This window comes from Fundulus heteroclitus, chromosome 3 (assembly GCF_011125445.2).
Source record: "Fundulus heteroclitus isolate FHET01 chromosome 3, MU-UCD_Fhet_4.1, whole genome shotgun sequence".
Taxonomy (NCBI): domain Eukaryota; kingdom Metazoa; phylum Chordata; class Actinopteri; order Cyprinodontiformes; family Fundulidae; genus Fundulus; species Fundulus heteroclitus.
In genome coordinates, this window is record NC_046363.1 from 9,215,149 (window position 1) to 9,287,237 (window position 72,089).

The window sequence follows — 72,089 nt, forward strand, 5'->3', positions numbered from 1 at the left end:
GCGCGCGTACTGCAAGGATGTCAGAGCTGTTTTTAAACCCCACTTCAGATGATGGAAGCCGTGAGGCTTTATTGTGAAGGAAACTATAGGATCTGCAAACCATAACAAGGGGGAGGAGAGGAAAACAGAGGAGCCCTGAGAGGCAAATGAAGTCGCAGTGAAAACACATTGAAACAGTGAGTTTCTTGCTTCATTTTCTTAGCTTGACAGTAAAGTTACATCAAACCAGAATAGGCGTTTGATTCCCATCTGACAGATTTTCACTGTGCAGAAAAGAGTAAAGCCTCCTTTAACTGGGGAAACCATCACTGCTACCCATCAGCATCTGCAGTGCTGTGAAAAAAGCATTTGCCCTGTTACAATTTTCTTTTCTTTTTTTGCCACACAGACTTGTTTTGGGTTGTCAAGCACATTTTAATATCACATAAAAAAGTGTCAGGTAAATACAAAATGTAGTTATCAGGTGCAATTCCAACCGGATATGAAAAAACAACTGACATCAGACATTTGTGATAAGTGGTTATGAGTCTTTAACTTTGTTTTGGGGGAATTTTGGCTTACTCTAGTTTGCAGAATGTATTTTAAATCCTGATAAATGAAAGTAAAAAAAAACAAAAACCTGAGCTCCCTGTTTAAAGTCATTCCAGAGCTACGCAGTCTAACACAATATTTTCCCATTATTATTCCCATTATTGAGGATCATCAAAAGCTCTTCTGGCTAATGTAAAACGTGTCTTCGTGTTCTTCTTGGTCAGCAGAGGCTTTGGCCTTGGAATTCTCCCATTGATGCCATTTTGCCCCCTCTCGCTCTCTTATTCTTGAGTCATGAACACTGACCTTCACCGAGACTGCTTTAAATGTTGTAGTAGGTTATTTTGTGAGCTCCTGGATGAGTCAAGGTGTGCGCTTTTGAATTGGCTGCGGTAGGAAGGCCAGTCCTGGGAAGCCATGTTTCCTCCATTTGTGGATGATGGCTGTCAGTGTGGTTCACTGGAGTCCCAAAGCGTTAACAATGGCTTTGTAACCCTTGCCAGAGTGATCAACACCGATTTATTTCTTAGTTGTTGTTGAAATTCTTTAGTTTATAGCACACATCATTTATTCAGAATGGTTCTGTTTTAGCAGTTTCTTGCTTTGGGCGTGGCTAGTGAAATTAAACACAGCTGTGCAAAAAGTATGATAAATCATAGTTGATTTGTTACTTTTTAATATAAGATCGGGCTGCTTTGGACGGGTTGTTCTCCCTACTAAATAAGATAATCTTTTCAAAACAGCTTTTTGTATTTGCTCAGGTCAGGGTTAGGGTTACTTAATGTTTAGGCCTGACAAAATAACAAGAAAAAAAAGAAATCTGTAAGGAGCAAATACTTTTTCACTGTGCTGTAGATCCACGCGTATAAGCAGTTTCTACAGTTCTCCAAACAGCAGCCTCCACGCACAGATGTGGGGTGTCAAGACTATTTGTGTTATACATTCCCCACATTTCTGCCTGTTCCTGATGAAAAGGACCCCTCTCGTTGCCAGTTTTGGTTAACTTTGCACTAATATATATTAGGGCCGCGTTTCAAATAAACACGACACTCTTTTTTTCCCCCTCTCCCTCTTTCCTGAGTGTGCGTGGAGGGACAATAAGGGAGCTGTGATGAAGAACTTTATAGGAACGTTCGACTTAAGAGTGAGGGATTGAAGCCGGTAAACAAAGCATTCCTTTCCCTTTCATCACCATTTAACTGTTCCCTTAACACTCAGCCTCACCTCCAGGCCAGTGCCCAGCAGAGCGGGGAGCTTGTCAAATAAAAATAAATCTTAAAGTAAAGGTTTATTCCACACGTTTACCGCTTGCTTGGAAATCTGCTCAAGTGCCGTTGTAGCATTACTAATAATAAAGATTCGGTTGAGAAACCATCATTCTTCTGACTCTAAAAAGGAATCTGTTGGAAGGTGGGGGGGCTCCTTGGATGGATGGACCGTGCTCAGGTTAATGGTTGTTGTGTCAGTCATTTGAAATAACCACTAAAGAGTGCACTTAGCATCCTCCGTTCCACCCCCCCCCCCCCCCCCCCCCCTAACAAACACGTGAGTAGTGACATGATACTGTACAAGAGTCTGGACAGCATATAACATATCAAAGCAATTTCCTAATTGCTTCCAGGCCAAGGTCGCTGCTTTTATGGGAGCTTTTTCCCCTCCAGTTTTGTGTTGTTTTCATCTGCAGATTGGGAAGCATTAAAGTGTTAAGTAAACTTGACCCAGCCGGGGTGCATTCATCGGGAGATAGTCAGGGTTCCTACATTCGGTGCTGTATCAGTGACAGTCAGGCGGTGAATTTCCTCCTTGTGCGATGGACACCATATGTTGATGCGGTTTCTGTGGCCGCAGTCCCTGAAACTTTCAGGCACTGCGTAATTACATTTGTTGGCTCTGATGAGAGCATGTTTGCTAAAGGGTGACAACAGAATGAGTCTGAGCTGGGGGCAAAGGTGGATGTCAAGATGGATCTCACATCTTGCTGATTGATCTCTAGTGTATAAGAAATGATTGGATAATGGAAGGTTAGGAATCACTCTCAAAAGTATTCCTAACCCTTTTAACTTTGTCACATTTTGTCACATTGCATGATAACAAACTTTAATGTATTTGATTAGAATTTGAAGGAAAATGGCCCTTTATCTTCAATCCTTCTGACAAATCTAAATCTGAAAAGTGCAACATGCACATTTATGCAGCTCTCTTTACTCTGATACCTCTAGTGCAACCAAATGTGTTCAGAAATTGAGAATATGAAGAATATGTTGGAGGACATTAGCAAACAAAAGGCATCCTGAAGACTAGGTAATGTAGCTAACAGGTCAGGGAGAAAGTTGTGGAGAGGGTTAAAGCAGGGTTAGTGTATAGAAAATATTTCCAACATTAAAACTTTCTCAGAGTAGCATTCAAACTATCATCTAAAAAATAGAAATAGTATGGGACACCTGCATACCTACCACAATTAAGGGCATCCACCTAAACTGACAGGGGATGGGAAAGGAACTAATTTAACAAAGAAACTTGAGGTCTTGTGGCTGATGATAACTCTGAAAGAGCTGAAGAGAAGTATCAGACTTGAACTTTACAAATCTCGCCTTTGAGAAAAAGAAAGCCATTGTTGAAAAAAATCAATAATTAAAGCTAAAACACACCAAAGCATCTGACCTGCCTGTCCTGACATTCGGATCCGTACAGATTTTTCTCCTCACCTACTGGCTGCGCGGAAGCTCCGTCTACAGACCCCTAGACTCTCGAGATTGAGTATTCACGCGAGATTATGTTCCGCAAATTCTGGAGGTTCCACCAGCATAAACAAGCCGGGCAGTAAACGTAAAGCTGCCCGGCTTGTTGCTCAGAGAAGATCGCTGTTTCCCTTTCTTATCTGTTCGCTGTACTTGTGAGCTCCTATCATGGGTAAGTACACAGTTTAATGAAATGTTTTATTGGTTATTTATTGAGCTGTGTGCTTTCCGGGACAAACCTATGTGGGGACAAACTTGGCTGGAAAATGTGTACCGTTGACTTTGCGGTTTGTTGATTTATTTTGTATTTTCCCCAAAGTGGAGGTGCTTTAGTCTGCCAATGTTTCTCTCTTCCTGTCTGAATTATGAATTTCTCGTCAAATTGCTGCGTAGCTCTGACCTTGATAGAGCAGGGGTCTACCTTGTACAGAGCTACACAGTACAGCTGCAAAAAAAAATTGCAAGCCGGTCTGTTCGGCCCCATTCGCTTCAACCAGATCTAAGTGCTACGATGCGAATTTCCGTCGCATCGGTTCTGAGGGTTTGGTTTTCAGTTTGCTACCAGTCATGTAGTGGACACAAAAAAAACGTGTGTATGAAGGTGCTCATGTGGAACAAGAAGGTACAACCTCAAATAAACATTTTTAGCCTGTGTGGTGGAAAAATAACTCCACACACCGCCTGAAAACACCATCCCTACGATGATGCACGATGATGGCCACATCATGCTGTGGGGAGAGTTGTTCTTCAGCAGAGATTGGGAAGCTGGTCAATGTCGATCAAAAGATGGAGGGAGGTAAATACAGACGAATCCTGGAAGAAATCCTGTGAGAGCCTGCAGAAAACTTGAGACTGGAGCAGATGGTCACCTTACATAAGGACAAGGACCCTAAACACACCCAGAGCTGCACTGGATAGGGTTTAGATCTGAGCGTATTCTTCTGTTGGAATCATTGCTGGTTCTTGCATAAATGTAGTTCTGGGAAAACCCTTACTTCAGTGAGGCCTTAATAAATCAAAATGCAGTAAAGCATCTAAATTCTGAAACGTATTCCCATGTCATATACATAAAAGCAATGAAGTAAACGTGTTCAAGAGACTTGTACCCCTCAACATCGCCCAGGGAAGCTGCCCACACGGTCCACATAAGTCCCCAACAATACTTTGAATTGCCCTATGTCAGTACAATTCCAATTAAAAATCTGTGGCAAGACTTTTCAATTGTTGTTCATGGACATTCTCCGTCCAATTTAACAATATGGGCACAGTTTTAGTTTTTAAAGGTTGCAAAGCTGGTAGAGACGTATTCCAAACAACTTGCAGCTGCGATTGAGCTGAAAGGTCATTCTTCAGGGTACTGACTAAGGGGGTCTAAATACAGACGCTTGCCAAACTTTACAGCTTTATCGTTGGTAAAATATGTTGAAAAGCATATATAATTTTTCTTCCACGGTACAATTATTGCCGACTTTGTGTAGGTATTTCTCATAAAACCCCAATAAAACACGATGCAGTTTGTGGTCGCAACGTGACAAAATATGAACAAGTTCAAAGGGTATTTTTGAAAGAAACAGTAAAAAAATCCATTGGCAAAAATACATCCTCCATTCATCAGATGCACACAGAATTACGGAGGACATTTGGCAAATTTCCAAACTTTGTTCCAGCATCGAATGAATGAAATAAACACAAAAAGGCATAACTCACCAGAAATTCCAGACTTTGTTTGGAATTTTTATTTGTACAGTAATGGCGTGGAGTAGTATCCAGTAATATATGTATATAAATGATCTTATATATATATCATTGTAAAAGCTCTTTACACTTTAACTGAATGCACCTCAAACTCAGATCCTATATGCAATAATGAGGTAGATAGATATTAATAATGGTACTTTCCACCCTCTGCAAAAATATTGGAGACACCTTAAATTACTCTTTTTGACGTAAGAAATATATGATTATCATGGAACTCTGTACATCACAAATAATAAAAATAATTATAGAATAGAAATCTTTACGGATTTGAGTGCAGTTTTGTACATTTACAAAGAAATGCCGTTTGCGCATTTCTTCATTCGTAGCACTTTGCAAAGTTTTTATTTTTTATTTTTTGACTGTACAAATATTTACAGCACAGCGATAAAGAGAGGAAAAAAAATAATGAACAGCAGTGCATTCAAAGCTAATGTGCATTTATATCGTCTCGTTTGGCGAGTCTTTTACATTTCCTCGCTGCCCACTTGTCCGTGCATGGCGCAGGAAGTCGTGGAAGTGCATTGCGTAACTTTTGAGCTCAAAATCCGCCCCAGGTATGTGTGCTTTTCGAAGAAAATAAAAATCGGTTTTCGTGTGTAAGGGCCCAGGGGAGGCACGAGTCTTATCTGGGTTATCTTGCAAGGCCAAAAATAAAAAATCTCTTGAAGGCATCACCACCACCGCCAGCTTATCGCCTCACCTACAGATCCACGTTTTTGTGTTTGGTACATCAGACATTCACCATGTGTATTTAATGATTTTATTTTTGGTGAAAGCAGGTTCTGACCCAGGTCTGTAAATGGCCTTCATTGGATGGGCACACCCATAACCAGTCCAGCCTCTAAAGGCTGGCGGGTTTCCCTCTGGCTGTCCAAATCAGGTGCGTCCTCCCGGATAAGCAGGCTCCCCTCTGGCCTGCAGCCAGAGCGCGCACCACGTCGATTCGCTGCTTTGTGCCAAACGTTCTGGACACGTCCGATGCGTTTTAGGTCTTTGCATGGAGGGGGATAAATGTGCTGGACGCTTTTAGTGTTAATTAGAAGTCAGAATAAATAAAAGTGGGGGGTCCTCCTAGGAGCGCATCCCTTTTGGATTAAACGCCTCGGACCGTATGAGGAGGTGATCGTTTCAGTCCAGGAGCCACCGGGACTTGAGTTGGAACAAATCTGTCTTCTTCAGTCGTTCATTTCCACCTGCTAAACGAGTTGTGGCCGCTACCTGCAGCCGCACTGCTCCACCACCATCTCCTCGTACTGTTTGTACACCACGTTGTTGCCCGAGTCCGTAAACAGGATGCTGATGGGGCTGAGTTTAGTGGGCACGCAGCAGCTGGGCGGGGTGCTGTTGGGGTCCATGGAGTTCATGAGGGTCTGGATGATGGCGTGGTTGGTGGGCTCCAGGTGCGACCTGAGCGGGAAGTCGCACACGCCCTCGCAGTGGTAGGCCTCGTAGCCCAGCGGCGCGATGATCCAGTCGTCCCAGCCCAGCTCCTTGAAGTTCACGTGGAGAGCTTTTTTGCTGCACCTGTACTTGGACTTCTTACCGTGCCTCTTCCCGTGTCGGTTGCTCGGCGCCGTCCTCCTGCGCCGCCGCGGCTTCTCGCCTTTCCCCTCTTTCGTCGGCTTCTCCTCAGCCGACCTCCGCGACTTAATCTTCTCCTTCATCTCGTTGAACAGGTTCTCCCTCTTCTTGGAGCGGGTGTAAACCACCAGGATTGCCTTCTCCTGCTGGCCCCGGCCGCTCCTGTCCAGCCCCAGCCGCCTCAGGTCCACCTCTGCGTCAGATTTGCCGAGCGTGGCCCTGAGCTGGAAGCAGAGCTGGCTTCTCTGCTGGTGTTGCGCATGAAACGCGTCCCACACGTCCAAAACCTCCCAGCCGGCTTTGGTGGAATCCAATGGGTCCAGAGACCTGGAATCCAGCAGTGTGTCGGAGCGACACGGGTAGAGCTGGATGTGGACGGGTCCCGCCGACTGCGGGCCCCCCAAGGCTTTCCTAAATATCCTCAGTTCCGCTCCGACCAGCTCCTCTTTCTCTGAAAGGGTTGAGACATCAAACAGATACTTCTGTCTTCTCAGAGGAGAGTGCAAAAGATTGTCTGCAAGAAGAAAAGAAGAAAATAATTGCAGTCAGATTCACTTAGAGTGTACAGTGTTCAGAGAGAAAAGAGAGGAGGGGGCCCATAATCTCCCACAGAGGCCTTCTCTCTCTCTTTCTTGTTTTCAACTGTCCACCATGAGCCCGCCTCAAACAAACTGCAGCTGACAAGCGCTCTGTTGCAAGAAGAGAGACAAAACCCACGCGGATGGGCATTAGAGAAGTGTGATTAATGTTTCCCTTTATTTTCTAATTCACGTCCGCCCTTATCATAAACTTATTCTACAGTGCAGTAATTAAGATGCCTGTTAAACACCACAGCGCCGTTTTAACTTTTTCCTTTGCAGAAAAAAAAACCCCGATGCCCTGCAGAAATTACTTCTTGCGCATTGCGTAAAGTGCGCGTTTGTTTAATAGGAATAAATTCGGCAGGAATAAATTCGGCTGTTCCCGTCAGAAATGTTGGCAAATGCGAGTTTAAACAACAACATCGCCCCGCCGATACAGACTGGGTGATATTTTTTAAATTGCGTGCCATTTTTAAAAGAACCCACCGTGTTAGAAGGAGCATATCAGAAATTTTGTATATGCAAAACAAAATTTATAAATCAGAGTTTTGGAGAAGAAAATAATGTTTATTTTAATTTTACTCAGCCATATCAGTTTGTAAATGTTCACAATTATGTGTTGGCAACAGAGAGAAACTGTTTCTTCAGAGATTAATATTTTGCTCAAAACAACCGTTCTGAAGACAACGCTGGTTCTCATTCATAGTGTCCAGAAGAGAAGGTGCATAGGTTGCATTATAAACGACTTCAAGAACAAGTACTGTCACATATATACTGTAAAAATAAAAATAAATAAAAGGTTCTGTGCTGGAGCAAGAACTTCCGTGAGAAAAAAATGTGTTTAAACCAAATTAACCACCAAGCTGCACTATAAAAAAAGATTTGGAGAGTCTTAAATATTTGACTATAAAATTCTAAAAAGAATTGTTATCGAAATAATTTAGTTTGTAAATGTGACGCTCAATAAGGGTTAACTTCTCTTTTAATAACCGACCAGGTTAGGATTTAACTGCACAGTCAGCCTCTGTATTCTGTGCAGTCAGGAGATGGTGAGGCTAATGTGTTTATACGAGTTGTATTATGAAGAAAACACAAAGCTTGTCATTGAGAACATTTTTCGGTGCCGGAAAATGAAAGTTGTTCCGGCATTAACTGGTTCAGCCACGGATTTAAGTCTGATCTGCTAGCAAACTACACGGTAAAAAACAAAACATCAAAAAAACAAAAAACAAAAAACAAAAACAGGAACTTTAGATAGTATAAATAAGCATTACTATTATTTAATTGTTCTTCAAGCACACGGATTTTTTAATGGAATGTTCAATATTAAATCTTAACAACACTAACTTTACTGTTGGTAACCTTTTCCCCCTAAAGATTTCGATTCAAATCTCGTTAAACAACACTGAACACGTGTTTATTAGGTTGTAATAAGACTGAATATATGTATTTAGTAAACTGTTACTGTCTTAGCCACAAAGCTAATGGTAAAGTCAAACCTAGCCAGCTGCGCCTCTGATGCCTGAGGCAGTTGTTGACGATGTAATAGTTTTACAAAGTGTTGTTATTCTTTCAGGGACATTTCATGCCTGACTAACAAACAACTTCGATTTTCCTCCTCCTTTTGAATATGGGAGAGGAAGAAAAAGATCTGTTCTTAATAATTCTAACACAGTCACCTAGTGATTGGTGTCTTTTAGCTGTTTAACTTCCCAGAGCCCTTATATATGTTGATTCAAATTGAATCCAACAATCTTTTCAAAATGTGTTTTGAAAAGATTTCAAATTTTGAAATGAATTAATTTTGATTAAATTGCAACACATTACTTTATGAGGGATTTGGTTTCACAGGCTGATGCCCACCTCATTTAATCCCGTTCTTGAAACTTTTGGAATCTGAACAACAGCCAGAATAGCCGAAGGGGAAACATTCTTTCTACAAAGTTGTAGATGACTAAAAAATAAAAAAAAAAATAAAAAATGCAAGAAAGAGAGACACGAGGAAGGGGTTTTGTGTGGTCCTGTTAGGCGCAACCAACCAACCAAAGGCGACCAACTGCAGACTCAGCACAACAATGCACAATTATTACATTATTCTCCTCCCCAGAGGCCTGAACGCGTTTCATCAAGGCGAACCAATCAGGATGGGAGATAATAGAGAGAGAGAGAGAGAGAGAGAGAGAGAGAGAGAGAGAGAGAGAGAGAGAGAGAGAGAGAGAGAGAGAGAGATAGATAGAGAGAAAGAAAGAAAGAGAAAGAGAGAGAGAGAGTTTGGCCACACTTTTGAGGAAAGAAGAAAATCATTTTGTGAAATTATTCCATTGTTGTCATATTTCTGCCATCCCCCCTTCCCCGAATTTTGTATCATCAGTTTGACAAGAGACATCATGTAGTGAGAGAGCAAGAAACCTTTTTTGTTAGGTAAAAATATTTTTACAATTGGATGATTTCATGCATTTTTAAAATTCTATTTAATTAATCTTAATATTTTTTTTTAATTATAAATCTCATGTTATCTTTCATTTTATTTGAGAGCTGATTTAATTCAAAGGGACACAGTTCTACATCCCTGTTGCATCATTTGTTTAAGCACTTTTAAAGATTTTTTTTTTCTCTGTCTGTCAAATTCTCTCCGAGAAGTCCGCCGAGACAGACGGTAAAATCAGATTGAAACCTTGACTCTCCTTTTAGTGACTTTTTTTCGCGTCTGGTTCGCGTTACGTTGTCTTTTATAAACCCTCAAACGAATCGAATAGAAGTTTGCCAAATAATTAACAGTTCTCAGCTCCCATCCTCCCCATTCAAACACTTCCCCTCTTCCATTTCATCCATCCTGCCAACGTCAACATTCCGCTGAAAACGAATGTGCCAGCACGGAACCACTCAGTGTCTGAGTGAGTGAGCGATTGCGTTTGAGTTGAGTTGAGTTTTTTTTATTTCAAACGTTTGTTTATTTGTTTAGTCAAATGAAGCATCCTGCGCGCTTGATTAATGTTGTTGGTTAAATTTTAAGAGGTTCAAATTTTCTCTGACGTTTAGATAACATATGTAAAAGGTTTCCCCCACTTTTACACAGATATTTATTTATTTATTTATTTATTTATTTATTTATTTATTTATTTATTTATTTATTCATCTATCTATTTATCACCTATACAATTTTGAAACCAAACGCAGCGAAATAGTTCCCTGTAAAATCTGCTCTTGTGTGCGTAAATCATGCGCAAAAGACGCAGAAGTTCCTCCACAGGGCGTCCAAAATGTGTTCCAAAACGTGTCAGTGCTGCGATTAAAAAAAAAAAAAAAAAGAAGCTCAACTGAGGTTCATTCTGCAGGTTAGAATGTAGCGCTACACTTTGGGGACGCTGGCCGACAGCAAAACCAGAAGCAACCAAAGGCGCTTTAGCTGCAAGAACCTAGTTTCCGTAATTAAAGTGGTGCTCGCAAAGGGAGGTTCCGCAGTAAAACAAGAAGGGGGAAAAAAAATCCAAACCACTTCACAGAGGAGGAAGCGCTCTAATTTTCTCCTCTTCCCTCTCCCGTTTTTTTTTCTTTCTTTCTTCTTCTTTTTTTGGGGATTTGCCCACTGTGGCCGAGCTGGGTCATTACGGGAGAATAGACAGTGTTTGATATGTTTTGACATGAACACTCAATTAGATCACCGAGTTCAAACACTGCAGTCAGCCGTTCGATGCCAAGCGGCCCTCAGAAGGGTCCAGCTCGGGGTCACAGCCACTGACACATCACATCAGAATCACAAGAGAGAGTCTGACGTGTCCCCCTCCAATCAAACCAGGTCCTGCTGCAAGAAACCAAAACCTCCATCAGATCTTTTACGTTCAAATCACGCTTAAAACCCATTCGAACCGCTAATGGGGGCAATGTGCACCCATATGAATTTACTTCCACCCTACCCCCACGTTTATTTTATTTATTTAACTTTCGTTAGTGTGCTGCTTTTAAACTTATCGCTCACTCGTGTCCCCCAACCTCCCCGTATGTAACAGCAGCCCAGCAGGACTCAATTTAAAATTCCTCCAACTTCTGGGTTTGGTGTGCGACCCCAAGGTTTTCAGTACTGGCGCCAATCTTGAAATCCTGTTTGAAGATTTTCTGGCTGCGCCCCTGCAGCAGTTTTTCAGAAATTGCATTAAAATTGAATACTCTGGATAAGCTAATAACTCCAAAGGAACCAAATAAAAAAAAAAAAAATGATTCTCACATGCGGCATTGATGTGTTAGGAGCAGTTTTTGCAGCTTGTAGTGCGCGCCCGTGTGTCGGAGTACGGGACACTTAAACCAAAGATTATTTTATTGTATTTTTTGCTCAAAGATTAACTCTTGTCCATTCTCTCTTCCTCTGTGTTTGTGTGTGCATGTGTGTTTGTGTGTGTCGGATGTGTTTGTGTTGATCGGACCGTGTTTTTTCCCCCTCACAGGCCAATCCTATCACTTGGTTACACATGTTTAACTGACCCAAACACCTGCTGCTCCCACCGACCCGCTCTACGCCCCCCGGCCCTCTTTGTCAGCACAAGCTGGCCTTATACTTGGCACCATAATGGCAACAGATTGGATGTTTTAATAAGTAATGGCTGTGGTGTGGGGTGGGGGTTGGACTGTTTGGAAGTCTGTTAAAGGAGGAACAGTGAAGGAAGCAACCACTGAGATATGGACATTTCAGCATATTTATGTGGAGGCTGAGGGCAATAAAATAAGCTGACAGTGAGTAACAGCGTTCGTTGTAAGACACCCCGTTATTAGATCGCTATTGCCTTAACTCAAGATTTATTTAACTCTCTGGTAAGTGGTTAAAACAAAAAAAAAAAAAAAAAAACATTACATTTTACCAGCAACATAAATAACTATGCAGCTTTTGCACATTGAGCCAAAAAGCATCTGGATTCCGCACGATTGCGCGCGTAAAAGTGTGTCCTTGCGCTACTCTTGTTTGCATTAGACCGTGCGTAAAATCAGATGGAACTAATATGTTGATTTAATACGTTGGTGTGGTTCTTTTAGTTTTGGCCCTTCTAGTACGTTCTAAGCGGATACTATCGGAGTGATCGAAACGAACCTGTTCCACCGACGACAAAACGTGTGACGGTTTAAGCAGATTTAGAGGTGGATTTAAATCGACAAGGGGGCAATAAATGACAAACGTCACCAATTTTTACAGGAACAGTACATCTAAAGCCTTCACACATTTAAATAACATGAAAAGGGATTTGATTCGAATTTGAGCGCGTAAAAAGTGCGTCCGTACGTTCTTTTTGCATCGTTTGGAGTGTGCGTAAAAGCGGACTGATCTGTTCGTTCTTGGCCCTAATCAGTTCTAAGGAGACATTATCACAGCAGAAGAGTACAGGACTGAGACCAAGACCAACCTGTTCCTTTGTCCACGAAACTCGTTATGGTGTTGGCAGATTTTGAGGAGCGGAAAAAGCTCGCGTTTAGTCCAAGTTTCTCCGCGGCCGAGTACGTCCTGTAAATGGAGAGCATGTATTCGTGCGGGACAACAGTCTCCTTTGAGACTTCTTCCTTGTGATGTCCCGCTGCAAGGTGCGAGGACGCGATGATGTCTTTGAAGAGCTTGGATGACCTTTGTCCGTACGGATGAGAGATCCTGGTTTCCCTGTTCCTCTTAGGCGCAGTGGGGGAGATGATAGCAGCAGACTGGAAACATGGTATATTCCAAAACAAAACAAGGAGCAGGCCCAAATATATCGCAGTGACTCGAGATGCGTCCATGGCTCGATGATGGTGATGAGCTCTTTTATAACCTTCCTTTCTGTTGGTGAAGCGCCGGAGCCGGGGAGATGGTGTGTGCGTCAGAGTCGGAGAGCTCCCACCTATGCGCTCTTCGGTCGCACCAGGAGAAATGCGTTTTTCTCGCTCTGAACTCCAAACAAGAGCGCAGACTGCTGGACCGAGAGAAACACGCCCCCATGGCGGCTCAATGCAGGGCTTCCTAAACAATTTTTATGTCACAGAGCTCCACGGAACCGCGGCTTCAGCCGGCGGACCGTCAGAAGAGACAGAAAGGAATCAGAAGCAGTCTTTTTCTTCGCAGTCAACAACTGAGGGATCTGCGCGTTCGCATAAAATAAATTATCTTTTTTAATTAACGCCAAAAAGAAAATAATTAACATTCCAGTTAGGATGAAAGCCAAACTTGTGCTCTTTCAGTGAGGCTGGTTTAAACTGAAAGCACATGTCTTATCAGCAGAGGCATGTCTGCGATCCTGTAGAACCCTAGAACTCTAGGTGCAAGTCCACGCAGAGTTCAAACTGATCACAAAGTCTGCGAATCACCAACCTGATCTGATCAGATATGATTTCACCCACAGATACAAACTGACGTTGATCATAAAGTGAAGACAGTTTTAAAGTGCTTTAGGTTATAAAGTTTCAGTTTATTAGCCAGTAAAGAAAGTACAAGCTTATTTGGAAACAAAACGTATCGTAAAAACAACAACAACAAAATCAGGTCACATCTCTGCAGGAACCTTGTTTTTCACACATTAAGAAAACAGACTCAGAGAAATGTCACTAACTCACCTGTATACAAAACAGTTTTCGGCCTGAAAGTAACTATGAGCTGTCTGCCTGATCGGTCCAGAGTCTTTGAAATGCATTAATCACACACGGAAAGACTCTAGTGACCTCTAGTGGCTGATATAATCTAATACAAGAATAACCCAGGTCTTTCAGAGCCTTCATGTGATATGAGAGCCACAAGGTTCTGAACCTGCCAAATGTACACTGCTGGGGAATAGGACACATCCCAAAGTTTTTGAAAGTTTAGCAACTCTATTACAGACAATCATTTTATAAGGATCAATCAGCATACAATGATATGGTTCAAATCATATCAACTAAATATTCTTGATCAAAGACATGCAGTCAAAGGCGACAAAGTCAAAATATAGTAAAATAGTTACATGTTTCCTGATAACAACCAATCCTATTTTCCTATTTCTTGGTGCCCGTAAATGGTATTTTTTGTGGTTGCAGTCATTATTTATTAATTAATTTATTTTACAACCAAACCATATTTCTTAAGAATAGAACGTGAGATGCTAAAACAGGTCTCCAAAATGTTAACATGTAATAATGGAAACTCCAGCAGGCTCTTATTAGTATTGATATGAAAGTGCTCGCTGGTACTATGCGGAAAAAAAAAACATGCCTGAAGGTTAAATATCTTGAGAGGAAAGATTTGCTCTCTAATAAAAACAGTAAGACTCGACTAAAGTTTGCCACAGAAAATGCAGGCAAAGACCAAAACACAGACAACCCTGGACACATATCTGCTCTCAAATGTGTTAATGTGGTAGAATACCTTCATAATAGTTTTTATACTGTGGCCTTTATTAGATTTAAGAAATGAAGGCAACACAGGACTCTGACAGCTGCAAATCACTAGGTAGAATGTATTTACAAAAAATGTTTGACCATATTTTCAGCTAAAATAAAATTTCCTTTTGTTCTATCCAAGACGACCAAGTAATTAAAAACAAAAGAAAATGACAGAAAAAGAAAATATACACATTGTTAGCAGCGGACCAAATGAATCTGGATGACTTTCAAATCAATTATACATTTTATTTCTTGATATCTGTGCAAAAACACAACAACTAATGCAATAAAAAGTATAGATAGAGTATTTATGGACACAAGCTCAAACTTAAATTTAAATAAGCAGGTATTTAAAGATTTTAGTTGTCAAACTAAAATTAAGCAATTAAACATGTGTGATCTTATCTGGATTATAGCAGCAGAGAACGTTCAAGAACCCATTTCAGTTTTTAAGTTTAAATTGTTTCTCTGGTCAGACAGTATTTTAATGCAAGATAATGCTAACACAAACCATCACACTGTAGTTAGAGGTGGGGTTGGCAGAATTGTGGTAATGATATATATCCTTTCTCAACAGGACCTGCAAAATCTTCTTAATTCAAGTGTAGTGTAGGTTGTTAAATGCCATTCATTTCTAGAGGAAAATCTTGATAACAGATTCATCATTCAGAATGAATGAGATGACACAGTATGCCAAAGCCTTATTCAAGGTATTTCAACATTTACATTGTCTGTCTCTTTTTCTTAAATTATAAGGTATCTATAACAACTTTGTTGTTGTTTCATCTGACCTGCGGCTGCTTGTCTTGGACACTTGGGTGAAGAGAGGGGCGGAGCTCTCCACCAACCACTACCTGGTGGTGAGCTGGCTCCGATGGTGGCGGAGGAAGCTGGTCAGACCTGGTAGGCCCAAACCTATTGTGAGGGTTTGCTGGGAACGTCTGGCAGAGTCCCCCATGAAACGGAGCTTTAACTCCCACCTCTGGGAGAGCTTTGAACACATCCTAAGGGAGGTGGGGGACATTGAGTCTGAGTGGAGGATGTTCTGTGCCTCTATTGTTGAGGCGGCTAGTCGGAGCTGTGGCCGCAAGTTTGTCGGTGCATGTTGCAACCCTCGAACACACTGGTGGACACCAGTGGTGAGGGAAGCTGTCAAGCTGAAGAAGGAGTCCTATCAGGCTTTATTGGCCTGTTGGACTGCAGAAGCAGCTGATATGTACTGGCAGTCAAAGTACTAGCAGTCAAAGCGGCGGGTGGCTTGGCTGGTCGCTGAGGCAAAAACTCGGGTGTGGGAAGAGGTTGGAGAGGCCATGGAGAAAGACTTCCGTACAGCTTTGAGGCGATTCTTGTCCACTATCCAGCGTCTCAGGAGGGGGAAGCAGTGCATTTACCAACACTGTTTATAGTGGGGGTGGTGTGCTGCTGACCTCGACTCGGGACGTTGTGTGTCGGTGAGCGGAATACTTCCTACCACTTTAACCCCACCAACATGTCTTCCATTGAGGAAGCAGAGCCTGGGGACTCCGGGTCAGGTTCTCCCATCTCTGGTGCCGAGGTCACTGAGGTGGTTAAAAAGCTCCTCGGTGGCAAGGCCCCGGGGGTGGATGAGATTCGCCCTGAGTACCTTAAGGCTCTGGATGTTGTGGGGCTGTGTTGGTTAACGCGGCTCTGCAACATTGCGTGGACATCGGCGGCAGTTCCCTTGGATTGGCAGACTGGGGTGATGGTCCCCCTATTTAAAAAGGGAAACCGGAGAGTGTGTTCCAACTACAGAGGAATCACACTCTAAGCCTCCCTGGTAAGGTCTATTCCGGGGTTCTTTAAAGGAGGGTCTGTCGGATAGTCGAATCTCAGATTCAGGAAGAGCAGTCCTGGCCGTGGAACACTGGATCAGCTCTACAATGGGGGTGATCCTGCTGGGGGTGTAGAGATCAGCTTTACACCCTCGGCAGGATCCTGGAGGGTGCATGGGAGTTCAATCTATATGTGCTTTGTGGATCTGGAGAAGACATTCGACCGTGTCCCTCAGGGATCCTGTGGGGGATACTCCAGGAGTACGGAGTACCAGGCCCTTTAATAAGGGCTGTCAGGTCTCTGTATGACTGGTGTCAGAGCTTGGTCCGCAATGCTGGCAGTAAGTCGGAATTGTTTCTGGTGAGAGTTGGACTCTGCCAATGTTGTCCTTTGTCACCAATTCTGTTCATAACTTTTATGGACAGAATTTCAAGGCGCAGTCAAGGTGTTGAGGCGATCCGTTTTGGTGGCCTTAGGATTGCGTCTCGGCTATTTGCTGATGAGATGGTTCTATAGGCTTCATCAAGGCGTGATCTTCAGCTCTCATTGGAGTGGTTCGCAGTCGAGTGTGAAGCGGCTGGGATGAGGATCAGTGCCTCCAAATCCGAGACCATGGTCTTGAGCCAGAAAATGTTAGAGTGCCTTCTCTGGCTAGGGGTGGATCTACTGCCCCTAGTGGAGGAGTTCAAGTATCTTGGGGTCTTGTTCACGAATGAGGGGAAGATGGAGCGGGAGATCGACAGGTGGATCGGTGCAGCGTCTGCTGTGAAGCGGGCGCTGTACCGGTCCGTTGTGGTGAAGAGAGAGCTGAGCCAAAAGGCAAAGCTCTCAATTTACCGGTCGATCGACAATACTACCCTCATCTATGGTCATGAGCTTTGGGTCGTGACCGAAAAAACGAGATCCCGGATACAAGCGGCCGAAATGAGTTTTCTCCGTAGTGTGTCTGGGCTCTCCCTTAGAGATAGGGTGAGGAGCTCAGTCATCCGGGGAGGACTCAGAGTAGAGCCGCTGCTCCTCCACGTCAAGAGAAGCCAGTTGAGGTGGCTTGGGCATCTGGTTAGGATGCCTCCCGGACGCCTCCCTGGTAAGGTGTTCCGGGCACGTCCCACTGTGAGGAGACCCAGAGGGAGACCCAGGACACGCTGGAGGGACTATGTTTCTCGGCTGGTCTGGGAACGCCTTGGGATTCCCCCGAAGGAGCTGGCCCAAGTGGCTGGGGAGAGGGACGTCTGGGCCTCCCTACTGAAGCCGCTACCCTCGCGACCCAACCCCAGATAAGCGGAAGAGGATGGATGGATGGATAAAGTATCTATGTTGTGCTTTTTTAAGCCTTCCAAAGTGAACTATGTGAATAATATTAGTTTGAATTCACATACAAATGAGAATCTGTCACGAACGAGAGACGGATGGACCCAGTATTCAGCCAGACAAGAAAAGTGCAAACAAAAAGGCTTTAATAAAGCTCAAAACGTTCAGTCAGGGAATATGCAGGCTCAGTGGTCAAATAACAGTTCCAAGTCGGTACACAGGCGGGCAGGAAAAAACAGGCAAGGATAACAGGATCAGGCTCAGGCTGGCACAGAGGTCAAAAATGCAAATTGGGTCAGGTCAACAGGCAAACAAACAAAACAGGGAATGCTGGACTAGACTCACCAAAAGACAAAAGACAATGATCTGTGGTTTGATTTTGTACTTTGTTTCCTGTTATCAGTTTCTTCTGGCCTGCTCTGATCACTTCTGTCACCAGCCCTTATTCAGTTCACTTGCCAGCATTCTTTTGTCTTCCTCTCACTCCCCTTCACCAGTTACCATCCAATCAGCTTCAGTTTAGTTCCAGCCATTTTGTCTCCCCTGATCAGCTCCACCCATTCTTGTAATTAGTTTCACTCTGTTCACCTGCTCACTCCCCTACTTATATCTGCCTCTGTCAGATATATGTCGGCCAGATCATTGTCTTTACAAGCGTTTGGTGAGTTTTGTCCAGCATCCATAATGTCTGTTAATATTACCCAATTGCCTTTTTGACATCTGAGCCATCCTGAACCTGTTTTGCCCTGCCCTGTCTGACTGCTCACTCGTTTTGCTGACCTGATTCTGCCCTTGGATTATCAGAGCTTGCCATATCCCTGTTTGTATTCCTGCCTGTTCTGGACTGCCATTTTGTGTACCGTTTTTGGACTGTCATTCCGACCACTGAGTTCTGCCTGCCCCTGTATTGTCTAGATCGCCTTAATTAAACCTGTTTTTTCATTCATCTCCTTGTCCGGCCTGAATACTTGGTCCTCTGTCTCTGAATTCGTGACAGAATGATCTGGCCTAACATGGACCCATCGGCCGACAAACAGTGGCGGTCTGATGTTGAGAAATCTTTTTCTCGATTGGAGTCAAGTTTGTGGGAGATTCTTGTTTTTCTTAGTAGCCCGGGGCCTCCTGAAGCCTGTAGGCCGGGGCCTCCTGAAGCCTGTAGGCCGGGGCCTCCTGAAGGCTGTAGGCCGGGGCCTCCTGAAGCCTGTAGCCAGGCCCCGTCTGAACCTGAAGCCTGTAGCCCGGGGCCTGCATCCCCTGGACTCTGTAGCCACGCGCCTCTTCTAGCTCGTAGTCCGGCACCAGGTTCTGCTCTCTCTCTCTCCAGGCGCCGGGTCCGGTTCCGCCGCCGGCCTCCGAGAGACCTTGCCTGAAAGTGAATCTGATAATTCATATTGTGCCTTTTATAATTAACTACAGTATTTTCTTATCAAGCGAGCTCTGCATAGGGCCCAATGTAATTCACCCAGCGCGATGGGAGACTTGTTTTGAGGAAACTATGGTTGTAGCTCACTGTCTGCCTTGCAGTGGTTACAGATAGGTGTCTGTTTTGTAGAAGAAATCATCCGCCTATGAGTTACTGATCTTGAAAAGCCGAATCTGAAACCACAGGAAAAACATTAATATCCCAAATGTACAGCGTTCTAACTCTTCCAGTCTATTAGCAGCTTCCCTTAAGAGGTCGGACACTGAACGGCTGCCTGCTGAGTTTGACATGCTTCATGTCGGGGAAAAGCCATGTAGATTTGACCGACGCAGTAAAACGCTAACCAACCAATGGGAAGAAGTTGAGCCCTTAAGACACAGCCCTCCTCATTTGCATAATGAGGCAGAAATGCATACAGAAATGTAAAAAGGACAGACAGAAATGTAAAAACGACAGGCAGAAATAAATAGCATCACAGAAATATATAGGGTAAAAAAATACAAAGGAAGAATAAAACAGACAAAAATATTATAACATGCACATAAATAAATACTTAAAAAATATAAGTAATTAATAAATAAAGTTGAAGATTATAACACACAATAAATAAATAAGGTAATTATTACAAAGGCGAATAAATAAATAAGCTAATTAAAAGAGATATATACATTTATGTCTCACTGTATAATTTAATTTCTACCTACATTTATTAATTTGGTGGCAATAAATTGTATGCTTATTTATTTATTGAGCATTTATTTATTTCTGTATTTATTTTTAGATATGGAAGACTTGGTCCTCCATAGCATGCTGGCGGTAACAGATGATGACAATCACTGCTCTTGAGATGTGCTTTACTGTAAGAGCTTATTTACAAATGGCAGCTCTATTCTTTCTCATCTTTTCTTCTTGTCTCCTCTGAGTTATACAAGGGTCAACAGGAGGACAAACCGCCATCAACTATGTACTCTTCCTACTCAAGCTCAGCTGAATGTCCTTTAATTTGAGAAACCAAGCAAGTGAAATCTTAAGTTTGGCCCAGCTTGAGAAATAGTGGACATACGTAATGGTGGGATTCTGTAGCTGTTTGCCAATGCCATTTATCAGGATGTCCCTTTTTTAACTCTGGGCCCTCAGAAAAAACAGGCTGGGGTTCAAAGGGCTCTGGCCACTCATGCTCTGGCCTTCTGAGGAAGTCAGGGCCATTTATCCACCTCTTACATGACATAAAGCTGTCTGCAGACAGAACTCACCCACTGGATTTGACTTGGAGCTGATGTACTTCCACTGAAACACATCTGTAGGTTCTCTTATTGCAGCCACTCTATTTGCAACAGAAGGTGTGAAATTGTTTGGTATCATTATTGATGTATCTCAGCACCGTCTGGCTCCCTGTTGGCGAATGGAACCGTGGTCTCTTACGTGACAAGCAGGGATACTCACCACTATGTTTAGTGTGTGGTGTGTTGTGCTAGCAGTCTGACTGGACACCACACACTGTACCAGCAGATATGTTTTATCTACGATTTTATTATTGTTACGTGTGGTGTCTCTCAGGCTTTTAAAATTGGCAGACTATTTTAAAATGCTGCCGGGTGAACCAGCCTTTAGCTGCTAAAAGAGTCTCTTTTTCTCATCTTTAAGTATAAATGATCACGTTCTGCCTCACATCACTGTGGTCAAGGTAGGTACTTCCAGGAGGAGGCGGGTGATGATGACCGCTCTGCATAGACTGGTCGTGGCTTCTCGTTTTCCAGGACTGGGAGGAGCTGCTGATCAGAGAGCAGAATTCAGACGATTACCCAGACATGCATGAATCCAGTAAAATACTACTTTAGACATGATTTTGAAGAAGGAATAGCATCGTGACACAGTTAAAAGCTCAGAAATGTTGATATTGCATGATGTGGGTGCTTTAAAAGAAAACCTTGTGCACCATGTTGAAAGGTGACCAGCAATTAGGGAAAAAACAACAACAAAAAAACTAAAAACAAAACAGGACTTTCAAATGGTACGTTTCTGCCATGCATAAAACCATTTTAACAGAAATTACCTCCATTCTGGTATATGTTTCCATTGGTAATGGGTATTAATACAATATGCTATGATGTACAAACAATACAAAATGTGTATGCATTGACTCATATTTTTACCTTACATAACTATATGAGTTAAGGATGTTAAAGTGCAGGACATAAAACAGATAAAAAGGTCACACGCCAGTATTAAAAATGATTAATGACAGGATGTAAATTTTTCCTTTTTTAACAACTGAAACTCCTTTCATACAATTCCACTTATGAACAGCTGGTGGCGACAATGAACTTAAAAGTCATAGGCAGTGGCAGTAGTAGGCAGAAAGGGCAACAAAATGCCGTTAGGCAGTTAAGGTTAAGACAGTTGGTCTCGGGTACGATTACTTGTCAGGGCCTTTCGGTGCTGAGTTAACATGTCTATCTCCCCCAAAAAACAAACAAACAAAAACACACACACACAAAGAGAAAAACAAAATATACAATGACACAGCAAAGGCAGAATCTGCATGAAGGATGACCAGAGATTATTGTGCTTTAGTATCTGAACAGTGATGGTTGTTGATATGGGCTGCTGCCCAGGGTGCTCCAATGTGGACCGGCATCCTCTTTCCAAACAAACAACATAAAAATTAAATAGTTATATAATTTGCACCACAACCAAGTTTTCTATCTTTTATTCACATGCTCACTCAGATTGTGCTTCTCCTTATGCTGCATACAGAGTGAACACTGTAAGAAAATATGGCTGATTGATGTTGAAGAGCTACAGTTAAAAACTAAATTATAGTGCTACTTCACTGTTTTTGAAGAATATGGTATATTTGACTATTCAATTCAATTCAATTCAACTTTATTTATATAGCGCCAAATCATGAAACATGTCATCTCAAGGCACTTTACAAAATCAAGTTCAATCATATTATACAGATTGGGTCAGATTATACAGATTGGTCAAAATGTCCTATATAAGGAAACCAGTTGATTGCATCAAAGTCCCGACAAGCAGCATTCACTCCTGGGAAAGCGTAGAGCCACATGGAGAGTCGTCTGCATTGTCCATGGCTTTGCTGCAATCCCTCATACTGAGCAAGCATGAAGCGACAGTGGGAAGAAAAACTCCCCATTAACGGGAAGGAAAACCTCCAGCACAACCTGGATCGGTATGAACGGTCATCTGCCTCGACTGACTGGGGGTTACAGAAGACAGAGCAGAGACACAACAAGAGAGACAAAAAAGCACAGAAGCACACATTGATCTAGTAATCTGTTCTACATTAGATGGTAATAGCGGGTGAGCCGTCTTCTCTGGATGATGTCACAGTTAACTGAACGCCAGACCAGGTGTACCTACTATGAAGAAAAAAAGAGAGAGCAAAAAGTTAAAAGCTGAAATGACCACAGTCATTTCAATGTAATACAATGCAAAACTGGAGAACAGTAGACTGAAGAACAGTAGAAATCAGTAGAGTGAGAAAATTAGACCCTGATGTCCTCCAGCAGCCTAGGCCTATCACAGCACAACTATAGAGATAGCTCAGGGTATGAGCCACTCTAACTATAAGCTTTGTCAAAAAGGAAAGTTTTAACATTAGTCTTAAAAATAGACAGGGTGTCTGCCTCACGGACCAAAACTGGGAGTTGGTTCCACAGGAGAGGAGCCTGATAGCTAAAGGATCTGCCTCCCATTCTACTTTTAGAGACTCTAGGAACCACCAGCAGACCTGCAGTCTGAGAGCGAAGTGCTCTGTTAGGAACATACGGGGCAATCAGAGCTCTAATATATGATGGAGATTGATTATTAAGGACATTATACGTGAGAAGGAGAATTTTAAATTATATTCTTGATTTAACAGGAAGCCAATGAAGGGAAGCTAAAATTGGAGAAATATGATCCCTCTTGTTGATTTTCATCAGAACTCTTGCTGCAGCATTTTGGATCAGCTGAAGGCTTTGAACTGCATTTTGTGGACTTCCTGATAGTAAAGAATTACAATAGTCCAGCCTTGAAGTAACAAGTGCATGGACTAGTTTTTCAGCATCACCCCTGGACAGAATGTTTCTAATTTTGGCGATATTTGACTATCTCGTCTGAAATCAAAAAAGCTGTTTGACTGTCAGACTATTCTGAATAATAAGTATAAAGACAGTTTAGTATTTTAAAAAGTTTTATTTTCTCTGTGAAAAAGGCATGTCTAATGTTTTTTTTAATCAGGATAACATAATATTGAGAGAAGAGTAAAAACATTGACAAACTAAACATGGACTGACATATTGCAAATTGAGTAGATTCTAAATTATCTCTGTTACAGAAAAATATGTTTTTTCCTCTGGGTTGGGAGTCAGCCTTGGTGCCTTGAGTGTCTGAAGAGAGCTGCTGCTCCTTAACAGAACGAGTCAGTTGAGGTGGATTAGACATCTGATCAGAATTAGTTTCTGGGCACCACCAGGGAACACCAAACTCACTGCAGGGGCTATATATCCTTTCCAGCCTTGGAACCTCTCGGGCTCAATGGCGCCACAAGTGCAATGTCCTGGCCACTCCACTGGCCAGTGTAAATTATAGTAGCATCAGTTTAACATTTCATCCCATTATGCACAGCCAGCAAGGCAGCCGCTCTTCCTGACCTTCTATTGGACTTTTATTTGTATCTGCCAGTATCTACTTTCCCCTACTAATTGTTTTGTTTTTCAATAATTCAATAAATGTACACCTTATTCTTAATATAATTACACAATAAAAAGGAATTGTTGTACAACACAAAATGTTAACTGTACTGTTATTGGTCTATGCACATTAGATCATTAGTAACATTAAAAATCAAACAATAAACCAAAAGCTATTAGTAGACGTTCACTTCAGTCTTTAAGATAGTTTTCTACAGACAGCTTTACTACAACAGTAGAATAAAATCCTGAAATTATGGCTTTTAGTTTCAGTGTGCCACCCCAAAAGTTTAAGTGTTTGACCCCTCCTCCCCCAGAAAAGTTTTCTCAGAAATATTGTTACTCATCTCATTTGTGTGATTCGAGTTGATTCATAGGCTCACATGCAGCGAAGCCCAGCGTTATTGATACCCTGGCAGATTTAGGTTTAAAGTAATCTTTTATTTTCTACTTCTGACTGGAGGTAATAGTGACTTTTTTGGAGTGGTTCAGCCTGATAAAAAAATATGCGGACTCTTTGCATGCGAGCAGTATTTCTGCACACAATCCAGTCGCTCTTTGTTTTTCTGCTTGAAGATATTCTGTGGATAAACACGACTAAGCAGATGGCTGAGTCTAAAGCGCTCAGTCATCGAGGCAGTCTCAGCGCCACGGAGAGAACCGTCCTTCAGATGTGCCTTCAAGCACATCTCTGATTGGCTTGTGCTCAATATATGTATAAAACGGTTTGCTTTGTTATAATGTTCCCAACATGCCAGTCAGACATCAGCGTAATTTGTTCTGCGTCATAACTGGACCCAGTTCCTTTGTTTGCTTTCAATCCGAGCCCTTGCATAGATTCATGAGGAGAAATGCGTAGAGAAATATATAGTTATAAATGTTAAAATGTTTCCTCGGAGCCATTTCTCATGTGAGGCCGTGTTTTCTACCCGTGTCGCTGGTTAAGTAACGCGTTATGTAACACAGCGCGGATGTCGGGCACACTGAGTGCGCATCATAAGAGCTTCCGATTGTCGCCCAGCCTGTTTGCGTCGACGGTTTGCGCTCAGCTCTCCTCCAGTCTGCATCCTTCCGACAGAGCGGAGGCTGGCGCCGCGCAGCAACAGCAACAGCATCAGCATCAGCAGAGCAACGAGCCCCTCTTGTGCTTCATCAGCTGACGCGCGTCTTTCTGTGGGAAAAACATCTGCTTCAAACATTCTGGTAGGTGGAACATCATCTTCGCTGTATGGATAAGAAAATGAACAACGCAACATATCATCACATGAAAGTGAAACTATACTCTGGGGAGGTGGCCGGAGGAAGACCTGTTTACAAGTTCAAAAAACGTTTTTTTTATTTTTTTATTTCTTTCGTAACGATGACCGAATTTTTATACGAGTTCTATTTTGTGATGGCTGTTAGCAGAAATCATTGTCGAGGCTGAAGTTGCTCCAGCCGCCTCTGCGTTTTTTATTTCTTTTTTTTTTTTTTCTGGATGCAGCTGAAGCCGAGAAAAACAATCTCTGTGGGAGCGCCTGATGGAACAAAACAAAATCTACTTTTAGACCCAAAAACGCATTCACGGTTTCGATTTATTTGAAATAACGAATACTTTTGTTACTGTTCCTTGTGGGATATGTTTTAATAAGAAAATAACAACACTCTCAATGAACGGCTTGTGAAGTGGTAAACAAAGGGGGTCGTGTAAACACGTCAGATATGTCATCTGAACTTCTACAGAGTGTCTTTTTCTGTGTGATGACTCAACTCATCCTGCCAATGATGACATTTTTATGACATTATTATGTTGGAAACGGGTGGCATTGTCGGCAGCCGCGGTGTAGGACAGGTTGGGGGACAAACTGTGCCAAAAACGTGGGGGATAACCAACAGTCACGACAGAGAAACTGATCACAATGCAGCGTAAACAAAAGCTCTTGCTCCTCTTTGATCATTCTTGATTGGTTTTATAGGAGTGAAAGTGATCTGAAGTGAGATCATGCCGTGGTGATGCATTCTGTTTGGGAGTCGATGAGCTTAAGATGATAATGGTAAATGATGTAATTAAGAGCTCCAAACTTTAAGGCAGCATTTTTTTTTTAATTCAATGCAGACTCACTGTCTATAAATGATGCACCGTGCAATGACGTACTCAGTGGCTCATGTGGTCAATATCAAAATGGGGTAAACAGCTCCACATTAGTCAGCGGGAGAGATCAACATTATAAAGCACACTCGGGGATGGATTAAGGGAATTAATATCAACGCCCACGCCGTGCTGTTTGGAAAAAAAAACACCATCTGGAAGAGAGGAAACGCTCCAGAAGAGGTTTATAGACTTGTTTATCAACCGCTAACCAACAGCTTATGAGAAGTCAGATTTCTTTTCAGATTGTCTATTTAATATATCAGTGCTTTTTCAAACAGATGCATTCTTACATGTGTGGTTTCGAGGGCAGTTTGCTTGAAAATCCCCCAGGAGGTAATATTGCTAAGCAGGTTGCAAATATTTGATCCCGCCTCACCTGCAAAATGTTAAGATTGGGCACAAGTATATATTGAACTAATGCACCCCACTGTGCCATCAAAGTATGCTATTGCATACAACTGCTTTGATACAATGTATGTTAGCATATTATAAGCAAGGGAAAAGCGTTCTCATTGGGCATACGTATAAGTTAACATACTTGGCCAGTTGGATGGACTTTCTCTGCTCTTATTGCCCACACGTAATATACTTTAACTGTGACAAAAATGCAAAAATGTAATAGTTTTGAGGACATTAACACGATCGAAAACAAAGAGAAGACTGAAAAAAAATATGATTTTTTTTACAACCAATTTGATCATAACAAGATTCAACACTTATGTCCTAATTTTCCTAATATTGCGCAGTGCTACATAGCAAACAAAAACACATAGAAGTCAGGTAAATGTTTGGCCCTTGCTTAAATGACAGTGTTCTCTAGAGCTACATGTAGCAGTGCTACACAGACAATACCATACAAGGGGATCTAAGTCCAAACCTTATTATTATTAAAAATGTCAGACGTTCTGCCTGTTATTTATGCAGGAAAGTCATATTTACAGAGAAAATGAATTAAACTCAAACATGAAATTTCTTTTGACTGTAATAATGAAAGAGGTAAGCTTAAATTTAATGGTCAAACATTAAAATTTATCATCAAACAGAAGATAAATGCGAGTCTCCTGAGCAGCAGCCCTGTAATAGTTAATTCACCCACCCCACCCCTGTGCGTACGTGTAGTCCATTCACTTGATCATTTCTGTTTATGGATAGGTCAAGCTTAAATATATATAATGAAAGCATCCTAACATAATGTGTTTGGTCCTGGATGTACATTAATGAGATGATTTAGGACCAACACTTTTCTGGCAAAAACCAGATGCATCTAAAGACTCACTAGGAACCTTTATTCAATTTACCTATACCGGGAAAATGTACTCGTATTCCTTGAATTTTCACATGAGTTCAAGCTATCGCCAATAACCTTAAGATGCTGCACTAGGATGTAATGTGGTCGACCAACACAAAGTAGCACAAAGTTGGGAAGTGAAACGAAAATGATACGGTTTCTAAAATATTTTGCAAAGGTTTGAGCCATCATTAGATTGATACCCCTAAATAAAATGTGGTAACAACATCTGCATTCAGAAGTTACCTTATTAGTAACTAGAGGGTGAGTAATTTGATTTCACATTAAAGATCATGGCACAACCAAAAACTTACCAAGATATGGCCACCCAACTAAACTTAGAGCCAGGCAGGGAGAGCATCAATCAGAGAAGCAGCCAAGAGGTCCATGGTTACTTTGGAGGAGCTGCAGAGCCCCACAGCTTAGGTAGGTTTATTCATTAATGAGTCAGTTTTCCACTCTACAAAGCTACCTTTGGCAAAAGGAAAGTCCTTGTTGAAGAAAGGTTTGCTATGTCTCATGTAGGTGACACAGCAAATGGCAAAGGTGTTCTGGACAGAAAATACCAACACTGAATAATTTGACCTACACAAAGCAACGTGTGGCAAAACCCAGCCCTACAAACACCTTGACCACACCATGAAACATGGTGTTGGCAGCATTGTGAAGAAGAGATGTTTTTCTTCTGCAGGAACAATAGAGGTGGTTATGGTTACTAGAAGAATGGATGGAGTTGAAAGCATGGCAATCCTCAAAGGAAACCAGCTACAATCAAGATGCAAAATACTCGACAATGTGGCGGGGTTTCACCTGCCAGCAGAAAAATAAAAAACGATGATAAACATACAGCCTGAGCTACAATGTAAAACTATAGATCTTTTTTCTTCTACTTCATGGTTGTGTGATACTTTTTTTTTGGGCTATCTCGCAAAATCCAATTATGATACATTGAAATATTCAGTATATGAAATATTTGTGATGTACTGTATCTACTTGCATTACATCAGGGACTGTTCTTTTTTTTTTTTTACTTTTTGTTTATTATATGTTACACTTGTAGCACCATAACATAGGTGTTAAATTGCTATCATTGATAACTAATGCTATAATTATAAGAAGTAAGCCACTATCATGCCCCCCCCCCCAAAAAAAAAAAAAAAAAAAAAAAAAATTATTTTTATATATATTCTTATGGAAGAACAATATCTAAGGATGAGAAAACTATGCCGATATGTAGATGCAGCTGCTCCTCTCTTATTTGATTGGCTCATTCAGCTTTTATTCCTCCTCAGTTGCTAAGTGTGTTGCTAGGGCAAGGCTGTTGTTGTTCAGTATTGCTACTTATAATCTGATTCTGCTGTCTTGTCACACAGGCTGATGTGATACTTCTCTTAAATAGGGGACAAGTGTGGTTCTAGCCACCTGAACCAGTTTCTAAAAACGAGCTGGGGTCTGTTTCCCCAGGCACGCTGGCCGGTTTTAGCAATTATCTCCCGGCCTCTGGGATTAGAAAAAGATCATTTTGAATCATTCTGGGTTACATATGAAGGAGTAACGGATGTTAATGGTAGAACATGGTCACATGCAATATCAATGGTGGATCTTTTTTTTTTTCAAATTAGTGAAGCCAAAGTTTTTGAAAACATATGACAATGACATAATTTCTTACAGAAATATAGAAGAATATTTATGCACTTATGTAACTCACCCACTTATGCAATCTACCAGAGAGAAGAAGTGAAGCGACTGTATAAAGTTTATCCAAGCATGACTAAAGATCTGCATTATTTAGCTCTCTAGCCTAAATAAAAATGTTATATCGTTTATGACATGCATGAACAAAAAAAAAAAAAAAGAACAAGGATCCTTTCCTAGTCTATGTTCTTATTGAAATTTATTCAAAAGAGAATATATTATCTCTCCATCCTCCATCATAGCTCACTGATTGAAACTCTTTGTTGCTTTTTTTAGACAGCAACACATTTTTGGCACAGATGGCTTTGAGCAAGTGTATCATAGAATGTGTGTAACTCTGGATGCTGTTCTCTTTTTAAACATAGTCTTTGAGAAAGTCTAAATCAAATTAGAGAAAAAGGAGCAAAAGTGTTCATTTTCTTGTCTATATCCTTTCACATTACAACAAACGTCAGTTTATTTTGTCGGGATCTTATGTGACAGATGAAAACAAGGTAATTTATGTAATTGTGAAGTGAAAGTAAAATTCTACATGAGTTTTAGAAATAGAAACAAGTAATACGAGGAGCTCATTTTGCTGTGACATGGAGCTTTGCATATGTAAGGACTGACATTTTTGCCCATTCTCCTTATCGAAGTAGCTCATGCTCAGTAGGATTGGATTGAGATAAGTCTCACCAGAAATTCTGAGTTCGATTTAGGTTTGGATTTTGCCTGGGTCATTGTACCACATAAAACTGCCTTGCAGATTGGCTACAAAGGGTTTCAATTAGGAGTATCTGAGCAAACGTGCCTAAATAAAAAGGTTAGAGACACTTTTCAGGTTTTTGGAAAAACATTGAAAACGGGTTTTCCTTTCACTTCAAAAATATGCACTGCTTTGTTTTGGTCTGTCAGATAAATTCTTAATAAAACACATTGAAGTCTGTGGGACAAATGCAAAAGTTCACAGGAATTTTGGCATTGTCAATATTTTTTTTTTCCTTGCCTCACAGTAAATCCACAGTCTTTACAAAGCAGACTTGCAATTCTGGTTGGGTTTTGTCTAACACCTTTATGATCACTCAAAGACAAGCTAAATATTAGATGTCTAACCTTTTATTAACATATAGCAATAACCCTCTGCCTCAGTTTATAATTTCCCTCCATACAGGAGGACAACAAATATTGGATAAGGTTTTAACATAAATGTGCAGCTCAAGAACTCTTGTGCCATCTGTACCAGGCAGGATCTGTCCTTGTGGGGGCGTCTGTTTTCCTGTGTGTGTGTGTGTGTGTGTGTGTTGAGGGTGGGATCGAGTGGCGTAACAGAGTTCAGACAGAGGGCTCTTGTTTTTGAACAGTTTCACTGCCACGTCAACATGCTGCCACAGACACGTTTCATACCAGAAATACATCACTTTATTTTTGTTTTACCGTCCATGCATTAGGGAATATTGCTGTGTCCAGCACGATGGGGCCATTTCAAGAATACGAGGTGAGTGTGCTCTTTGCTTTTGAGTGCATTGATGGGTGCTTTGGCAATAATCATAGATGGCATGCTTTTGTAGGCAGTAACACAGGAAAACTATGTACTACCAATATAAACTATAAGAACTGCTACCCCTTGAGCTTTTTCACATTTTGTCACATTAAAACTGATCCACATTTTTGCAAAACCTTTCATATATTTGTAAATTCAATCTAGTGCAACAAATTTCCCTTAGAAGTAACCAAATAATGAAATAGTGTCCACCTGTGTGAGCATCACAGGACACATCAGACATATCAGGGATAACACTGCTGAAAAGCTTAAATCCTGTATAGAAGTATAGAAGAATATTCCAATATCTCAAGTATCACTGTTCAGTCCATTATCTAAAAATGGAAACGCAAACCTTCCAAGACATGACCATCCACCTAAACTGATAGACTAGGAAAGGAGCGCATTCATCACAGAAGTAGCCAAGAGACCTATGGTAACTCTGAAGTAGCTGCAGATGTCCAAAGACCCACAACTGGGGGAATCTGTCGACTGAAAAATATTTATTATGCCATTAAATAGTGGCATGAAGAAAGCCTTTGTTGAATAAAAGCCAAGAGAAGTCTCATTTAAAGCATGCAACAAGTAGTGGACACAGCAAGGATATAGAAAAAGTTACTCTGATTAGATGAAACAAAAATGACCATTTACGGCCTGCACGCAAAACACATATGAACACACATTACTGTGAAAGCACCATTCCCATAGTGAAACATGGTGGTGGCAGCATCATGCTGTGTGGGCTGCAATTTCTTCAGGAGCTACAAGGAAGATGGTTTAGAGCTGGTGGGCTGATGGATGGAGCTAAAACCAGGGCAGTCCTGGAAAAAAAGATCTGTTAGAAGCAGCCAAAGACTTCAGACTGTGGCCAAAGTTTAGCCTGCCACAGGAGCCAACAGCCATAACCATAAAGCCAGAGCTACAATGGAAGGATTTAGATCCAGGCATTTTTGTTTGTTAGGATGGCCCTGTCAAAGTGGAGACCTAAATCCAATTGAGATTCTCTGGAAAGAATTAGAAAATGAACAACATGGGAAAATGTTTAAGGGGTATGAAAACTTTGAAACCCTGTATATATGATAAAAAAGTTTTTTGAATAAAAAAATGCATTATTTTATTTTGGCTTTCATTATGACCAATGATTGAAATAGGAAAAGAAATCACCTGAGAAAGGAAGCCCGCGCAGTCGCATCCCGCGCTTAGTCCTCCATCCTCTCCGACCAAAGGACAAGGGATCTCCTCTGTCTGATTCCCTATTATCCGAGGAGGAGGGGAAGGACTGCGACTTCAGTTCTGAGCACTCCAAGAGGACCATCAGCACCAACAGCTTTTGCTCTGGTAAGAATATCAGGACCAGACTGAGATTAGCATTTTATATGTATCCCGTCGGCCTTCACAATAAGATATTATTTAATAATCCATATCGAGACATGGCTCTATATAAGCTCGGGAAAGCACAGTTAAAGTGAATGCCACGTATAAACCTCAGATACTTTAAACAGTCATGACAGGTGTCGAATTACTTTACGCCGCTTCTGCCAACTGATTAAATTTGCATCGCGCGTTATGCAATCTGGACAAGGCAGAAGTAATTTTTACGTTCACTCAAACCTAGTCCTGTCGAGATGAGGAGCAAACACCATACACCATTCAGAGAGAATGCCTGTGTGTGAGCAGAGGTGCTGAACTGTTACGCAAGCTGCTGCGTTCACTGCCCAGAAAACCAGCGGGGCTGAGCATTGTGCTCTGACTGACTGCTTGTGTTGGCTGCGTGCTCTGGCCTGCGTGTTCCTGGCTGTTACCCGTCTGTGTGCCTGTCCTACAATAGATGACACCGGCTGCGCCACTAGTCAGTCTGTGTCCCCCTCCAAAACCCCGTCAGGCTCAGAGCAGAGTGCCCACGGGTCGCCCACACTGCCAGAGCGCCATACCAAAGTGAAGAGGGTGAGGGTGATGACGGAGAGCGGCGGCGAGGCCCGCAGCGCGCCGAGGCACAAGAGGGAGCTGAGGTCGGCCCTGAGAACCCGAGGTAAAGATAAAAGTACTCAACCATGTGCAGCTTTTCTCAGGAAACCATTGCAATGAGATTTTAAATTTCCCCTTTTATCTGCATGGATAAAATCTCCTGTGTCCAGTTTTATCGTCATCATCGGTGCTTTTATCCGCAGGCTTCTGTCTAACAATATAACTCGGAGGTCCCTGAAGACCAAAGTACAGTGACAGCATTAGTCAGCAGCACACAGAATTACAACCACATACAAACACTGGAAAGGGTCAAAGTCCCTTTCCTAAAAGGAGATCAGAGTGTGTTTATGCTCTGTTTAAGGCTGATCAGAAACAGTGATCCGTCTTTACCCCTAATTTAATTTCCTGCCCTTTAATCTAGCCACCAAAGACAGAAAAAAATGCCTGATTGTGACTCAGTGGCAGGAAGAAAGCTGATTGGTTGTTGGAAAGGTTTGGGAGCGCACCCAATTACTCTGATTAGCAGGAGGTTACTTCACTGACCGACCATGAACAGTGCCTCAGTTGACTCACAAAGTGGTGAAGGGTCACGATCATCAAGTTTAAGTTAGTTTTCCACAGTCTTTGCTAAACACATTACCATGGTGTTGTTTGATGGGAAAAGATGTTTCTCAGGTAGGACTTTGTATGTTTTATTTTTTTATTTTTATTTTATTTCTTTTAGATAATTTTTGTGATGAAGGCTTCTCAACTCTAACATTTAGTTCTTTAGAATTAATATTTAGTTTTTTAGAATATATCATTGCCACAACTTTTTATGTATGATTTATTAATCGTTGGTCTGGAAAGGATTTTAGCGATCCAAGATGTTGCAGGAATCAATTAAGTTCTAATAGAAATTGCCAAATCAAAAGACACAATTTATCATTTTTCATCGCTTTATATTAATTGGCAATACCAAATGACCACTGGAGATGTGCACCAAAGATGAATAAATGGGTGTAGAACAGATGATGGTTGCATGGATACATAAATGTTTTTGAAACGTCGTTTTTGAAATCACTTGACATATAAAATTGAGTTATTTTAAAACCATTGCCATAAATGGCTGTTGGTAACAATACATGTACAAGGACAGTAGTTGTTGTCAATCGTCGGAGTCGTACAGTTAAGAAATAATTAACCTAAATAATAGGAAGGAAAATCTAATTTGTAATTGGGAGACTGTGTGGTTTAGAGACTTTACAAAGGCTAAGTTTTAAAACAGGACATGTACAAATTGAATATTAGATTAAAAGAGCTTTCAAAGTCTTAATGATTTATTAAAACACCACCCTTTAAAATCCAATGAACCTGAATAATCAACATCTTTTAACTCACCGTGAAACGATGGGAAACGCCAGAGTTAAAACTGGTTCAAATCGTTTCTGTGCCTTGAGAAAATTAAGGCAGACTTTTTTCAGGAGAAGTCTTTGACGTTCTACTGCAGCTGTTTTTGTAAATTTTAAATCAAATGAACTGGATGACAAATTGGATCCAGGGTGTATTTCCTATACTAGCAGGAAAACTTATTTTCCTTGTCATTTTTCCTTCACATGGCCACTGCCATGTGGCAAATTCAGGGACTAGAACTGAAGTATATTTACATCTGATACAGATTTGTAAATTTGTAGCATTGTTGGTGAGTTGCAATCAGCTGAGTTTCCATGGGTTAAAAACCTTTACTTTCCCACCAATACAAACTTTCAAATTCTATGTGACTGCTTTGCACACCTGATGGTTTGGATCTCAAGTCTTTGGTACACATCAACCTCAGTCAGTGGAAATGTCGCAGTAGTGTTTGCATTTATTAGAAGCGGAGACAATTGTCACATGCTTCTAGGTTCTTTACTTACAACTAAAATATGGTTGGGTTTGGTTATTCCCAGCAGTCCAACTTCAATGATAAAAAAAAAACCTCCAGTGTTTGTTCTTGGTTCCCTGTTTTCTGCTTTACTCGATGCACAGAGTTCTCTAATTCTCCACAGCATGTCTGTTTCTCAGCTGTAGGAGTAATTGTGCCACAGTCTGACAATTGTGGGGCAACAGCAAATAAGTTGAGGTTAATTTGAAGCATTTTATGGCTTTTGATAAGAAATTCCTTGCAATTACTGTCACAGAAGTGCATGGAATATAAATGATAAAATTATAAATGGCTTTTACAGTGCTTTATTGCTTTCGACAACCCCAAAGGGCTTTAAACTACACTCATTCACCCATTCACCCATTCACACCCCAACGGTGGTGAGCTATGTTAGCAGCCACAGCTGCCCTGGGGCAGACTGACAGAGGCGAGGATGCCATGCATCAACGCCACCGGGCCCTCTGGCCACCGGCAGCAAGCAATTCGAGTAAACTGTCTTGCCCAGGGACATGACTGAGACATGACTCAGAGCGCAGATCGAACCGGCAACTGCAATTGCAGGACAAACTCTCTAACTCTTGTGCCACTGTCGTACCCTATAAAGAATCTTTGTGGTTTCTCAAAATGTTGATTGCATCACTTTAATCTGCTTCCATGCTAACACGTCTCTGCTCACGCATCTCTGGCTCCCCCTGCAGGCAGCGAAGCAGATTTCAGTTCCTCCAGTAGCACTGGCAGCCTGAAGACCAAGGAAAGCCTCACGTCGGGTTCGGTTGGGAAGAAAGTTTCTTCACGCTGGTATGTTTACAGAATACTCTTGTCAGTTATATACCCAACAAAAGTTCCCAGTTTTTTATGCATTTGTTCTTTATACCTCCTTCAAATTCAAATGAAGTCGCAGCTCTCACATCAGAACGATCCCAGTATTCAAACCAGCCGGGGCCCCATCTGTGAAGCATGATTCAGAGCTTTACGCTCCCTACAGGACTCCTCCCAGAGCTGCCTCTTCAACTCTCAGCAGCAGCTGTAACTCCAGTCCCACTTCAAGGTACTAGCCATTTACCTAAAGTCAGTCATCCTATAGGTTAAAGGGGACACGTCATGTTTTTAATTTCTTTCTTTTCACACTTAAATCATTCAGCTGTGGTCTATGTAAAAGGGAACTGCAATGCTTTTGGTGTTAATTTAACAGGCCTGTAATAAGGTGCCTCTAAGAGCAACTGGTTTTGGTGACACTTCATACTCTGCCCCCTCAAGGTCGTATAGCATTCAACTCCACCCTGTTCAGCCATTTTTGTATTCTGATGGGGGACTGTGTAATGCTTTATGTTGAGGTGTAAGCAGGGCTGATTCTAGGCATGCCAAAATGTTAAGGGGACATCATTATGCAATCACATTATACTCCAGCAAATTTATGTAGTTGGTTATTTGTGTTTTCTTCGTGGAAATAGAGTAAGCTGTGTCCAACATCCAAGAGATGGATTACACGTTAGTTTGGCCTCTACCCCAATCTGAAGTCAACACTCCTGCTAGTATAGCTCTTTGGGTCACTGAGGCATACTAACCCCCTGACCACAATAAGGGGGCAATTCCAAATAAAATAATGAATAAAGAAAAATAAGAAAAGAAAAATATTATTCATACAGGTTTTAACAATCAACTGTATAATATATATCTTGTATATACGGATGTCCATTAAGCAATTTCATATCTCAAATTAATGTAATTCTAATTGCTAACAACCTCAAAAAATAAAAGATAATATAAATCGTAAAAAAATTACCAAAAAACTTTATGAAGACTATTTACAAACACAGTATACATAGATATTTTTTTAGGCCCTTAACTGTTGATGGAGAGACGGAGCTCTTTAAAAACAACTGGGAGCTAGGAGATGAGAGGGGAAAGTGAAAAAAGTTTAAAACCGCTGTTTATCTTAAAAAAAAAGGATACAGAACCAGAGGCTGGGCGGGGTGTGTAGCAGGGGTTGATAAATGCTGCTTTTTTTTTTCGGGCAGATTTCATTGAGGGCGCAAAAGGACTTTGCTTTGGGTTTTAATGCCCCCTGTCGCCCTAGCATAGAACCGCCCCTGGATGTAAGAGAAGAGCAGGACGATTTTTGTTTAATCTTTTACCTGCTTCTTTTCAAACAATTTATGTAAATTGGCATGTCTGCCTGTTTCTTTTTTTTTTTTATTATTTTTGTTCAAAATCAATTGACAAATAATACAATCAACAACTGAACATTTTTACTTATCCACTTGTGTCTCCATCCTTGAGATTGTACTACAATATCACAGCAAAAACAATAAAAAAGCTGAACCGGAAGCCCATGACCTAGTTTACCAGTGATGTAATGGTTTAGAAAAACGTAATAGAGAATGTGAAAACTGAACAGCTTGAGAAATGTTACCCAAACAGAACATGGATATCGACCAGCAGCTGGACAGACTAAATTCAGCTTTTCTGCACTCCTAGAGACTCAAATTACAAAACAAAATGTACTTAAGGGATAAAAGTGGATTTTGCATGATATGTCTCCTTTAAAATTACCAAGAAGTAAAATGCTTTGGTTGCAATTTCTGCCATTTATACAATGGCCTTCTTAATTTCCCATCTTTACATTATCAGAACTTCTGCTCTGAGGGAGAAAAAGATGCATTTGCAGTTGGTGATGCTTACTTTGCCCTAGAAGTCAGACAAAATGGCAGTGAGTGGGTGGTGGGATTATGATCAGACTTTCATTTCCTCCTTTGCTGCGGTCAGGGATTACGTTGGTTATAATCTGACTCTGATTAATGAGCACTTTATAGAGCACATGTAAAAACAGGCTACCCTGACAGTCACCCAGCTGATCTACATTGAAGTGGGTGTACCTTGCATTCAAGCAGCGGGGAAATCAGGAATTTTCCACCATTAATTTTTATACGGTGCTTCAGGCTGCTCTCTACATGAAACATCTGACCTACAAAATGCATTTGTTACATGAATGAAACTGTTCCACTTGGAGCCTTTTTTCTTTTTGTCAAAATAGATCCTACCTTATCTTGTACTCGCAGCTTAACCCTGAACTGCTGCCATTTTAAAACCTTTCCTTTGTCAGCCTTTTTTTTCTGCGTGTATGGCTAAGTGTCATGTGACATCCTTTTCTCCCCAGTGTTGCCTCCTCCTAGGCTGTTTCTATTTCTGGCAGGGAGGCTGAGCATTTGCATCAAAGTATTTCGGGTTGCTAGGATATTGTGAGAGCAGGGCTTGCAGACTCCTTTGACCAAATCCATCCTGTGATCTTCTAAAAAAAAAAAGAAAAATGAAAATAAATTCATGAATCCCTTCTCTTTAGCTGAATATCCAGGTCATAAAGCATTCGGTAGACATTACATATTTGATCTGTTTAGATGGAATCTACATATTTTTGCTCGTAAGACTTCTTCATTGAGTCCGACTGCTAGTAATCCTGCGTCGGCCAGTAAATCCAGGCTTCAGGGAGCATCTGCTCTGACAGCACTCTGTCAACCAGACTAATTATCTTTAGCAGAGGGTCATTTAGCTTTGCAAACGTCAGTCGTTTTTATTTTGCCTGCTGCTTTCTAATGTTTCATTGAAGACAGATGGATGATTCTTCCACACGAGGTTAACGTTTCCTTTCACCATCAACTCTTTACTCAACAGAAGAGTGACCTTGGGCCACTACCGCTCCTGTGGAGACAACCATGGCATCAGGCCCCCGAACCCTGAGCAGTACCTAACCCCACTCCAGCAGAAGGAAGTGGCCATCAGACACCTGAAGACTAAGCTGATGGAGTCGGAGAACAAAGTCCATGACAGGTTGTGTAGCGTCCACCACTGGAGTTCAGTTTTTATTGTGATTAATTCAAATAAAGTGGCCAGACTTGCCTTTAAATGAAGGCAAGTCTGGCCAAACACACAGTACGTGTACTCCAGCCTCTATAAAACAAAATGCCAGTTTTTCCATTTGCATCTTTTTGTAAGTGGTAACTTAAATGGCATAAAAAGAGCATCAAATACAGCTAACACATTCAAATAAGGCAGATTGAAAAGGGTAAATTTTCTTTTTCACCAACTTATGTCAAGAAGTGCCAACTATCTATTTACTGCATGTATAGCACCATAAAAAAAACATATTCAAGGTAAAGAACTGATAAAATTATCTGGTACTCGTTTACTCCCCTCCGTCTGATTGGATGAAAAGGATTCAGAATCCTTGTCAAAATCTCTTCAGTGTTGCTGATCCATCATTGTCTTCTAAAGCCTGTAAACCAACTTTCTTCCAATCCTGGTTGCCCATCATTCTCACATATATCAGTGCTTACAACCTCAGATGTCTGGATATTCACTATGCAAAAATTAAAGCGAGGAGGTTTTTTAAGCAGTCTTTGAAAACTAATATGAATTATTAAAGTGACAATTCACAATAGATTTGGTGCTGTGGTATACTTGTACATCTTGACATTTATTTCAAATTGGTTAATGACTGCTTCAGAAGAAAAAGCGCTGACATAATACCTGCAGGACCTCAATCCAAGCATAAAACAATCAATGGAAAAAAAAAACGGCAAAGAGCTATTGCACTAGAAAAACACCTTTTAATATTCTGTTAGAAGTTCCCCACCTGTTTATGATGTGGTATACAACATAAATTAGGGTTGTTTATTTCTGACGATGTTCTTTCTAATTTACTAGAGAGAACGAGATTGAAGAGCTCAAGGCCCAGCTTTGCAGAATGAGGGAAGACTGGATTGAAGAGGAATGCCACCGAGTGGAGGCTCAGCTGTCCCTCAAAGAAGCCCGCAAAGAGATCCGGCAGCTGCGTCAGGTGGTGGAAACTATGAAGAACAGCCTCATGGAGAAGGATAAAGGAATACAGAAGTATTTCATTGACATCAACATCCAAAACAGGAAACTGGAGTCCCTGCTGCACAGCATGGAGCTTGCTCAGAGTGGTTCCTCCCTCCAAGATGAAGGTGGCTTGGACTTTATGTACGACAGTCCTGAAGGCGGCGATAAGAAGCTGTTGGGGGAGGAAGAGAGAGGGAATGCGGGAGCTGAGGCAATGGCAGACAGTGGGCTGCTGGTGAATGATGAGATGGCTAACAGAGAGGACATTTTTGAGCAGATCTTCATGTCCACTGCTGTGGATTTCAGCCAGGATTCCAGTTGCAGGCCGGGGCCCCCAGTAGAGTCTGGCTCTGTGAAGCCAGCTCTGTCAGAAGACGGACATTTGGTGGATGCATCTGCTCCACCCCCAGCATCTCCGCCAGATTTACTTTCATCCCCAGTAACGTGCGCTTCAAGCAAACCTTGCCACCAGAACACAGACAAAGAGATTCAGACCGACCTTCAGCCCATATCCCCAGACCTGCATGCTCTGCTGCTTCAGCTACTCAAGTTCCACGGGGCATCACATGGGGGTGCGGGTCTCACAGCTCCCAGCAGTCTCCTGGATTTCCCAGTCCTGCCCACATCTACATCCACTGTCTATCAGCCTGACTCAGAACGCTTCTACCCCAGCATGCCTGTCGGTGCTCCAGACACGTCCACCGATGCTGTTTGTTCAGACGCTACAAAGAGCAGCGGGTTCATGGAGGAACTGGACTTTGGTGTCTGTGAAGAGAGAAAATTTGAGTCTACAAGGCGAGAGCTGGTGGACAAGCGTTACTGGAGCAAGAGCTTTCTGGTTGATCTGGTGGCAGTGGCAGCCCCGGTGTTGCCCACCGTGGCCTGGCTGTACTCGCGGCACGGTGTCGACGGAAGCCCGCCAGTCTACAACATCGGGGCTCTGATAAGGGGCTGCTGCATCATGGGATTGCACTCACTACGTCACGTCGCTCGCAGGCCAAACGCATAATCGCTTCAAACTTGCATGCTCACGCCTAGCTTGGAACTGAAAGCACTTTGCCAAGAGAATTATGGGAACTTTTCTTTTTTTTTTTTTTTTTTTTTTTTAGTCAACACTTGAGATTATTCCAGCTGTTTTTGTTTTCAATAGTTTTTGCACTCTACAGTTACCATGAAGGGAAGCTTAGTGGTGACCAAACAGTATTTATTATTCTTTGTTTATTTATTTACATTTAATAAGCAGATCATCTGAGTAGATGGTTATGTTCTGTGATTTCACGTTTTTTTGTTTTGTTTTTGTTTTAATTTTAAGACCTTTAAGTAATGAAAGACTGGATGCTAATTTGTTTGGATTTTGAAATGTTTTGTGTTGCTGTTCATAAAGGAACCTTAAACCTTCAGCCAAAGCTTTAATGTGAGTTCACAGTTTTGTGAAATCCCCCTCACCCTCACTCGACCCTTTCCTTTGGAGTAGAGCTTTAGTCTGTACAGCTTGTGTATCGTTCATACAAATGAGTTGATGCTTTAAAGCAACCCAAGGCTTGTTCTGTGCCTGAGCAATGTGCAATATTGTTGGTTTACATCTACTGTCATTGTAACTTTGTTATTAAAGCATGATAATTCTGGGCAAGCTTGGACTCCAGATGTTTTAATCTCATGGTGACCAGAATCCCTGACTGGGAATCTAAGATTACATAAAAGTATTGTTGAAAATTACTAAGTTTCTCCATTTGCAGGAGTTCTTTTCATGAATAAATAAAATGCAGAAAGCTAGGCTGAAGCATCTAGCCTCTTAAAAGCTTCTAAGCTGTCTTGGATAAAAGCCTCTGCCTGTGTTTTCAGACGTCCCCTGGGTTATAGAGCTGACAACGCTGAGTGCATTAGATCCTCTGCTTGGAACTCTTTGACCATAAATACTGATGCTGTACAGATCCGGTTAACTTAATCTGCAAATGCCAAAGATTCGCTAATCTTTTGAAAAGGGCTAGAAATGAATGGAAAGTCTAACTTTGACCCCACTTCCGCTCTGCCATATGGTAATATAGTTGCATAACCGCGATTCTCTTTTAATAAAGCATTAAATGATTCATCAAATGCTCTCATCCCCACACTGGATTTAATTATTGAGCAGCTCGAGAACATGCTTGTTCTGTAACATCCGTAGATCCCGGTTGGCAGCTGAAACATATTCCTCTCTGCTACTGATGAGCTTATTTCTTTAAAATGAAAAACTGGGTCAGTTTCTTAGCGGTTTTGGCAAGCGAGACAAGTCCCCAGGTGGACGGATGTGATATTATTGTAATGGGGGTCAAATGAAATCCGCTATAACTCTTGGCTGCCGCTTACAGGATGTTCTGGTGACAGTTTAGTAGTTTGCAAAGCTGTCCTCAGGCACAGGGCTGCTTTCAAGTAATCATGATCGTGTTTCCAGTGCTGGCTGCACAGCGGGGAGGTTGGCTGCAATGTTGCCTTGCAACAAGGACATCCTGGGTTTGTGCCTGGGGTCTTTCTGTGTAGAGTTTGCATGCACTCCCTGTGCATGCTAGGTTTTCCCTGGGTACTCTGGATGCTGTCATTGTTAAAAAAAATCCAAATAATTAGGTCAACTGGTTGTGTGCGTGAATTTGTCTTTTGTCGCTGTGTTGGACATGTCCAGCATGTACTTTGGCTCTCACCCAATGACTGCCGAACCCAGCAAGGATAAATGGGTATAGATGATGGATAGATACTTTCAACATAATATCTGATTGTGATGTGTCCGATATTATTGTGTGCCAGAATGATTTAGGGTACAAATGGTCTGGAGAAATGGTTACGCAAGTCAAGTTTTTCTGTCTGAACCCTCGCAGGTCTTTCAGATGCTCTTATGTACATGCAACCTCTGATAAATGAAATTACCTTGGAGTCTGTAACGCTTAGTAAAATGTCTGATTACATTCAAACTTTCTTTGTCAATCAATGTAGTTTAAATAAAACTATGGATAACTGTCTCAGTGCAAAGTTGTGTTTAACAATACATTGGCTGCTGGAGCAACAATTTTTTTTGAAACGGATACATTATTTGGACACCTGAGTGGAGGACATGTTTGGTCATACCAAATACAGCATGTGAGGGAAATGACCTCAGATCCACGGTGAAGAATTTCAGTGGCTGTGTCATGGTCGGGGGAGGCGTTCCTGCTGCAGAATCAGACCAGATGGCCATTATAGCATCCACCAAGAAGTCTACATTGTATCAGATGGTGATTGAGGAAAAATTGAGACTGTAAAATGATTAAGCTGAAGTAGAACTGACTCTGACCCCAAAAATAAGTCCTAAACTGAGGCAAAGCCCAACTCTTTGATTTTATTGGGATTATCTAGGGTGATCTGAATAAGGCTGTTATGCAAGATGGCACTATTTAAAAAAACAAAACAAACCTAATGCTTCATAAAATGAATTGTATTATTTTGAGCTTGTTTATCAAGTGTGGGAGATAAGCAGGAATAGTTGTCATTGGACCTCCTATCTTTTATTCATGTGTTCGATCCATGGTTTTGCAGTCCAATAGCTCCACCTACAGGATCACAAGGAGCATCACAACCCAGCAGATGTCGGCTGCCTCCAAAACTGTCAAAAGAAGCACGGAGCCTAAAAATCTCATAATACAGGTCTGACCTTTATGAAGATTTTTAAGTTTTGTTAACAATTATACCAATGTGTTTAGAAAACTGTAGTAAAGTTAAAATCCTTTCAATAGCTTTATTCCCATACATCATCTGCATTCTATCCGAAGCAAAAACGTAAAGAAAAAAATCTAATTTGTGTTAGAAACTTAAGCATTTACTATATAAAAGATGTAGCTTTCCTGTAATTATTGGACCTCAGTGCAGCATTCAATACAGTTGTTCACTCCTCTCTATTAGAGCGCCATGGACAACTGGGTCGGCTTGTGTGGTGCAGCACTGGACTGGTTTAAATCCTACTTAAAGGACAGAGACTTTGTGTCAGTGAGTAATTTGACATCAGAGAGAACACATGCAGCGTCAGGGGCGGTTCTAGACCAAATTTACCAGGGGGGCCAAGGTGGGCCAGTGTTTTTTCACAGGGGCACAGAATAAAAAAAAATAAAAAAAAATAAAAGGGCAATATTTAACTGTGTAATAATATTAAGTGGCTTGTGGCTCTGGAACTGCAGGTTTCAGACCCCTGATCTAGCAGTTGAAAACTTTGCCCCCTGCTCAATACGGCTAAAGCTAAACGTGAAACATCTTAAGTTTTAAATTCTTTTTAGAGTAAAGCTGTATAGGTAAAAAATAATATTGGTCAAAGTGACCAATCAGTTATGGTTTCTTTGCCATTGCAAATAATTATGAGAAGTCTATTTAACATAATGCTTTTAGTACAGGGGCCATAACAGGGGCCAAGGCCATTTCTACAGGGGCACGGGCCCCTGTCTAGAACCGCCCCTGTGCAGCGTTCATCCTGGGTCTCCTCCTATTCAATGTCTACATGCTCCTTCTAGCTCAGATCATAAAAAACAACATACATTTTCTACAGTTCAATAAAAACAAAGCTGGAGTAATCGTTTTTGGACCAACGGAGGAACAATCACTAGTTAGCACAGCATTGTTATCAATGTATCAACCCTCCAGACCACTCAGGACTTCTGGCTCACGTCTACTCTGGATATCCAGAACAAGAACACAAAGAAGCAGCATTTAGTTCCCTTTAGACCCAAACACCTCTGGGTGTTTGTGAGAGTGTGCTTGAATATGTAAGGTCTGTCCATAAGAGAAATGCTCAATAGTGGGTGTGAGGAGCCACCCTGCACCCCAGAACGCTGCAGCAGACACCGGGGAGACCAGAACCCCAGATGTCCGAAAAGGGCCCCCAGACAACAGGAGCCCAAGAAGGACTAGCACAGAGATAGCTGCCTCCCCAATTCCAGAGAAGAACAGTGGAGATCCCCAGGAAACCCGCCAGCAACCACAGTGCTGGTGGGTTGTGATGACCCGGATCACTGGGAATTTGCACAGGCAGGTAAAATTGTCCTGTTACTGAAGAGTGATAGACAAATAGACTTGCCTTGTAAGTGACTGAACAAGTATTTAGTTGTAAATCTACTGTTTGTGAGAAATGCTTCAAATTGGTGTTGCATGCAGTCAACCAACCATGTGAGCAGGGATTCCAGCCCACATTCCACAGTTTCTCTGCTTCTCCTGGTTTCCCCTCTGAAACAGCAGGTTTTGATTTCTCTCGCACGGGTTTTATATCCCATTAAGGTATGCTGATTGGGCTGGACACTCCATGAAAGATTTGCTTCCAAAACAAGACACAGACATACTTATGGGTACTTTCTATTTTCAGAAGATTGCTTACCAAAGCCAGGAAACCGGATCACTTTACACCAGTCACTAAATCACCTCATCTGTTACCTCTTTTGTAAAGGATCAGTTTTAAAAACCTTGTTGGTCACCGAATACATTTTAGAACTTCCATCAGAGACCAGTTCAAGGGCTGGTCTGAGGACCAGAACTAAACAAGGAGAAGCAGCGGTTCGTTTCTGTGCTTTTCAGCTCTAAAGTGAATGGACTGAATCTTTACAGCTCTTTTCTAGTCGTACCGACCATTCAAAACATTTTACAGTATAACCTCATTGCCCATGGGCACATCGGCATGTGACAGGGGGATGCTGGAATGTAAGACCACTACTTTACACACTGATCCAAAACCAACCTGTGCAGAAACTGTTGGCTCCTAAAAAACATTACTATTTACTGCACCTTTCCTATGAAAGCCATAAATTATTCATCCGCTAATTTTTTTTTTACGTTTGTTATAAATCATCTCATTGTTAATGCTTTGCTTTCTTCAACGTGATTTTCTTTACTTCCGTTCCTTCAAAGTCTGTAAAGCACTTTGAATTTCCAAAAATGAATGGCGATTTACAAATAAACATGCCTTGCCTTCCGCACACGAGTGGAGCTGTATCCGCCTGACAGAGGAGCTCCTCAAGCCGCAGCCATGTGCTGCTTTATCATTTTAACCACACAGAGGCAGTGTTGCTCAAGTTTAAATAAAAAAGCAAAGTTGGCGCTTTTCTTTTCTTCTCATTAGGGGATTGATTCAATCCCTCACTGTCACTATTTCAAAGAAATGCACTAGCTGTTCTTCCAGTTGCTGACTGCTGTAAAACTGACATGTTCTGGCCCTAGGAAAGGCAGCTTTTGTCTCCAGATGCACATGCCACCTCATCATTTTGCTGCTGCTTTATATTGGCCGCACAAGAGACAGGTAGCCTAATATGGCTTTCAATTCTAATGTGGGAAAACAAAGGATATTAATTATTGAGTCAGTTTGTTATAAACCTGCGCTGTTGATGGTCTGAGGAACGGCCAGATCCTGGTTTGTACTGCATGTAATTAGCAATTCGTGCTCAGCCCGCGTAAAGCAAACACACGCACTGTTTGTTTGAAGTGCCTCAGATAATGTGTCACTTGCTTTGTTTCTAGAGGCAGAGGTACCAGATCTCCTCCACAAGCACCTCTCAGAGAAGAGGTCTGGCTTTTAAAAGCTGCAGGGAAAACATGCCCAACCTGAATGTCAAAGAAAGAATAACAGCCTCTAATGCTCTCAAAGCTCTGCCCTTAACCAGGTCTATGGCATCAGCAGCTGTTTGTAAAGGTGTGTGCATGCGTTAAAGCAAAGAGAGGGCTCCAAGGGCTTCCCTACGGGCCCCAGTGATGTGACAAGATCCAAGACTTCTGCTACCTCTTCAGGGCGTTTACTGTGATGCATGCTGGTCAAGACGGATAGAAGGAATCACTGAGGACCTTTCAAGCTAAACGTTATATATTCCTGCATTTATATCTGAGACTAGTCATTCTGGTTTGGCGTGTTTGCTCACAGAAACCGAGTTGCTTGATGTGACGACGAGAATGTCAAAAGGGTCCAAACAGCACAAAAGAGAAATAAAGCTACATACTTGTAAAAAGTTTTGGTACCCCTAGAGATTTTTCACAAGCTTTCATGTTACAATAACAAATCTGTGTATTTTCTTGGCAGCGTTTATTTGTTTTCATGATTCTTTTTGTTCACTAATGTGCTCTAATAAACCTCTGAAGCCTTCACAGGACAGCTGGAGTTAAAATTTTACGCAAGCACACTATATCCTACTCAGCTGACTTAAACGAATGGCTGAATGAATGAATGATATTAAAAGTTGTGTTGCATGCAGACACCTCAGCTTATGGGTGTCTCTAATTTTGCTGCGCACTAGTTTTCAGCAAAATTAATTCACTCAAACACATTTTTTTCCCCCGATCTGTTAGTTAAAATACCAACAGTAGGCCCTGCAAAATAAATTGAACTTTTTCGTTCCGTCATAGGAGCTTATTATTTTAGGTGTAAACCACATGAGCACCCAGCAGTGTTAGAAATGCACCATGCTCACTGCAAAGCATCTGCTCCGCTCTGGATCCGAGGATGCTTCTCATGCATTAGGTCACAGGAGGATTGTGAGAAAAGAGGGAAGCTCTAAAAGCCTGCCGGAGTTTTTTTTTTTTTTTGTTTTTTTTTTTGCAAAAGGAAGCTGTAAAATTGGTTCGCCAGCCAAACTGAGCCTAAAGTAAGACCTGCAGGATAATGTGTTTCCAACAGCACAGTGTATATCATTGAAGGGAGCCTGTATTGGATGGATCAGTGAACTAGGCGGCTCAGTTGGAAAAAGTGCTCCTTCTTTGATTGTCCTTGACACACACATCTATGTCCCACTGTTGAGAAAATATGTCAAGCTCTCACTTTTTACAGTTTGACACACACTGTAGTGTTTTATAAGGCCTTTAAAAAGGTTAAAGGGTGCAACTGCAAAGCATTTACATCTAACCTCAGATGGTGAGAGTTAAAAAGCACTCTCTTGCAGAGAGCCAATAACTGTGATAAATATCCAACTCAGTTTGTGGTCATGCCCCAAATACCTAAGAAGATCATGCAGCTTGTGCATGTAGCTATTTAGATAAAGTCGCATGTGATCTATTGTATTATGTCTTCATCTGCATTTCAGAATCAACTTTATTCACCAAATGTGTTGGTACAGACAAAAACAAAACAGACAAACAAGCAGAGCTGCAAACTAAGATCTCAAACAAACAAACAAAAATATTTTTTTTTGGGAAATGTAAGAACAAGGGCAGTATGTACAAGAGAAGGGGGTCTTCTGAAGTCTTTAACAGGTTTAGCTCCAGGTGGCTCTGACCGCACAAGCCGATCCACCTCCTGTCTGTGTGCAGACATGGATCTGACCAATGACAGTGGTGTCGTCTGTAAAATTCAGGAGCTTCACAGACGGGTCCGCAGATGTGCAGACATTAGTATGCAGAGAAAGGAGGAGAGGTGAGAGGACACCCCCCCAGGGCAGCGCTGGTGTTGATTGTTCTTGAGCTGGAGAAGATGCTCCCCAGCCTCAGCTGCTGCTGGCAGTCAGTCAGGAATCTGGTTATCCACTGACAGGTGGAGGGCGACACTGTTGGCTAGTTGAACTACTGGTGGAGGAGGTCAGGGTTGATTGTGCTGAAGGCCGAGCTGACGTCTACAAACAGGATCATGGCACTGTTCCCTGGTTGGTCGAGGTGACGCAGGATGAAGTGTAGACCCAGGTTTAACAGCATCCTCTGCAGATCTGTTTGGCCAGTAAGCAAACTGCAGGAGGTCCAGCAGGGAGACCTGTGATGCCATTGAGGTGTTTCAGCACCAGGTGCTGGAAGGATCTCATGACCACAGACGTCAGAGCAGTGGGTCTGTAGTCATTTAATCCTGACGGTTTATTTGTTAGGGACAGGGATGATGGTATAGTAGTTTAGGCTGGTGGGAACTTCACATTGTTGTAGAGATATGGTGAATATGGTGGTGAAGATGTGGGACAGTTTCAGGTTTTCAGAGGGGGGGGGGGGGGGGAGACGGCATCAGGACATTTGTCTAATGATAAAACCTACAAAAGAAGAATTTATCCCCGTATTTGCTCCTCAACACCAGTCCTCCTTTAACCAAAGATACTCTATTTCTCCTCAAAGAAAATATGTTTTGCAAATGCAAACCCTCTTTTTTTCAAGTCCAAGTCAAGTCTCAAGTCTCTAATGGCTGAAATAGGCATTTCCCAATTAAATCCTTGACACCTAGTGCACCTCTAACCCTGCATTACTGTAGGCTGGATTCAAAACCTGTGCTGGTTTTCCTTAGGCTTAAATCACCAACAGAATATTTTATAATTAACAGTTATATATAAACTTTTAACATTCTCTCCCCCCCCCCTCATGAAAGCTGATTTTTGCTGTATATTATTTTGAAAATGTATTATATGTAATATTTACCCTAATAAAAAAATAAAAAATGCATCTATACACTAAGAAATTAGTAGAAAGAGATTAAAACCTTTAAATGTTGAATTTCTGAATGAATCGAATGACTGAGTTAATGCTTGTTTATCCCTGTCTTCATACTGTCCACACCATCATCTATTGTACTAAATTTGGAGGGTTTCATCTCCCAATATGCAGCTGGAGAATTTTAATAATATTGGGAAACTATTTTCAAAATCCACATTTCCTGCTTTTCTTTAGATCTGATAACTGAGAATTTAGTGGTCATGGACAAGAAACAAAAGGTCTGTGCGAATGTAGCTGAATATCATCTTAAATATCACAGTAATGCAGTATAAATTACAAGGTTTAATCATTTCATAAAATGAATTGGTGTTATGAGTGAGGGATATATCAAAATCTGCAGAGATTCTCATGAATGGCTAAATCCATCTTTATCTTTAAATGTGCATGAAACTGAATCCTAAAAAGACGGAGAATTCAAAATGAGTAGAAAAGTGGAACCAGAAAAAAAATCTATCTGAGGACCATTACCCATGCTGAGTGAAGAGTTTCCCAGCTTCAGCTCTCAGAAGATGCTGGCAGATTTTTGTCATAAGGAGTCAGAAGGTTATTAAGTCAAAACAAGTCCTACGAACTCTCACATATAAAAAGGTGTTGAACTTTTTGCCTTTTTAGGAAGCATGTGCACTAAATCTCACACCAGTTCCGCTCTGCTGCTCAGTTTAATGAATCACTTTCACCAATCCCAGTTATTGGATTGGATACGGTTTTAATTGCTGCCATCCCGGCTACATCTTCAAAACCCAGCTGGGTCACATGTACCTGCAGCTGATGGCCAGTTGGAACACAATTTCATGGAAACTGAAAGGGTGGGAGGTTCCTTAAGCCTTGATGCCCCTATGCTTACCTTTTGAAAATTTGGCCAAGAATGCCTCCTTGTCTGTCAGTGAGGAATTTAGTATGAGCTTCCTGTCTTGTTCAAGTGGGAAATGCCTCCTCCTGAATCTGTCCTGTGTCAGAGTGATGGATACCTTAGCTGCTCTGCCCAGAGCCAGCGGCCCCTTGATTAAGTGCAGGCCTACATGGCAAAGAAAAGCGGATTGTTTATATTTGTGGAGACATAATCAATTAACACTGCAGACCCTTAACTGAAGAGAAGAGGTGAACAGGTTTTTATTACTGCTGAAGATCTTTTGTATCCCTCGGATCCACTTTGAGGTGTTTTGCACTCATGCATGAACACTCATGCATATCTATCTTTAGTTTAGCCTCCATGCAAAAACATCTACAAAGAATGTTCTTCTCCCCCAGACACTCCTTATCTCCCATTGCCTCTGTCTACAACTGATGTAATCTCCGCCCATAACCTCATTTATCTCAGCTGGAGCAGCGTAGGCCAGCTGGACATCCAGTGGAAGATCAGGATCAAATTTTGGTTCAGCAAGAGCTTATTTGGTTTGCTCCAATGACTTTCCTCATCTGCTACGCCCTAAAATTAGGAACACACTGAAAAAGAGTTTAAAACAAAACAAGTTCTTTGCTAAAATATATATACGCCTTCAAAGTTTACAATGTTTCATTGTTAAAACTACAAACTTAAATTGTATATAGTGGGCCAACAGAGTGGTACAAATACAAATAAATGATAGAAAGGGATATCTGAGGTGTGTACAGCCCCTTTTCACTCTGACACACCTAAATAAAATGGTGTCCCCAACTTCCTGCAGATCTCCCTTCATTAGTAAATACATTCCTGGGAGTAGAATTTAATCTTTGTATTAATGTTCTGAAAAGGTCTCAGATTATTAGAAGAAAAAAAACATTATCATAAAGACCAAGCAACAGATGAGATAGGTCAGATTTAAAGCTGTTGAGGAATGTCAAGGAGGCCAAGACATGGTGATGCACCCAAAGTGACAGTCTGGATAGAAATCAGGAAAGCAGTCAGGGGGATCTATGGAGGAGCTCTTGAGATCCACAGCTCAGGTGGGAGAGTGTTGGAAAGTTAGCAATTAGCCAGTTGAAAAATAACTGGATGTTTATCCCTCAGCAGAACAGCCAGAGCTACAATGGAATGGCTGCATGATGTCAGGAAAACATCCAAGATGTGCTACTGCTGGCGAATGCTTGTGCTGCATAAACAAATACGTAAAGGAACTGTGTTAGTATGAATGCCATTTTCTAGGGTTAACTTTAACGTTAACACTCCCCAAGCCCTAAATCCCTTGGTGTCTTAATTCAGGAACTGGTAAAACACTCCACTGAGAAATGGGACACATTCAAAAAGCATGGTTAGTTTGCTGTCAGTCATTTTTCATTTATAAGCATCCATGACTTATTTTTATGCTTTTTCACAGAAATTTTATGTTAAGTGTGCCCTACCAACAAAATCTGATTTATTGTGTTCATTCATTCATTTTTTTATATAATAATCAATACCAGTCGTTTCAAATTTTATTTCCACAAAATGGTTGAGGTTAATGATTATACTGACTTAAAAATATACTTTGGCTATTCTAATGACTATTTTGAGCATGCATGTAGCGACAGCGGAGAGGAAAACTCCCCTTTAACAGGAAAAAAAACCTACAGCAGAACCAGGCTCGGTGTGAATGGTCGTCTGTAATAATGTTACACAATGGGAATACATCAGAATGTCTCAAGCCATACATCACTGTGAATTTCCTGTTTTTGTTCTTGCAACAGTATATTCTAAACACATATAACAACGATATTCTGATGATGATAAAGGTGCAACATACAGTATAGTGCAAATATATGTGTTAGAATGACAGTGTCATAGAGCTGTTTTTGAAAGAAAGAAAGAAGACAACAATTACAGTTGCTAAATGTGCAACATACCCTAAAAGAGTTGCAGCTGCAGTAGCAGGGAAAAGTGGTTTTGTAAATTATTCACTATGGGGACTGAATCTAAAAGAATGCAAACCCTCTATATTTTTGTATATATTTACATAAAATGTTTTAATGAAAAAAAATAAGTTCTTATGTTTTCCGTTCACAAATATAGAATGCAAATGTTGTGTTTGGCTGTAAGATTCAAGCAGATCACACTGATGTTTGTGGTCGTAACAAAAAGTAAAATAGTTCAAGGGGTATGGACGCATGTCCAAGGCCCTGCACACATCTCAGACCTAGCTATGTTATTAAACTCTAAAACAGGGTGACCACATTCAATTGTCTGCTTTTAGAACATCCCTGTCCACCCCTTGAGGTCAGCTTTGACTCTTATTTGCTAAATATAGAATAAAGCACTTTACACCCAGCATAGTTAAAAAAAAAACACAGGACAGGCAAGACATAAAGGGGAGGGAACCAGCTGCATTCACTTGGTAATTATTCATTCACAAAGGATAGTTTACGTCTTGATATGACAACATGTTGAGCATGAGTTGTACAAGATAACAAACGGCATTATTATCCTTCGCTTAGTCAGGTTTCTAACCAGTAATTACGTTTTCACATATAATTAACTTGCAACTTCAAGCAGCTAGTGTTTTTACAGAGGGCACCCAAATCGCCTCACTCATACCCAACCAACAAAAATGTATTTCCAGGTAACTTAGTCTTCCGTTCATTGATAAACTTATCAAAATGTTAGTCAATCCCTTGTTGAACTAAAAAGGGCTTCCGCTCTAATTTGCAAAATAGCTGAAGCACAGTATTGTATGTATATACACTCACTGGCCACTTTATTAGGTACACCTGTCCAACTGCTCGTTAACACCTAATTTCTAAGCAGCCAATCACATGGCGGCAACTCAGTGCATTTAGGCATGTAGACATGGTCAAGAGAATCTCCTGCAGTTCAAACCGAGCATCAGTATGGGGAAGAAAGGTGATTTGAGTGACTTTGAACGTGGCATGATTGTTGGTGCCAGAAGGGCTGGTCTGAGTATTTCAGAAATTGCTAATCTACTGGGATTTTTAAGCACAACCATCTCTAGGGTTTACACAGAATGGTCCGAAAATGAAAAAACATCCAGTGAGCGGCAGTTCTGTGGGCGGAAATGCCTTGTTGATGCCAGAGGTCAGAGGAGAATGGCCAGACTGGTTCGAGCTGATAGAAGGGCAACAGTGACTCAAATAACCACCCGTTACAACCAAGGTGGGCAGAAGAGCATCTCTGAACGCACAGTACGTTGAACTTTGAGGCAGATGGGCTACAGCAGCAGAAGACCACGCCGGGTGCCACTCCTTTCAGCTAAGAACAGGAAACTGAGGCTACAATTTGCACAAGCTCATCGAAATTGGACAATAGAAGATTGGAAAAACGTTGCCTGGTCTGATGAGTCTCGATTTCTGCTGCGACAGTCGGATGGTAGGGTCAGAATTTGGCGTCTACAACATGAAAGCATGGATCCATCCTGCCTTGTATCAACGGTTCAGGCTGGTGTTGGTGGTGTCATGGTGTGGGGAATATTTTCTTGGCACTCTTTGGGCCCCTTGGTACCAATTGAGCATCGTTGCAACGCCACAGCCTACCTGAGTATTGTTGCTGACCATGTCCATCCCTTTATGATGTATTGTGTGTATATATGTGAGTGTTAGTTTTCAGGTTTTTCCAGCACTTCTTGATTAAAAATAGGTTTGGACTTTAACCAGGTCTTGCTAACATGAATATATTTTGTCTAAAACGTTCCATTTTAGCTCTTGCTGTATAGTCAGGGTCACTGTCCAACTGGAAGGCATATGTCTGCCCCAGGCAGGCTCAAATCTTTTACATCCTCTAGCAGGTTTTCTTCCAGCACTGTCCTGTTTTTAGCTCCATCCATCTTCCCATCAAGTCTGGCCAGTCTCCCTGCCTCCGCTGAGGAAAAAGCATTAGCATGCCAGGATGCTGCCGTCATCACGTTGCACCGTAATTGTGTGTTCGGAGATATGTGCAGCATTAGTTTTCTGCCACACATAGTGTTTGTTAAGTAAATCAAAATGTTATGTTTGGTCTCTTTTGACCAGAGGACCTTGCTCCCCATGTTTGCTGTGTTCCTAACATGTCTCGTGGAAAACTTTAATTAGAAGTTTCGATGGCAGTCTTTCAACAAGGGTTACTTCTTGCAGGTTTAAAGGCCATTATTGAGAATGTCATCTAATAGTTGCCCTCTCTAATAAATTGTTCCAACTGAGCTTTGGATCTCTGCAGCTTCTCCAGAGTTATCACCTCCCAAGGTGGAACTGGTGCTTGGCTTTTGTAGTTTTACTTCAAATCCCCCATTCTATCTGAAAACCATTCAGATGATTGTGAGGTGTCAGGAACATGTGCAGACCATGGAACTAAAGTATGATTTTTAGGAGTTTATATAGACACACAATATTAAAGTGGTCTTGTTAAATGTTTGTTATCCTGCCTTCTGACTGATTTGTATTGGCATAAACATGTTGTTGTTTTTTTAGCAAATATTTATTTGCACACAGATTTGCAATATTAATTCTCTGCTGGGGACAAAAGGTGAATTAGGACTTTCCACTGGCTAAAGTCTCGGCCTTCTCCGACTCTCCGACTTTAAACACCACTGTTTTGAATCTATTTAAACTGTTAACAGAAACATCACTCGTTCAGGTATGTAGACCAAATTTTCTATACCAGTCTTTATTATACCTCTATAGTTTTCTCTGTGAGTTTTTTTTCTTTTATGCTCTGTTCATGTACATAACTTTGAATTGTCTTGTCACTGAAATGTGTTACAGAAATAAATGTAACTTTTCTCTCCTAGTCCAGTGGTAGGTTTTCATTCAGAAAGTTGAATTAAGAAAAACATTACGCAAACAGCAAATACGGTTTTGATTCAGTAGATGGTTCACATCAGCTGTGATTTTGGGCTGCGCTGTGGAGCAGTTATAACAATATTGTCTTGCAGCAACGAGGTCCTGGGTTCAAATCCTAGCCTGGGGTTTTCTGTGAAGAGTTTGCATGTTCTCCCTGTGCATGTGTGGGTTCTCTTCAAGTATTCTTCACACAGTTTCTGCACAGGTTAATTTGTTTCTTTAAATGACCCTTATTAATGAAAGTGTGTGTGTCCTGTGAAAGACTGCCGAACTGTCCAGGCTGTACCCTATTTTTTGACTAATGATCGCTGGAGATATAGGCACCAGGCACTTTCCCACAACCCTGCATAGATAACTGGTAAAGACAATGGGTGAATGGAAATGGCAATACAAACGGAACTGCATACGTCCTTCATATTCATGTAAAGCTTTTTTGAATTGTTTTAACAAAGGGATTCCTCTAATTTAGAGTTTTCTAATTTACATAATATAGTGCATATTTTTTTTTTTAAGAGCGTCAAGTTTTGCTTGAAAAAGAGTAAATGCCATGTAGATCAGTACATCCTTCCTGTTATCAGTTAATCTGATCACACGAGGTGCTGAAACTTTAACAGCTGAATTGATGATATTACTAGAACCATTATTCAGACTTTAGCTTTAAGATAACATATTTCAATATTGGTGGTATTAAAGTTACTAAAACTTTAAGAAATTAAAGCTTATAACGTACACACTTAGTGTGTTTTTATTTTAAGTGAGATTTTCAAATTTGGACCACTTTTTAATGTACATTTTTATGTCCCACATTTTGGGAGCGTAATCTGTTCATTCTACTCTTGGCTGTTTTGTTGATTAATGCTGTTGTTGCCTACCCTGTCAGGTTACGTGGTCGTGTCTTGATTAGTTTACAGCTGTGCCATTTGCCGATGATAAATAGGACGGCACTCTGTTGGTCTTTGAAAGCTTGGGAGGATGTTTTACAGCCCACAAAACATGCTTTGAATTACTCCACAATTTTATCCCACGATCTATCTGCTGTGTTATTTGTTCTTTTCATGTTCTTGGTCCGCTAATGTCGTCTAACAAATCTGTGAGGCTTTCTGTTATAATGTGGTGTGAATAATTTGCTAATGAGGGAACCTCGGTGGGAGATTGGTAACGCTGGATTTTATTTGAGAGTAAAATGTACTTCACACTTTTATAGTCTTTGTAAAAACAATCAGTAAACCATCAGAGGTGTAACAACACATCGATCTACATTGATATATCAGTAAATCATTAACTATCCAATTAGGTCAGTGTGACTGAAAATATCGATCGTATTGTCAATGTTAAGATTAATCTTTATTTAGAAATTCACAAGGCATGAGACTAAAGTGAACAAGTGATCTATTATTAGTAGTAATATTTTAAAATTAGAAGAATGTTGTTTTTTATTTAAATGACCGATTAGAAATAAAAAAGCCAAATCATATTTGGGTTATTATGTGAGTTAATATCAATGTAAATAATATTTTTAGATTGGCAGATGATATCGCATCAAATCAATTGCATTAATCTGAAATCACCACAGACTTTATATCGGCAAATATTGATCCAAACAAGTCGATGTAACATCATACCATGATACAGCTTATGATTTACACCCCTATAAACCATGAAAGCTTTTTTTTTTTTCCCTTTCGAGATTATGGACAACTTTTATGTTGGTCTACCAGATAAATCCACTCCCCCATCCAAAAAAAGAAAAAAAAAATACACTGGAAAAAGAAAAAGCCATCTGTTGGTTCTACATAATACTACTGTCATGATTTTTCTTCGATGAACCCAGAAATTACACCACACACACACGGAGCTAAAACTGAGAGTTTCTTAAAAGGAAGATGAGTAGTGACAGATGAAGCCAGAGAGGCAGGACTGGACTGGAACAGAGGTGTAGATGTGAGCAGGAGCTGAAGGATCGGAGAGAGTCCTTGATGGCAGAACTGCTGGAGCACAGAGGAGGCAGGAACCCAGCGGCTAGCAGCACAGATGAGGCAGACAATTCCCACAGCTACCAGAGGCTAGATAGAGAGGTGGCAGTTTAACTCCAGGAGGTGAAGCACAGCTGAGGCAGGTAAACCCAACAGCTAGGCAGAGGCTTGAAACAGAGAGGTGGCAGAATAATCCAGTAGCAGGCCGAGACTTAACTTGAGACTCAGAGGTGGCAGGATTCCAACAGCAAGCAGGGGCAAACCAGGTAGACAGGTGAGGAGAGAGTAGAGTCTGATGACGGAGCAGCAGGGAAGTGAAGACTGAGGGAGGCTTAAGTAGTGTCAGGGGCAGTCCTGATTAGATGTGTTTCTTGTATTACTTGTTTTTACCTATTCTTTTCACTTCCTGTTTTATTTTGTACTCATTTCCTGAACTTGTTTTAGGCAGCTTCACTTCCTCCCTGCAATCAGGATCTGCCACAGCCTAATGTCAATCACCTGGTGTTTGTGCTCCTCTTTTGTTTGTTAGACTATTTAATACTCACTGATGCAGTGATTTCCTTTGCCAGTTCGTCTTTGTTCTTTGAGCCTAGCGTTCCAGCCTTTTGTCTAACTTAGCTTTCTAGTGTTTTTTGACCTCAGCCTGAATTCGGACCTGTCTTTGCCTCTGTTTTGGATACCTCTGCTTATGCTGGATTTTTTGGTGTTTGACCCTGGACTGTATTAAAGGAACTTTGAGTTTGAACCCACTGTGTCAGGTCTTGCATTTGAGTCCTCTGTTCCTGAGCCATACGACAAGTAGGGAGGCTGGCAGGTGGAGTAAGTCTGGCTGATTAATGACCAACAGGTGTGACTGACTGCAGGGGGAGTGAAGGGTGAACTGAGTGAGGGGGAGAAGGAGCTGAAAACTAACAATAAATAAAGCTGGATTTAAACTAAACCCTGACAACTACATAATATAAAATATTTGCGCATTAACATGTTAAATTTAACTTAATTGAAACTGAATGAATCAATATAAGTTTAGTCGCGACAGCAGGTATCCTAAAATCGAGGCATGAGGTCATAAAGTTAAACTAACAGAACATGTCATTGTGTTATTATCTTGTGTACTGTCACGTCATATTCCAGAAGATGCTTAAGAACTAATCAAAATAAATGTGATTAAAGAACTTGATTTTCCTGCAATAACCTGTTACCCTGGTTGCACAGAATGCACTGTTGGTTCATGTGGGTTGTGTGGTTGCCACACAAAAGCGTATTCTCCTCACCCATCTGACATCCTCTAAAGCTACCATCACAATATGTAAACCTAAAGACATCAGTGGAACAGAATATTACAGGGGAAACAAATTTCACACAACACAGGAGCTTAGATTCCAACTCCAACCATGCCGTTTCTGATACACCAATCTGATAGCTCAGAGTAAAGAGACATCTTTAGTAATCCACGGGTTGCAGGATTGAACCCAGTGAGGTTACCTATTACTTAAAATCCCATCCCTCTGTTTTGATCAAATAGTTTTGGAGGGAAGTGATTGAGTTGTGTTTGGGTGACCAATTTGTCTTGAATTAACCCAACATTGCTAAAGCAAAAGGTTTGTGTGCAAACAAATGTCCACTGTTGAATCAAATAAACCCAACATGCTTTTTCAGTGTACTTTGAAGTTTGTGGGTGTAACATGGCATGATGCAAAGAAATTCAGGGGGTAATAATACTTTTCCAAGGCCACCATGAAGAAGCTTCATAAGAACTTTCTTTTCAGCTTGTACCATAGAAAACAGATAGCACTTATGACAGACGTCAGGCGTTCATTCTTAAACATAATTCTTAAACCGCCTCACAAACGGATGACCCTAACAAACAACGCATGCACTGACGTCGTTTTCTATTGAATGAACCGATACATTGAGCCAGCTCTACAACGAGAGCTTACATAAAAACAGCGCATAGAGCAAATGGAATGATGTGCGTTCATTGTTTTCCAAGGATGATTGCGCAGCAGCAGAAAACTGACGCACATAACAACAAACTGTCTAAAAGAATCAATCAGCTCTTGAGAAACGCAGCGTTTTATGAGTGGACTTGCTCACTCTTTGATCTGTAGCAGAAAATAAAGACGCCCCCTTTGGAGCCACACACAGAGCTCTAAATTAGAACGAATGTTCTAGTTTCTATAGAAATGTAGCTTTTTTTGGACATCACCACTCAGATATTTTCCAAACGTTTGTCTCACGTGATGTTCTACTGAACCGCCATTTCACTTGAAAGGTCTCATGTGTGGGGAGGGTTTCATTTAGGATAAATTGATGTAGTGACATATTCATGTATTAGTACATTATTAGTGGTTTCTGAGATGAGCGATATGGCTCTTTGCCCAGGGTGCCACGGTTCCAGGGGCAGCCACAAGTGTACAAAAAAGTCATCAATTAGTTGCACCCTGAGCAAGTTTTCTGCTGCTAATCGGCGTGCTCAGTCAGTCAAAAGATAGTGTGCACAATGTAAGCTTCATCAGGAAATATGGCTTCACAGTTCGCTAATAAAACTGAAGTCAGCTGAACTAAATTGTAGTTTTACAGACCCATTTCTAAACGCACCTGAGATTAAGTCTCCATTCTTTTTGTGAAAACTCGTAAAAATATTTTCTACCTTTTTGTCAAGAAAACAAACTGACACAAGGGTGGAAATTGCAATAGACAGGTTATAAGTGAATTGAATTATTCTCTACTGATAAAAGACTGCCCAAAACCCGTTTTGGGTTTGTGAAACATATCGGAGAAGGTGAGTTTTCACAACTCAACACTGAGCTGTTTTGTGCCAGTCTTTACTTTCTTCTTGCATGTTTTTCTTGCATAGGACTGGTAAATCATGACAATCAGCTCACAATGTTAGTGAACAGTTCAAAGGAATGGTACAAAGTTAGAAGAATAAAACAACCAGACGACTAAAGGGTAATCCTGCATTAGTAGTAGGTGGGAATCGTGGGGACTGGAACTTAAAAGAGACAGGGAATAAAGCATGGTGAGACTCTTTTGCCATCGTGGGAGAATACCAGGGGAGCTGTGTTTGCCCAAGTAGCTGACCTTAGCAAAGGGTTATAGATTCAGACGTGAGCAGAGCTGGGAACTGTGTGACGGACCAGCAGACTTTTCTGATCTTTTCTATAACTCTAATTATTGCACTTTTTACAATTCGGTCTGTTAGAATGTTTTTCATTTTATTCCGCATCTATCAAATGTTTTAACCTGCCCTACTAATGCATGATACTTAAATTGCTGCTATTACGCTTTTACTAAATCCCTTGTTACTGCTGCTTGTGCTTGAAGAAATAACTATGCTGCTTTTCATGATAAATTTCACCTGGCCAAGTTGCTTTCTTGCTGCTGCTTATCATACACTGGAGTGTACTAACACAGTCTTAGTATGTTAATTGTTGCTTAATTCATTGTTTATAATATGCTTGTTCTAGGATGCCACTGTACAACAGGAGTACAAAGAAACTAGCCTTTAGCTAATTCTGGCATGTTACAGGTGTGTGCTCTGTCCTGGTAAATAAGTAATAAAAATAAATCAAAGTGAATAAATAAATAAAAGCCTTGACACATTGTTGAAACCTGGCGCTGCCTACGGACTGAGTGACATGGAGACTAGATGACACTTTCTTTTGATGACTGGATGAGTGGAATGCAAATTATATTTTCCTACTTTCACTAGCCTAGTTTTCTTTATCGTACACTTTTTATGGGTCTACAAACCTCATCATCTTTACTATATTTTTTTTAAATCAAATTGGAAATATGTTTAATTTGAATTCCTTTCTCTTTCTGTTTCATTTCAATTTTAGTTCCATAATCCTGTTGTAGAAGTTGAGGATGTCCCACTAACATCCTCAACTTCATATCTATATATGCAGTTTATGGCTTCCAGTGGCCAACATTGTGTCTCATGGAACCTTGGAGCAGTTCATTAACTGTGGTTTTATTGCAAGACAGAAAAACAACTTTGTGCTTGGCACAGTACCTACGTAATCTCTGGATAACCGCTGCCGTCAGTCACTAATGTGTCTTTAAAATATCACGTCGTTTGTAAAACAGAAGGCACATGACTCCAACAGAAACGGTTGTATTTAACTTGGTCATCATTTAGGGAGAAAGCAGCCAGGCTGACAAATAAAAACCACTGGGTTTTTGTCTTTCAGCCCGACCACATGGGCTTTTATTTGTCAAAGAAAATCTTAACTGGGATTACACCACCTGCTACTGGAAAAAAGTTGCCCATTACTGTCGCAGTAATTTTTGTATGCATCAGAATGATGAATTACTGTTCCACATTGGCTATCATATAATTTTTCAACAATTTCTATACCCCAGAAATCCATAATTAAGACTTGTCCTGAGACCCTAAATCAGATTACTGCTGAGTATCCAGTGTGCAGACGCTCCATCGTCTCATCAAAATGAGTTCATCTCATGAAATCTTTTCTGTTGGACCATAGAGGAGAGCAGAAAGGAATTTCGGAGAGCAGTCATGTCGGTGTGAGACCTCACGCTCCTGTTTGGACATGTTGGTGGACAGGAGTGCTCTGTGTGCTCTGAGCCTCTCTGACTTCATTAACTAGAAGGTCAGAATAAATAGACTACTTAGAGAAAAAACTTTTGTCACCCAACACTAAAAGCAGCACACACTGATGAAATCAGGAAAATGGATGGTTACACCACAAGACTCCCTCATACTCACCCAAACGTGTGCTTTTCCATTGAGCAAGAAGGCAAGAAGTCTGCAGCAAAGCGGTTTTGTCATTACCGCTATTACAGGCAGACAGGCAGTTAGGGTGTCAGTGATGAAGAGCCTGATCTGGACTTGCTGTCACAGCTCTGCATTCATCATCGTGTTGATGAGCTTCAGAGCCCAACAAATCACCACTGTTGTTTGTAAGGATGAAAAATAAGCCTCTCAATTTTTCTGTGAATCAGCACTTTTATTTTGCTGAATGTTGCTGCCAGAGATGCCTCTGTCTTATCTATATCAGACACTATTGCAGTAAAAAAAAGAGGGTCTTCTTTTGGAGCCATCTGTTATATCTTGAACTTTGCAAAGGGATTCCTATGCAGTGGCTGTTTTTGATGTGGCCCATACGGGCGGTTGCTCAGGGCGCCAGTTGAAAGGGGGGAACCAGATTAAAACAGTCCAATTTATATATCAGGGTGTTTGTAACCCAACAGATTATGAACTGGGCTGATGGTTTATTGATTTTCAGCAAGGGGCTTTGGGAAAGAAGCTGTTTTTGTCTGTTCATTTTTGATTTAATGTTTCTGAATAGTTTTCCTGATGGGTGGGATCTGTGGCAATAGACCGAGCTTGAAATAGAACTTAATCAGTTCAGACAGGCGAGACTGGTCTCGCAGGGAATTCAGCTGCAAACAACGTCAAATTAAGAGTAACAACAAACAAAACAAAGTAAAGACAGCAGAGCCCCAACAGTTTTGCTTCCCCACATATTTCCGGCACTCACCAACGCGGATATACGTCACGTTTACGTCGGGCGCACATGCGCACTCAGGTCAGTTTGCCACATGCCTCACATGCCTCTCACCACCCCTCTCATTCGGATTATAATTTCATTCCTATTGAGTTTAAAAAACTTCTCCTGAAACACTCGAAAGTGAGCCGGTATAACTACACCTTATAGTAATGATGTGATATCAGATTGTGCAAACATTAAATGTTATTAGAACAATAAGAGTTTCACGTTATAGCTCTATTTTTTTTCATTTGTCTGGTGGGCAGCTTTGTGTCTCCGTCATCTTATAAAACAAAATCCCAAGTTTTGAACATTTCAAATTATAAGTATGCACTTTATTTGTCTTTTTGCATTGCAGCGTTCCAGTTTTAAAGAAACAAAGCAATTTTCCCCTTCAGCTCTTAATGAATTTTGTGCTTCTGTCAGACACAGCTTCATTTTGAAAGGCAACTTCTGAAACAGTTTCTCTTGGAAATGTATCATGCCTTGATGTTGATTCATGACAGCTAAAATATATAAAAATCCCTTCTAACAAACACAAATGTCATTACTGTGCTAAATATCTGGCAAATGTCATCCCTGACTGAGTTTTTTTAAACTGCTGAGCATATCTACCTAAGGGCACCAGCTGTTATTGAAGCAATCACCGATTATTGCATTCGCTTTTAAACACATTGGTTGATGCCCCTAATTGCACAGGACTAAAATGGTTCATAATTATTTTTCTAAATTAAAGCTATATGGTAATTTGTGATTTGGCATGTGATTTCTTTGAAAGCATGCAACATAAAAATATGATCAATACTACTAGAGAGTAGCCTTTTAGGGAAAATAACAGCTATAAATATGAAGAAAATGCATTCAGGCTTGTCTAATTTCCCTCTTCTTGCTATAGTTCATATTTCCACATGAATGACTTTTGGAATTGGACTCACTTGTTCAAGCTGCACCCTGAACAACTGGGTCAGAGACTCTCATACTGAAAAGGTTGATGTCCAGCATGTGCAATAGACCCAATTTAAAGAAGCAGAACCCATCACAGACTTTGAAGTCCTTGCCGTCTATTGCAACACCCTCTTCAGTTTGCTTTTTCAAGGAGTTTCCTAAAGCTTGGGAATTTACAGCGCTTACCCCCCAGGCTTTTTACTTGATCCAAGAGTTATTACCACATTATACCAGATTTTTGTGTGTGTCTGGCTTTCAGGAAGGATGTTGTTTTATTACCCACGAGGTAGCCTATCTCATGTTCTGGGTTTTTAATATGTGAATCCAAAGAGCAAAGCATAAAAACCACTTTCTCGGAGCTGTCTTTGGCAGTTCTTTGTAATGACTGAAGATGACAAATAGGGGTATTAAGCAGAGCTGTGCTCGGCTGGTGGAGCACAGTCAGAGGGATAGGTCACTCAGGAGTGGAGACCAGTTTTGTTAGTTATCAGTGAACCCCACTGACATTTGTTTAAAGGAACAAACTCTGTTGCAGGGAGGAAAACTACATAAGAAAACAAATACTAACATTGTACATTTCACTGTGACGCTAACTGTGTATGCTTTAAAAATGACCTGCAGTGTTTCTGAATTTACAAAAACCTTTCACCGATCACATGAAAATGAGAATTAATCCTCTATTGTAGTGGATTCTGTCCAACAGTTTGGAAAACCATTCCCCTAATTGAAGTAACCATCAGAACTGTAAAATAGTTTCTTTTTTAAAAGCAGAATCCAAACCTTATGACTGCAATGTTCCAACAGATACTACACACACACACACACACACACACACACACACACACACACACACACACACACACACACACACACACACACACACACACACACACACACACACACACACACAGGTTATTAAACTGAGCTCTATTGGATGAGGCTTGTAAAGAAGATTTGTCTGTGCTGAATGACTTATAGGTGCGGTAAAGCGAGTAATCTCTGCTGAGGTTGAGGTGAAACAAAGGATACCGCAAAGGCTCAGTATAGGAAGGATGGTAAAGACCCTCTTGTGTATTTGTTAAGTGAAACTAAGAGTTTGTAGATGAACTTGTTTTTTATTCTGATATAATTTCTAATTAGTACAGTATATATTCCATAATTGTGTAATCGTAAACATTTTCAACTTAAATCAATGCCTTTATTTCTAAATGAATCCATACAAGGGTGCATCATTCTATCAGTTTGTATCATCTACAGCATCACTTTGGACTCCTCAAGCTAAATGTGGTACTTAACATTCCACGAATACATCATCAGGTCTGAATCCTTTCTGGTTATTAAAATATTAAATAGATTTAAAAAAACATTTTTCCCTATCTAGCCTTTGATCACTTCAGCACTTGCTGTTTTAGTGGCTAAAGAGAGAATAACTGTGACTGGACACAAAAATACTTGCAACTTAAAAATAAGGCAAATTGCTGCTATGGTGTGGCCTTTACGCACAGGTCGGTCCGCAACCATTTATCACAGTCTTCTTCATGAGTTTATTGCAGACATAACGTAAGTAGCATCTGTAAAACATATATATATATATATATATATATATATATATATATATATATATATATATATATATATATAAACGTACAAGCTGAGTTGCACCATGTGAATTTTTTAAAGGTACCCCAGAATTTGCTATCACTTTAACCTCTTTTCACTCGACTGCTCTGTTGTCCACCCCACAAACATGCTGTAGTGGTCGAGTTTGCAGACAACACCAGTGAGGTGGGTCTCATATCCAACAATAATGGGATCTGCTACAGAGAGGAGGTCCACAGTCTGACACAGTGGTGCTCCAGGAATAACCTCATCCTGAACATCAGTAAGACAAAGGAGGTTATAGTGGATTAAAGGAGGTCCAGGAAGACTGAACAGGCTCATTTCTGCATACAGAGGGAGGTGGTGGAGCATGTGGACAGCATAAAGTTCCTTAGCATGCACATTTACTTTCATTCACTTTTAGCAGCTTTATCTGAGGTTAAAGCTGGATTCAAAGCAGTCAACCCCTGCTGAAAATCAATAAACCACGAGTCCAATTCAGTCTGTCTACATGTTTACAAACTTACTATTTGTTCCACATGTTCTTGATCTGATTGAAAATTATTTACACTGTCTCTCACATGCTGATGCCTATTTGCACACTTCTAGTTCGTATGGGAGTTTTTAATACATTCATGCAATTGCTCAATATTCAACATAATCTTGTAAACTAACTGCTACCCGTCTTTTTGATTTGAGGATCAATTAACTTGAACATGTCAATTTTTGCTAATTATTGTTCGCACACTTTTCAACCTCTCAGGTACTATTTTGTCTAAAGTCATGGAATCGGAAAATAATCTACATAGTCTGTAAGGTAACTCCTATCTGTCACTTTCTTTGTTGAATCAAGATGCTAAGGATTATTGGCACATTTAGTTTCTCAGGAAGTGCTGCATTCATCTAGTACATTATGTCTTATTTTGTGTTTGCGTATTATATGTGATTCTGTGTGAATTCTGACTCAGTATCTCAGACAAATTTTATTATGGTCAGATAATTACAATAAATATTCTTTACTCTCACCAGCAACCCCCATGACCCCATGTGGGACTAAGCGGGTCAGAAAATGGATGGATGGATGGATTCTTGACTCTAGAGACTGTTTTGCTCTACTGTGCATGACCAAGCCTGTTCCTCAGAATCTGATTAAGTTTCTCCCATCCTGTTAGACACCTCTTCAGTAAGCAAGCCAATTCTCTTCAATAGCCAGGTCTCCATCATGCTCCTGCAAATGACCTAACACGTAATGCGCCTAGCTTGAATTTCATGTCTTCTGCCTGTCCAGGTACATTACAGTCTGTAAACCCTCTTTCACAACTTGCATTGATGGCAATGTGGACCCACACCAGTCCACCTCCTAGCGAAGAAGACCAAAGAGATGATCGTGGACTTCAGAAGGGGTAAACATCCTCCCCTTCCTCCTGTGCGCATAGGAGGGACAGCGGTGGAAGTGGTCTCCAGCTTTAAGTACCTGGGTGTCCACATAACAGAGAACCTCACTTGGAGTAGCAACACTTCCCTCCTGATCAGAAAGGCACACCAGAACCTCTATTTCCTCAGGAGGCTGAGGCGTGCTGGTTTGGGGATCTCAGTCCCAAAATCTTTTTATACATGCATGGTGGAGAGCATCCTGTGCTTATGCATCACTGTGTGGCATGGCAGCTGCTCTGCGGCAGAAAAGAAGGCTCTACACAGGGTGGTGAAAGCTGCACAGAGAATCTTAGGACACAGCCTATCCACCATTAGGGACATCTACACTTCTAGATGCAGGAAAAGGGCCTTCTGCTTGATGAAGGACACCACGCACCACGCACACAAACTGTTCGTTCTGCCCCCTTCTGGCAGGAGGCTGCGGAGCGTTAAGAGCAGGACCACCAGACTGAGGAACAGCTTCTTCCCAGGAGCGGTGGGGCTGCTAAATGCTGCGGGACCCCTGTTGCCCCTGCTATCTCTAAAGGACATATACACGTACTGTTGTACATTGTTGTTTTTTTATATTTAGATCTTTGTGTATCTCATTTTATTCTTATTTTTATCAGGGCTTATACTGGGAGCAGGGAATCTAATTTGGTTCACATCATGTTCCTAACAGGTGATGCAATGACAATAAAGTTTCCTGATTCTTGAATCAAATGATCCAACACTAGGGCCGTCTGTGTTTACATGACAATTAACAGCTGCGTTATTAGAATAGAGACAAATGGATGCATCACTAACTTTGTGACCAAGTTGAACACTAATTAGGGTGAGCAAATAGTCAAAAGTGTTTAGGGGAGAAAAAAACTGAGTTGAGCTCATTGTACACCAAATACTAATTCTAATATTATCAGAAATAATGCAGTTCAGCCATAAGCTACACAGAAATTTGAGATGTGACATGTTTTATTGTCACTGGCTTAAAATCAAGGTGAAGAGACACTCACAGTTAGCAGGTTATTCATTCAAACCATGTCCTGGAACTTTCTGTGTGGGTATCAATGTTGTCCCTATGCATGTGTAGACATTCACCAGGTTCTCTGGATTCCTACCACAGATCATAATCATGCATGGTAGGTCATCTGACGACTCTGGAAAGCCTCTTAAACTAAATGAAGCAAGGGGGCTTTGAAACCTGACAAAATCACATTTCAACCAAAATATGATTTCAAAATCCAAAAGATGACAATCTAAACACGAAAGATTAAACCCAGACACCATTACAATGTACAGCAAATCAGGCTACTCTGGTGTGGAAATCCAAGTGAATAAGGAATACAAGGAGAGCTATCTGCTTATCCAGTTAACAGTAATCTATATATGACAGAACATTAGTTGGATTACAGTGAGCTCTGTTAACAAAACAAAAAGCTTAACCAACCTGATGACAACTTTATTTTTCATCATTAGAGGGAAATGTGTGCATCTGAAGACATGCTCTCATAAAAGGTAAAATGTGACCCATTTTTGCTGCTGGCGAAGAAACCTCATGGACCAATGTATCAGAACATTTCTGTCAAGACTCCTTATTCTCATGCACTCATGGTAGGCTTGGGTTGCAGTTGTTGATGGTTATCACAACCAGGGTGAGTAATTTGGAAGTTGTAAAGCTATTCTTCACTTTTTTTCAGGTTGCCACAGTAACTGAAATGCATCTCTGTGAATAGAGTGCAGCCGGAGGTTGTATGGTACAACACATTGTACAGTCCCTGAAAAGAGGTTCGTCATTATCCCCTTCAAAAGGTTAATGCACTGCCTTAATAATCCTCCTCCTCCTCTTGTTTGTGCTTTATCCAGCCTGCTTTATATCTTCATTTGGCAACCTATTACCCCATAACATTTAAAGAGGAGGATTTTTAGTGTTACAAACACATATAATGGCTGTTAATAACTCATAGCTAATTTTTTTGTAACTACTCTAATTTTGTTACTTTTGATAAAATTGGACTTCAGCTGTACGTCTTTTATACAAAACAAACTCCTAAGCCATATATTTTTTCAATGGAAATTTATTTTTGGAACATCTCTAACTGACGAGATTTTAACACTTTTCAAAATAGAGAAAAAAAGAAACATTCATTTTTGGGTAAGTGCATCCTTTTCATGTGCTGTACCAGTGCTAGTTTTATTGGTACCATGCTTTTTCTTAAAGTTATTTATATTCATTGAATCTATTATTATTATTACTATAAAAAAATCACGTGGGTTGATCATTTGTATTCAGCCCCATCAATAAGGTTTCTTCAAGAAGTTTTAGCTCTACATGCAAAATGCTATATGTGGGGGAAAAAAATAACATGTCATCTCACTTTGAGCACATCATACCCTCCCTGAAATATGGTGGTGGCAACAACATGCTATGGGGATGCTTTTGTAGGGTCAGGCAAACTGTCATATTGGAAAGATGGATGGGTCTTTATATAGGACAACCTTGTAAGAAAACCAGTTAGAGGCAACAAAATACTTTTGACAGGGTCACAAATTTCCATCGGAAATCGCATCTCTAAACATACCACAAAAGTGACAGCAGAATGGTTTAGATCATAACAGAACAAACTCATACGTCAATTTACTCCTCATTCATGTCCAGACCTAAATTCAAAAAGGAGTCCGAAGCTAGACTTGAAAATTGATGCCCAATGGCACTCACCATTCAAGATGACCATCTTGGATGACCATCCAAGTGCAAAGATGTGCGAAGATGGTGAAAACATAACCCAAAATACAGTAATAGTGTAATTATGGTGAAGGGTGATTCTATTATTGTTAATGTTGTATTGTTAGTACTGAATAAAAATGCACACCATATTTTTCAAATTTCTGTTTGTAAAAACCTTGAAAACCCAAAATCATTTTTCCCATCCTCTTCACAGATGTGCAACAACTTGTTTAGGCCTGTCATATAAAATACCAGTACAATACATTGATGTTTGTTATGGTAACATGTCTAAATGTCGAAAATGTCTAAAGATTATGAAGACTTTTGCAAGTTACTGCATTATCTATTTGAGCCATTTGTCTTTGACGCTAGCAGACCCATTAGGAAGCAAAACCTGGCATGTACAGAAAATAAGCGAGTAGAATGGCCGAGCTCATGAGGTTTATTAAGGATATTTTCAAGCTTTTATATATTCAGCTCACTCATTTATAAGGGTTGATGAGGGTTGCTGTCTCAGGTCTAACCTTAATAAAAGGAAGCAGAAAAACTATATCGGTGCTTCTCTTGTTGTCCAGAAACATAAAAAGAGCACCGACCTTTTGCATGTTGTCTAGTATTTTCTAAAATCATTGCACTTTACATGGCTGTGCATCTTTATTATTTCAGTGTAGATATAGACAATGCATGTACTGAGAAGAAGATTAAACAGTTGTATGATCTTTTTAATATACAGCAACAATAGGGCTTTTGTGTATCCAACGGAGCAGAAAAGGCACACATGTAGTATTGATTGCATCCTAGATTCTGCATGTTGATTCACTGTCATGGTTGAATAGGACACTTAATGGAACTTAATGGGGTCATCATTAATGTTACAAATTTCTCCTGTGCTTTACAAGCCAAATTATGTTCTGTGAAGTCTATTATAGCCACAAAATAAAAAGAAAACCATCGATTTTATGACAAGCGAACAACAGCTGTGTACCGTGGAGTATTGGAGTATTAGAGACAGGTCCCTTCCCGCAGGATTTTATGAAGAATAACCTACAAAATAAGACAACTGGAAGGAACAAACGAATACATAAAACTGAAATTATCTTCCTGTAAGTCTACATTAAAATTTAAAAAGCAATATTTGTGCATTAAAGTGTCTGCTCTTAGTATGGATTTATCAGAAAATCAAGCATGCCAATACGAATACCATAAACCCTTAAAGGCAACATAAATGCATTCTATGATAAATATTCTCATTTCTGGAGAAATGTTTTGTCACTATGGTAGATTTCTGAAGTGCTTGCAGTACGATATATTCAGCAATGAGGGTGATAAATTTCTTAACTCCACATAGAAATTAGAAATGAATGACAACACATTCCTAACTGTGGTTTTTGGAGTCAAGACTGTAGACTGTCCATATAATTACCGGTCTTCCACCTTACTTAACAGTATCCATAATTTACATGGGTTGTGTTTATCTACCCTTGCACCACCACTGTCTCCTGATATCCTTTTACAGGTTAACTTTTTTTGGTTTATGAATGTACGAAGGACTTGAAGGGATCAACAGTAAGAACTCTATCGTGGGAAGGAGAGGAGCCTGCGTCTGCTATGCTGAATTCAGACAGCCTTTAACTCTGACGTCATCACATGATGGAAATACACATGGATGATGCGAGTCTTACTAAACACTACACTCTCATGTATATACTTTCCTTCCGAGAATGTTTATATCTTTTACAAATGTTTCAATTCTTTCTTCAAAGACTAAAGGGCGTTTAATATTTAATGTTTTGTGTTTTTCTCTGGAATTGTTTCATTTTTAACGGTGTCCTCTAAGGATACCGTCTATTTTTCGTTGCCTATAAGTGTTTGTAATTTCTGTTTGTGTTCCGTATGTGTCCGTCTCAACAAAATGTCATTATGGTCTCATAATGACAATAAAAAACTCTTGATTCTTGATGTTGTCTTTTCTCTTCTTCTTTGCTTTGCTCTGTTTCTTTGTCTCAGCTGCTCCACATCTCCCCCTGATATTGTTCTGCCTTCATTTCCTGAGCTGAAATTCATTCCTCTTCTATTAGCTCCTCTGGCTTGCCTGTAATTTTTCTTCCCTGCCTCAATGTATGTATATATATATATATATATATATATCAGTTTCATTTGCTCTTCACTGGATCGTCCTGTTACCATGCTAATTTTTTCCCTTGTGTTCCAGTTGTATTTTCTGTCCATACTCCATTCTCCTTGTGTCAGCCTGTAGGTTTTGTATTTAATGTTCTCCGTTAACTATTTTCTAATCACCATGCTGCTTCCTGTCTGGTCTGCATATTGCTCCATCCCTTGCCTCATACAGCATGACACAAAATGTATCAAATCGTCTAAATAACATACAAGTACATAATAATTCTCTGTACGGATACCCTTTCCCCCAACATATGTCTGAGGAAAAAATAACATTACAGTTTTTTTGTTGTTGGTCTGAGCATCTGAATACCCTTATAGAGCAAGGACTCTTTAGCCAAAGTGGAAGAGCGTCAGCGGTCACCATGATAAGTGCTGTCCGAATAGAGCAGTCACTAAGGGTAGGGTAGGAAAAGGAGCCTGTATTTTCCCTCCTGTGGCTTTGTTTTGCCTAGGAACCCTGCAACATTTCTTAACGGTGCTAAGAACCCTTAAGGTATCCCACAATCCTTTGTGTAACATGACGTATAAGCACAGCCCCCTCAAGGAAATCAACAAAAATGTCTGGTGAGCAGAGAGCATGCAATTTGTTGTTAATTTTCAGAAAGCTATAGGCCTGGATTTGCCTCACATCATCCATGTGTTTCCGTCACGTAATGTCGTTGGAGTTAAAGGCTGTCCGAAATCGGCACAGCAGTCCGAGGCTCCTTTCCTCCCCATGATAGTGTTTTTACTGTTGACCCCATGAAATGTCAAGGAACGGAAGCTAGGAATAGGAGCTAGAAGCCATTATTCAGGGTATTCGGAAAGGAGCCCTAGTCACTTTTGCTCTGCAAACCGTGAAGGTCCCAAGCAATTTATAGCTGTCCTTGCAGTGCCTGTTCAAAATCATCCTGTGGCAAGCAGTAGAAAAAAAATGTTTTATGGACTTTGCACTTTGGATGAAAGACTCTTCGATGGATCTTGACTGGAGATCCTAATTGCAGATAGCTGTCACGTCTCATGTACAATTGGGCATGCAATATGACAGCCCTCAGGCAAGTCTTTTCATTGCCACCTAGATACCGACATCCACACATACTTATTTCTTTTTTAGGAGATGTTGGGCAAGTAGCCACTCATCATGTCACCGGTGATATGATGTTAAGTATTGTGGTTAGAGATTACATAAACACTATGATTACATGTTGGTTTGATGGTGTGGGTCAGAGGAGCTGGGTCTGCTACTCAGTGATGCATGAGAGGGAGAGTTAAGGGGCAAGGCACGCACTTAATACTGTGCGTGGATAGGTTGCCGCAGAGTTCTCACAGGAGCTCAAATATCAAAGCACGTGAGATATAATAACTATTTTGGGGGGAATTGATGACAGAGAGGTTTCATTGTTCAATATTGGGGAATAAAGAAAAAAATATTTGCTCAAGGGCAAAACGGCAGGTGATCGAGCACCAC

General features: G+C 40.9%; 2 protein-coding genes across 4 annotated transcripts; one reads left to right on the plus strand and one right to left on the minus strand.

The window, feature by feature from the left end:
- Positions 1 to 4,972: 4,972 nt before the first annotated feature.
- Positions 4,973 to 13,160, minus strand: gdf6a (growth differentiation factor 6a). Its single transcript, XM_012872873.3, has 2 exons — positions 12,577 to 13,160; positions 4,973 to 7,122 (listed from the first exon to the last, which is right to left on the minus strand). The coding sequence occupies exons 1-2, from the start codon at positions 12,938 to 12,940 to the stop codon at positions 6,242 to 6,244; spliced, it is 1,245 nt and encodes a 414-aa protein (XP_012728327.2). The 5' UTR covers positions 12,941 to 13,160; the 3' UTR covers positions 4,973 to 6,241.
- An 11,628-nt stretch (positions 13,161 to 24,788) lies between these two features.
- Positions 24,789 to 40,770, plus strand: sybu (syntabulin (syntaxin-interacting)). 3 transcript variants are annotated; one of them, XM_036129776.1, is made up of 8 exons: positions 24,789 to 24,982; positions 30,324 to 30,370; positions 31,567 to 31,753; positions 32,244 to 32,444; positions 34,982 to 35,081; positions 35,179 to 35,331; positions 37,953 to 38,108; positions 38,985 to 40,770. In XM_036129776.1, the coding sequence occupies exons 2-8, from the start codon at positions 30,347 to 30,349 to the stop codon at positions 40,147 to 40,149; spliced, it is 1,986 nt and encodes a 661-aa protein (XP_035985669.1). In that variant the 5' UTR covers positions 24,789 to 24,982; positions 30,324 to 30,346; the 3' UTR covers positions 40,150 to 40,770. The 3 variants fall into 3 exon arrangements, with proteins under 3 accessions (XP_035985669.1, XP_035985673.1, XP_012728385.2); XM_036129780.1 differs by having other exon boundaries at positions 24,792 to 24,982; positions 32,298 to 32,444; XM_012872931.3 differs by lacking the exons at positions 24,789 to 24,982; positions 30,324 to 30,370; positions 31,567 to 31,753; positions 32,244 to 32,444 and adding an exon at positions 32,828 to 33,055.
- The last annotated feature ends 31,319 nt before the right edge of the window (positions 40,771 to 72,089 follow it).

Coding starts and splice junctions, on each gene's coding strand:
- gdf6a (XM_012872873.3), bottom strand. CDS start 12,940: ATGGACGCATCTCGAGTCACTGCGATATATTTGGGCCTGCTCCTTGTT. Junction 7,123..12,576: donor TTTCGTGGACAAAGGAACAG/GTTGGTCTTGGT, acceptor TTCTTCTTGCAG/ACAATCTTTTGCACTCTCCT.
- sybu (XM_036129776.1), top strand. CDS start 30,347: ATGGGGCCATTTCAAGAATACGAG. Junction 35,332..37,952: donor AACTCCAGTCCCACTTCAAG/GTACTAGCCATT, acceptor TTTACTCAACAG/AAGAGTGACCTTGGGCCACT. Junction 38,109..38,984: donor GAGAACAAAGTCCATGACAG/GTTGTGTAGCGT, acceptor CTAATTTACTAG/AGAGAACGAGATTGAAGAGC.